We start from the raw sequence: 72089 nt of genomic DNA on the forward strand, positions 1-72089 counted from the left end.
TGAATACCTAGCGAAGTAATTCTATTATTAAGTAATAATAGTCACAAGCATGTAATAGAGTACATTTCAACATAAATAAAGCAAGGCAATTAACCATAAACCCCTATCAAGTCAATAAGTAAAATGACTAAGAATAGTCCCATAACATTACTCAATCAAGTAACTCAAAAAAAATTATCACCAACATCGTACTTCACATAACATAACATTTAAGAGTACATAACATCATTATTTAATGATATAGACCATCACACATTTATAAGTGAAACCAATCAACTTATAGTATAAACAATGTGAAAGTTCATTATATGCATGTCATATAGCATTATAAGAATATTCATACATAAGAATATCCTCCTAAGACTCCCTTCAAGTCTAACAAGTACAATATTTAGGTAGATTCTCATAGCCTTATCTAGAATAAGTTAAACTCCTTAGGTCACCTTAGTTAGAGTTCATTCCTTTACTTCATTTTACCTTTTCGGAACATCTTTCCCTAACTTACATAGACCACATGAGCAAATATGAAATACGGTCTCATGGGACCCTACACCGAAAGAAAGAGGACTATATCCGATGGTTGTACAAAAACATGAAAATAGGAACTATGTGGATCCCTAGATAGTATTCCTATGGGGGAAACGTAGATCAAGAACAAGGAGAAACAATTTAGATCCCATTTATGCTACGTGCATTGTAGTCTACAATCATAAGAGTACACTAGTTATCCTACCTTTCCTATGTGGGAAGGGACACTCTTCACTCTAGTTCACTCGGTGCTAAGATAGAGTACCTTTTTCAAAAGTCTTTAATGTCTTTTAATATAATTCATGTAAGTTAGGTTAGTACATTAACATCTTCATATCATGATAAGGCACATTGGTAAATCATTCACCATCCTTATAACATTTAGAGCTTCAACAAACACCTCAGAATAATAATCAAGACATTTCAATTCAATATTGTACCACCTTATCAATTCTTATAGAAGGCATACTCAAATACGACATCACGACTTAATAACAATTAACCACAATTTGAAGTAAAGGATAACGATCATAAGACTTACAAAGTCGCCTTCATAGTTCAATATCAAGGTCTTACCACAAATCCTAAATTCAACCCAATTTTCGTACACATCATCAGAAGTCAATAACCAACATGATAACAAGGCTAGAAGAATCTCTACATCACAATTCATTAATAGATCATAGCTTAAGACAAGATACTTAGGTGAATTCACAACATACGCCTTAACCTTGATCAATTCTCAAGAACTAGTGTGAACAGACTATTATTAACCCTAATTCGTTAATGATTAGTCTAAAAACATCATCTAGTAGCAATTCAACCAATAACCAAGTAAATTAAACCAATATAATTCAATTCTTATAAAGATCAAAACCTAGGGTTAAGGGTTAACGGTCATCTTCTACAAAATAGACCAACACATAAAGATTTATCATAATTGACTTAAATTCCATGTCAATATATTCACAATATCGAATAAATCATAACTAACTTAATTTATAACATCAATTTCGAGATTGGATGAAACCCACATGAAAAACTCAGTTTGATGGTCCTCTTTGAGGAAAGTGGTCTCAAAGGTGAATTATATGACATAACTTACTAATTGATTAATATTTATGACGAAACCTTGGTACTTTCAGCCATAAAACCATCCCCTAGCGTTGTTATCAAAGGAGCCTTCACTAGATAGAGAAGGAAGAGAGTTTTGTTTTATAAGTTGTTATTAGTCTAATGGGTTTGGGGTCTTTATATGAGCGGTTAATTAACTTATTTAAGATTCCATAATCCCCTAAATAAAGACCTAACCCCTTAATTAATTATTTAGAGTCACTTCAAAACGTGTAGAAAATAGGACCCCTAACAGATGAGACCCCGATCGACGGTCCGTGTGTGAGTCTATGATACACTCAAACTTACTTCTCAAATAAGAAGTAAGGCAGTTGTGTCAAGTAAATAACCCAACTAGTGAGCTTGGGATATTTCCCACGAGGAAAATAGTCTAGACTTAACTTCAACTTGTTATTACTATTGCTTGGTCAATGATTTCCTTGGAAAGTAAAAAAATATAAAAAGGGGGGTTTCTATTTCTAAATGAGTGGAAATAAATAACAAACTTGAAAGAGACACTTAACATCGTTGATAGATTGATTTTAATCAATTAATCAAGGTAACTTGGGTTTACGTGTTTCCCACAAGTTCATGACTTGATAATTCAAACTATAAAAATTCTTTCCTACTATCTTGCATGCAAAGTGATAAGTTATGTATTTCTAAATCCTTGGTCCAGGCATCTAGAAAATCTCACTCCGCACCTTTGTCTGGCTACGTGTGTTACTTTCGTAACCCTTATCCTTACCTCATATTAAGCATCATATTCGATATTTGACTAAGTTATTACCTCGTGCCAATCAATACTAGCCTATTAGATAGTATACACTAAATCAATGTTAATAATTCTTTTCCTATTATCTACGTCCTTTGTCTGGCAAGTAGCATTAAGGCAAGTTCTAACGTTGGCCATCCGTTAAAAAGACTTTTAAGCGAAAGAATTATTAATACATGCAAGTCACTAATCTAGAATTGTTATTTTAGTTAGGGTTTATTTCATTATTTGCCTATGGTTCCCACAACCCTAGTTATGGAGTTTAGTTACTCATAGACATACACACAATATTCAAATATATTAAATACGAATTCATGTACTTACTTCAATGAGAAAGAATAAAATCCAAAGTTTGCTTGATTAATCTCCAAAAATCAATTGCAAGAATCTCAAAATCTAACACTAATACACAAAGTCTAATAATACGGTGTCTAACTATCTGGTGTCTAACCTAACAGAGTCTAACCTCAAAAACGAGGTTTTCTGAACTATTTATAAAAAAATAAAAACCTAATAAAACAAGGATTCAAATTGCTAGAAATCTACCAAAATGCAGCTGGGTCGACGAACCACGCGACGGACCGTCGTGTCGTCCCATACTTGTGCAATTTCTTCTACTGCGATCTTCATTCCCCTCGACGGAAAGTATGACGGACCGGCATAATCTTCGTAGGTGGTCTCTCTGCAATTCTTCGCTTAAAATCTCCGCATTCATCTTTGGACATATTTCCTGCAAAACAAAGAGAGAATTATATAAAAATTAGCACAAAAAGGATTTTGGACACACTAATCTTAAGGAAAAAGTATTAGTAATGCCGTGAAACAAAGGTATATCAACACCCTCAACTTAAATTAATTGTTTGTCCTCAAGCGGCGCACTATCACTCACTACACAATCTTTGTTCAATAGTATCCATGTTTTATCCTTTGCAATCATTTGGCTATCAATCCCGATTAATCTCATCACAACAATGCATGCTATCACTGTTACGCTTGAATTTTGTGAGATCAGAACATGACAAAGACTCACCACGCACTAACACCTTTCCTCTTCAATTTCTCACCGAGGTGCTAACAATTCTGGTATTGTAACTAGTGTCCTCACATTAAAACAAAATCCCCCTTTTTCACACAATGATTTCAGTTTGAGTATAAGGATTACTTTTCAACACTCACTCTCAGAAAAAAGTCACACTCATTCATACCTTTTGTCATAAGCTTTCCCTTATTTTCACTACCTTAAGTTTGCTATACAACCATTACGATCACGATAGGACGTTTTTAGCTAGTAACATACACTCGGGGTCAGGTAAGGTATATTTTGGTATACTTTAGTTACTTTTTGCCCTCCTTTAAATATCGGCAAAACCTCCCACAGTCTCTCATTTTATCTTGCCCAGTTTCTCATATTATTTCACCTTGCTATTTTCTCTTCTTTCTTCATTTGTGTAAGTGACTCTCTTCTTTTCTTGCTTGTATTTCTTGTGTATTTTTCTTTTACTTTATTTTTCTTTTCATCTAATTCTTGAGACACTTTACTTTTTTTCTTTCTCTCTCTTTGTTCTTTCAACCCCACTTTCAAGAGCATTCCTCATAGTAGCCACCCTCAACTCATGGCTTTGCCATTAGTCAAGGTACACAATACCCAAAGTTGGGTTAGGGCCATAACGAAGGTTGTTTATGCATTAGCCACCCTCAACTTATGCTTTTGGCATAAGTTGAGGTGCACATGTCCAAGGATGGATCAGGGCCAACACATTGTTCCCAGAAAATTTCTGTTGGGGTGAAAAAAAAAGGTCTAATTTTAAGCTCAGATTATTTGGATCTAAGAAGGATAAATTTCATTTGGTTTCTTTTATTTAGGCTAGAAATGAGCTATATTGAATAAGGGCCTATGATCATTTCCTAGTTGCAGGACTAACCAGGCATGTTGTAGATCAGTACCTATAGTGGACTATTCAAATTTCCTCACACTCACTTGAAATCTCATCACTATACCAGATTATCAAACACCTAGTTCGAATTAAAGACTTATGGTAATGCAATTGTGTAACTCTATTTCATGCTTAGGGCCACATAATTATCAATCAATATGCCTAGTGATGCATTATTTTCCAGTTTATCAGGATATCATTTTAGCCATCATGCTTCAGACGTAAACTATGTACAAAAGATATAAACATGCCGGTTCAACAAAAAAAGTAATCAGTCTTTTAGGGAAAAAGAACACAGGCATGAAAACCACAAAAGTGGATAGTGATTTGGGCTACTCAGACATCACCCTAACACTCACTATCAATTTACCACACCCCCAAAAAAAAGGCATGTAATTGTCCCCTATGCATAAAAATCTAAATACAAGATTGGTAGGTGAAGCAAACCTGTGGCGCAAAGCACCGTCGATCAGCAAGATAGTGGGTCCGGTTCCCCAAAACCCACGTCCTCTTCAATCTGGACACCCTAAGTGGTGTCCTCAGCAACATCCGCACCATTAGTAGTGCCTCTTGCTATCTCCACAGTGCGGGAGCTAGACGCCCCAGCCGCTAACTCAGATGCTCTCAGTTGGTGCGCCTCCTCCTCAACAAGGGAGGCTCTCCTCGCAGCCTCAATATCACGACGCTCCTTCTTCCGTGCTCGCACCTCGTCCTCTGCTCAACCCCTACGCCTCTTGGCTTTCTCTTGAGGGGGAGGTGGTGGAATGTAAGAGGTAGCAAAAAGGGCCGCCAACGTAGTGTCCTCATCAGGCTCGGTAGAAGGGGCCTCAGACTCCGGAACCCTAGCCTCTAAGATCGTGTCGATCTCTGCACGAAGACTATCGACTGGAGCCTGAAGAGTCGACACATCCACCAGAGGGGCTGGTTGGGCTAGCACTCTCAACTCAAAGGCGTCCAGACGCTGGTTAACTTCAGCGATCTTCCGTTCTGTAAACTAAATCATCTTTCTCTCTAGATGCTCTTCAGACTCAGTGATCAACCTCTGCATCAACGACTTGATATGATGCAGAAGAGTGGCCATTTGTGCCTCTAGTTTTTGGACCCTTACAAGTAGGACTAGTGTCTGTAGAGGGGCTGTGCGAGAGGAGCTCGGGGCTATGCTACTACCCGGGATAGACTCGACCGCGGTAGTGTCAGTTGACGCCTGTGTAGCTGTGTGGGCCTGGGCTATCGTATCAGCAAGATCATCAGCAAGTGGGGGCATCTTTGGACGGGTCCCTCTTCGTAGAGTCAACTCATTGGCCTCATCTCTGTTGAGGCCGACGTCTAAGGTGCCCTGCGGGGTCTTAAGCTGTTCTATGTGCCATATGGGCACACCTGCGGACCTGCAAAGGGCAAAGATCATACACAGGAAGGGGTAGATAGTAGTGACTTTGAATGCCTTCTCGTGCATGACTGCCTGGAGAAGCCATGCGAAGTCCACCTTGAATCCGGCTAACATCACCGCCTTCTACACTGCTCGATCCCAGGTAATGATGTTATCAACAGCTGTGGGGGAAAGGCAGTGACGGACGAGCGACCACAAGAACTTTGGTGTGAACGTGAGGTTGGCCTTCTTGATGGCCCCCTTCGGCTTAGTAACCCAATCGGCACCTTCTCCATCTACTGAAAAGTGCAGGGCCGTCCACCTCTTTGTGGTCTCTCTCAGTGATGGCTCGTGCATGAACTGTCCATCCTTTACTCTCTGCCAGCGGTAGTCAAACTCGGCAGTGATGGGGGTCCGAGTAGCATCTGCACTCTCGCCGTATAGAAACTGGCGGATGGCTGGCAGGGAAATGTCAACCTGCACACCCCGGACTCGAACCTGCTCCAGTGGGGCCTTATTAGCGGGAGCAGCCCGCCTATCGATCTGTTATCGGAGAGTCGCTACGTAGGATGCGTAGAACTGTCGAATCATTTCCTCGCTGTATCGTCCCAACGGGCGTGCTGTCTACTCTAAGTAATGCCTGGTGAGGAGGTTCTGGATCTCCAGCATCGTTGGGAGACTCCATGTAAGTACCCACCGCTCCAAGGTGAGTGTTTGAGTCATCACTCCTTTATCAATAAGAAACTTGGCGTCGGAGTAGATTTGAAATTGACCATCGACACACAACCGGTTGGGTTGGTCAGTGGCTGGAGTGGGGACCTGAGCTGGTGCACCGGATGTAGAGTCTGAACTGTCAGCGTCATCTGACAAGGCCGATGCTACAGCAGTGGCGGGGGCGGGAACCTCAGCAGAGTCAGAGGCTTCCTCGTACTTGGATACTTCCAAGGAGCCAGAAACTCCTTCTTCCTGTGTGGCTAACCTAGAGGGTGTGCCGGTCAGTGTCCTCATCAGACTAGGAGGCAGTGACTACGCCAGACGCCACCTTTTTGGGTGTGGCTCTGGAAGCATGTGCAGCACGAAAAGGTGTGGATGTTCCTGGGGGCACATACTCAGGGTCCCGCTCATCATCAGACCCGATGATAATGCGTGCAGACGGGGCGACAGACTTTGATCGCCCACGTGCGTAGGTTCGGTCTTGCTTGGGTTCCTAGTAGATAGTACCTCCAAAGGATCAGTATTACTACGAGTAGTGGCAAACAAGACAAGCGAAACCATACGAAATAAAATATTAAAAATAGTATGTCATTGCTGTAGAAGTAGTGACACACGACGGGCCTGGTGACGGCTTGTCGTGACTATGAAGGACCGTCGTGAGGTCCGTTGTGTTTTACATAGACAATGCATATATAGAAAACCCTGAAGGAGAGTCTCTGACAAGCGTGACGGTATGTGTAGGACGGACCGTCACAGGTACGACGGTCCGTCGTAGGATACTTGAGAAAAAAAATGGAGACCCTTAGGAGAGGGGTCTCTGACCGTCATGACGGTCATGCAGGACCAACCGTCGTGGGTACGACGGTCCGTCACATGTGTCTGTTGAAGGACACGTGAAAAAAATGAGAGACCCTTAGAAAAAGGGTCTCTGACAACCAGAACGGTTATGCAGGACAGACCGTCATGGGTACGACGGTCCGTCACGGGTACGACGGTCCGTCACACGTGTCTATTGAAGGACACTTGGAAAAAAATAAGAGACCCTTAGAAACAGGGTCTTTGTCTAGCATGACGGTTGTGCAAGACGTACCATCGTGAGTACGATGATTCGTCACATGTGTTCGTTGGGACAGCGGTGCTAGGGCTTTTGTGACGGACCCTGTGACGGTCCGTCGTGGGTACGACTGTCCGTCATCGGGGTCTCATTCTGAATGAAAGTGACAAAACTGAGGGTGCCCGAAGCATCCCCGATGAACCCACATCAACCTTGTAGTGTTTTGGACCTACATGTGTCTAACCCAACTACCTAGGAAACTAGAAATTCTAAAGCACCTATGTCTAGGGTGGTAAACATGGCAATTTCAAACATTTGTAACCTAGGTTAGAGATAATCATCTAAAGTAAACAACATACGAAGAGGAACTAAGCATAATACTAACTAGTAAACAAAAAAACAAGATAAATGAGTATAAATTTAGAGACACATACCTTAGAAATGGAGAAAAAGAAATGTTCAAGTACTTTGTGTAAAGGTAGACACTCACAGCAGCAGTTTCCACTAGTAGATAACACTTTAGAGATTTGGGGAATTGTGAGAGGGAAATGATCGGTGGTTAAGAGAGAAGCAGATTGTGGAAGTTGAGGAGGGAAGAGTAATGAGAGAAATAATGAAGTAATGGGTGTAAAAGAGGGTTTGGGGAGTTTTAATCATTCTGATTTTGAAAAAGGGTTCAGCCGAGTCGGGTCGAGTATACCTCATTAATCACGCGATAGTTCCTTGACGACGGTCTGTCACAGTTGTGACGACCCGTCGGTTGTTCCGTCGTGTGTGCCCTTGTTTCAAAATAACATAAAAAAACGTACCTGGTACGACGGATGCATACAACGGTCCGTCGCTGGTGTAACGGTCCGTCGCAGGTGCAACGGTCCGTCGATGTGTCCGTCAGTGACTGCTGTAGAGTAGTTTTCTTCAGAATTTCCTGGTGATGTGCCTACAAATTTAAACTCATTTGTTGAAAAATTCTACCATTACTAAAAAAATGATAAGTATTGGGTTGCCTCCCAAAAAGCGTCTGATTTAATGGCGCGGCAATACTGGGGACCCTTGATTACCCAGACTTCATCAAGATGGTATGCCTCTATCACTTTATTCCCCAAATCTTTATGCCCAAAATAGATTTTTATTCTATCTCAATTCCGCTTAAACCGCACTCCCTCCTTGGCTTTTAACTCAACTGCTCCATGAGGGAATACTTGGGTAATCAAGTAGGGGCCAGTCCATTTAGACTTGAGCTTTCCCGGAAGACAAGGCACCACAGAACTGTGTACAAGCACCGAATCCCCAACCATAAACTCTTGTATTGCATTTTTCTGTTCAGTCTCCTTCTTCATATTTTGTTTGTGGGATACGGCAGATTCCGATTGGAGCTCACAACTCTGCCTCATGGTCCTACAAATGTTAAAGGGTGGCTTGTTCATTATTCAGCCGAAATGTCATCTGTCCCTTCTCCATATCAACTAATGCTCTACCTGTAGCAAGGAATGGATTCTTAAGAATAATAGGCACTTCAAAATCGACCTCACAATCAATAATAACAAAATCAGCCGGAAAGATAAATTACTCCACTTTTACTAGCACAACATGGAGTATCCCTATAGGCCGTTTCACTGTTCGATCAGCCATCAGTAGCCGCATCGCATTGGATTTTGGATCCCCCAAACAAAACTTCTTGTAGATTGAGAGGGGCATGAGATTTATGCTTGCCCCCAGATCACATAATGCTTTCGCAAAATGTAATGACCCAACTGTACAAGGAATAGTGAATGCATCAGGATCTTCTTTCTTTTTGCAAAATGTAATGACCCAACTCAAAAGTGACTGATCTTTTCTTGGTGACAAGATCTTTCATAAATTTTGCATAATCGGGCATTTGTTCTAGAGCTGCTACCAAAGGTACATTGATAGAGAGATGCTTCAACATTGTTATGAAGCGCCGGTATTTACCATCTTTGGTCTTTTTCACTAATCTCTGAGTGAAGGGTGGTTGTGGCCTAGGCATGGGAATTAATAGGTATTTCTTCATCTTTTCCATTACTTTCCTCTGCTTCACCACTACCCTTTACCACATTATCATGATCCTTTCTCATATTTTCCTCAGTAGATGGCATAGGTGGGTCAATGGTTTTCCTAACACCCCGAGTAGTGATTGCCATACACTGCGCGTCATTCTTTGGATTTTGGACAGTGTTGCTAGGAAGAGTGCTCAGTTGCCGTTTGTTCACCGTCGCAGATAATTGGTCCATTTGCAACTCTATCTACTTAATCGAAATTGCATGTGTATCAATTTTTTGCCCAATAATAGCTAAATAACACCTCAACTCTTTAATGTGCTCATCACTAGCATCAAACCTCCTCATCATTTTGTGCAACATATCCTCAACTCGCGCTATACTATCTCCACCATCCTTAGGAGTAACTTCACGATTTTGAGGAAGGTCATAGGGCCCATTCTTGTCGTTTCTATTAGCATAGTTACCCCTGTTAAAGTTGTTGTCGCGGTTGTAGTTTCCATCTCGGACATAATGACCCTCACAGTTGTAGTTACCATAGTTTCGACCTTGGTTCCCTTGACCTTGGCGCCAATTCTCCTGATTAGAGCCTTGGGCACTTGGTCGGAAACCCCCCGTTTGCTCATTTACTGCATAAGTGTCCTCCGCATAATAGCACTCATCATTAGGAGGTGGTGGCTTAGCCAAGTAGTTGACTGCATTTATCTTTTCTGAACCCCCTGTGACATATTTTAGTTGCAACCGAAGCTCGGTTCTCATCTGAGCCATTTCTTCCCGAATCACATCTATGGATGGGTTGTGAGTGGACTGCACTGCGAAGGTGTTTTTTCCTGTATCGGACTTCCTAGTACTCCAAGCTTTGTTATTTCGGGAGATTTTCTCTAATTTTTGAGCAATCTCAGCTTAACGGCTTTCTCCATAAGATTCACCTGCTATAGTGTCCAACACCGCTTTGTTGTTATCGTCCTGTCCCCGATAGAATTACTCCTTCAGTGACTCATCATCTATACGGTGATTTGGAACACTTCTCAAGAATGAGGTGAATCTATCCTAAGAACTACTAACTGACTCTCCTGGTAGTGCCAGAAAGTTGTTCACTCTGTCTTTGTGGTTTAGTTTCTTGGAGACCGGATAGTAAAGTGCTAAGAAGACATCTCTTAATTGGTTCCATGTGAAGATTGAGTTGTATGGGAGCTCAGTGAACCATATAGCAGCCTCTCCCGTCAGTGAGAGAAAAAACACTCTGAGACCTATTACATCTAGATCAAAATCAGGGCTCCCCACACAACTTTTACAAATTGCCCTTACATTAGCTATATGGGCATGTGGATCCTCAGAAGGTAGCCCTGAAAACAAACCTCTGGCAGTGAACATTTGCATCAGACTACTAGTTGCCAGAAAAGTGTGGCCTGGGGGTTGAGGGTGCAAGACAAGTGGCCCATTTGAGTCTACTATGTTATCATACACTCTGTAGTATGCTTGGGGCCGTGGAACGGGATTCTGTCCCCTCTGTTGATGTTTATCCAGAGCATCAGGTAACATCTTACCATGAACATCCACCGGAGATGGAATGTTCTAGTTTGGATCCTCATCATTCATTCCCATGTTTCGATTCATATTGCGCAGTGTACACTCTAGCTCTTGATCGTAGGGAAACAAGCGTTCGCTTCCTCTCCGTGTATTTGGCATACAAGGAGGATAGTTTTGAAAAAAAATCAAAAACAATAAAACAAAGTAAAAATCAAGGAAATATCAACTAAACTATAGTAATAAGTTTAAGTTAATGTAAAACCTAATTTCCCTGGCAGCGGTGCCAAAATTTGTTACGCTCAAACTTACTTCTAAAATAAGAAGTAAGACGGTCGTGTCAAGTAAATAACCTAACTAGTGAGGTTGGGATCGTTCCCACGAGGAAAATACTCTAGACTTAACTTCAACTTGTTATTACTATTGCTTGGTCAATGATTTCCTTGGAAAGTAAAAATACATAAAAAGGGGGGTTTCTATTTCAAAATGAGTGGAAATAAATAACAAACTTGAAAGAGACACTTAATAGCGTTGACATTTGGATTTTAATCAATTAATCAAGGTAACTAATGTTTACGTGTTCCCCACAGGTTCATAACTTGATAATTCTAACTATAACAATTATTTCCTTGTATTTTGCATTAAAAGTGATAAGTTATGTATTTCTAAATCCTTGGTCTGGCATCTAGAAAATCTCACTCCGCACCTTGGTCCGGCTATGTGTGTTGCTATTCTAACCCTTATCCTTACCTCATATTAAGCATCGTATTCGATATTTGACTAAGTTATTACCTTGTACCAATCAATACTAACCTATTAGATAGTATACACTAAATCTATGTTAATAATTCTTTTCCTATTATCTACCTCCTTGGTCCGGCATGTAGCATTAAGGCGAGTTCTAACGTTGTCCATCCGTTAAAAAGACTTTTAAGCGAAAGGTATTATTAATACATGCAAGACACTAATCTAGAATTGTTATTTTCGTTAGGGTTTATCTCATTATTTCCCTATGGTTCCCACAACCCTAATTATGGAGTTTAGTTACTCATAGCCATAAACACAATATTCAAATATATTAAATACGAATTCATGTACTTACTTCAATGAGAAAGAATAAAATCCAAAGTTTGCTTGATTAATCTCCAAAAATCACTTGCAAGAATCTCAAAATCTAACATTAATACACAAAGTCTAATAATACGGAGTCTAACTATCTGGTGTCTAACCTAAAATAGTCTAACCTCAAAAAACGAGGTTTTTCGAACTATTTATAAAAAAAATAAAAACCTAATTAAACAAGGATTCTAATTGTTGGAAATCTGCCAAAACGGGGCCGGCTCAACGGACCACGCGACGGACCGTCGTGGTCACGATGGACCATCATGGACTCCGTCTTCGCATACTTGAGCAATTTCTTCTGCTGCTATCTTCATTTCATTCGACGGCAAGTATGACGGACCGTCATAAGCTCCGTAGGTGGTCTCTTCTGCAATTCTTCGCTCAAAATCTCCGCATTCAGCTTTAGACAAATTTCCTGCAAAACACAGAGAAACTTATATAAAAATTAGCACAAAAAGGCTTTTGGACACACTAAACATAAGAAAAAAGTATTATTAATGTCGTGAAACCATGATATATCAGTCCACGAGCCCCGCCTCCTTCTGTGCTTCACTTTGTCGATGAGTTCAAAGACTGGTCCAAATGTACCATTAGAAAAAATGGATAAGTGTTGGTTGATGGATGGCTTCAGCACTTAGTCGATCAACACACGCCTCGTCGATGCACAGTGATGAGGCAGTCTTTGACCCCAAAATAAAGGGTCCTCTTGAAGGGCCCTTTGTTGGTCCTTGCAGATACGTACCGTGATGTTTCAACCATGAATGAACTTAAACACATGTTAGACACACTTCCAACAATTTTGGTTAATTTCCAACTCTTAAAATCTAGTCAAATAGGCTAAGTCATGCTAGTACCTCCGTGAACTAGTTTAAGAACAACATGGGCTTTCTTGGATGTGTTGGGTTGTAGACTTCCTGAATGAATTATGTTAATTAAAGAGGACTTGAAAAGACTTTCCAAACATTGTGACATTTATCTTGGGTTGTAGAACACGTCTAGATTTTTCAAGGTGTTACATTATCCCCCCTTAGGAACATTCATACCCCAACGACACTAAAAGAATCTTTTTAAAGGAAGGAAAATAATTAAAACTAGCAGCCCAACAAAAAACAAACATGAACAACAGCAACTATATCACTTACACAAGGCAATTTCAAACTTTAATTACCACACATAAGGCTCACCATCAAATTATGAGGAAACATCCTTCTTACAACAACAAGAGCTCAACATAGCATTTAAAAGTTAGTTATGTTAAAGTTAAACTTCTCAACATGCTAAATATAATCTTATAAAGACTCATCATATCAAAACTCACAATATAACTCAAAACAAGAAAAATTGCAAACTTTTTAAGTCAAAATGCACATTCATTGTAATTTACTGTAATGACATAAAAGATGTACCTTTTGCAAAACATCACTCAAAATTAAAGAAACTTCAATTTTTAATCATTATTTTTATTATTAGTAACAAGTACTAACCTTAGTTATCAAATAAATGAGGTTAACGGGAGATCATGTCGGCCTCGACCTCCCATGTTGTACCCTCAACTAGGTGATTCTTCCATAACACCTTTACTAAAACTACCTCTTTATACCTTAACTTCTTTACTTGACTATAAAGGATTTGAACCGGAACTTCCTCATAAGAGAGGTATCCTTCCCACCAATACCCTCAATAGGAAGAATATACAGAGGATCACCAATACACTTCTTAAGGACAAAAACATGAAAAACCAGATGAACCGAAGATATTTAATTAGGTTGCTTCAATTAATAGGAAACTTCACCAAATCCTTGCAATATTTCATAGGGACCCACTAACGAGGACTCAACTTCCCTTTCTTGCAAAATCTAACCACCTGTTTCATAGTCGAACTTTTCAAATACACTTTATCACTTTCTCCAAACTCCAAATTCCTTATCTCATGATTGACATAACACTTTTTCCAACAATAGGCCATTTCAATGTGATTCCTTTTCATACGAACTTTCTCAAAAGTCTTATAATTTAAATGAGGACCAAGAAGTGAAGGTTAACCCACTTCAAACAATCCAAGAAGTGGCCCACACCACCTACCTACAAAGCTTCAAAAGGATCAATGGATATGGATTAATCAAATTTATTATTATAAGCGAACTCCAACAAATAAAAATACTCATCCCAATTTCCCTTGAAATTAATAGTACAAACTCTAAGCATATCCTGAAGGTTTGAATAGTACGGTCCGCTTGACCATCCATTTGGGGATGAAAAGCAATACTTAATTCAACCTTGGTAGTAAACCCTTTTCGGAATGACCTCCAAAACGTAGATGTAAATTGTTCTCCCCTATCAAATATGATGGTCAAGCGAATACCATGGAGACACAAAATCTCATCTATGAAGATCCCTGCATAACGTTCCGCCCAATAATTAGACTTGACGAGAATAAAGTGAGCGGTCTTTGTCAACCTATTCCCCACCTCCCATATAGAGTCATATTGCCTTTAAGTCCATAGCAACCTACTATAAAATTCATATTGATGTCTTCTCACTTCCATAGAGGAGCTTGGATTTCTTGTAATATGCCACCGGGCTTTTGGTATTCGACTTTTACATGTGTGCAATTTGGACACTTAGCAAACCTTCCCACTAAAATATTTCCCTAAGGTCATGGTACATTTTCGTCGTTCCTTAATGAATGGAGTAACGAGACCCATGGGCTTCCTAAATGATCCGGTTTCTCAACCAATCTATATTGGGAGACACAATCTTTGTTGATAAATCAAAATACCATAAGTCCTATGGATAATGACTTATTGAGCTTTCTATGAATCGATTCCTTCAACTCCATGAATGATTGATCAAGGTGTTGTTTGAACTTCACCTCAATTACCAATGATGACTAAGAGTTATGATGTACCATAAAACCCCATACGGAGAATAATCAAACCTCACCCAATCTAACCAATGTATGAACATCTTTCACTAAGTCTTTCTTGGTTTCATCTAAATCAGACACACTACATATGGATAAGCGACTTAAAGCATCCGCAACCACATTGTCCTTTCCGAGGTGATAGAGAACAATCATATCATAGTATTTCAGTAATTTTAACCACTTTCTTTGTCGGAGATTGAAATCTTTTAGAGTAAAGGAATGTTGGAGACTCTTGTTGTAGGTATATATATAAACATGGACATTATACAAGTAATGCCTCCATAATTCCAACGACAATACAACGGACAATAATTTAAGGTCATGATGCTATTATCTTCGTTTATTGCATAAGCGCACACCCTAAACCCACTCGAGATGCAACATAATACAAAATGAAACCCTTTGTTCCCTCTGGTAAAGTCAACACTGGAGCATAAGTAAGCCTATCATTCAATATTCGGAAGCGTCTCTCAAATACCTCCGACCATTCAAATTTAAAAATCTTTTTTTTCAAAGTTGTCAAGGGAGATTAAATTGACGGAAAACACTCCACAAACCTCTAATAATAACCTGCTAGACCCAAGAAACTACCAATATCGATTGGAGTAAATTGTCTAGGCCAATTCGTGAACGCTTAGGTCTTCCTTGGATTAAACTCTACTCCCTCAGTAGAGATGATATGGGGAAAAAATGCTACCGATCTTAACAAAAACTCACAATTGTTACATGTTTCAAATAATTGATTCTCCTTAATCACTTTCAATAACACCCTCAAATGGTTCATGTGGTCACCCTCATTTTTCAAATATACCAAGATGTTGTTAATAATGACACTAACAAATGAATCTAGGTAATTTTGATACACCCTTTTCATGGGATCCATAAATGTTGTGGGGGCATTAATTACACCAAACGACTTTTCTAAGGACTCATAGTGACCATATCTAGTCCGGATTACTGTATTTAGTATATCCTCACCTGTGACCCTATGTTGTTTGTACCCCGATCTCAAGTCAATCATAGACACGAAGCTTTCCTCATGGAGTTAATAAAAATGGTCATCAATTTGACGGCGAGGATACTTATTTTTAATACTGACTTTAATGAGTTTGGGGTAATAAATGAACATCCTAAGGGACCCATCCTTCTTTTTCACAAAAAAAACTGGAGCACCACATGGAGAAATACTAGGTGTAATGAAGCCCTTACCTTGTAAATCATTGAGTTGAGAGTTCAACTCTATCAGTTCCGTCAGAACAATTCGATAAAGAGGAATGGAAATGGAATTTGTACCTGATAACAAGTCGATACCAAAATCAATTTCCCATTCTATAGGAATACAAGGAAGATCATTAGGAAAGACCTCAGGAAAGTCACTCAATATAGGGACTGACTCAATAAGAGGAATTTCATAAGGTAAATCTTGGACTCTTACTATGTGGTAAAAACACCCTTTTCAGATCATTTTGCATGCTTTCAAACAAGAGATGATATGACCTTTAGGAATAGAATTTCCCCCTTCCACTCTACAATGGGATCATTTGCAAAGTTAAATTTCACCACCCTCGTTCTACAATCAATAGAGTCAAATCAAGCATGCAACCAATCTATACCCAAAATGTCATCAAAATCTAGCATATCAAGTTCTACTAGATCAATATAAGAAACTCTATTGGGAACCACTATAGGACAATTTCTACACACCCACCGGTGTTGTCACCATAAAAGGTTCATTCAATATATCGGGCAAAATATCAAACTTTTTAGCTACTAGAGGAGTAAAAAATAATAAACTATCACCAGGATGAAGTAATACTTATGCATCAATAGATATGACTTTCAATATACCGGTCACCATGTCAGGGAAAGTCTCTTCCTCACCCATAAAGCGCGGTTCTCTTTAGAAACCTCATTTGAACCGCTTTCTTGAGCTTGTCCAATAGATTTTTCTTCAACCTTCACCTGAGGTAAATCCCTAACCTTGTGCGCACTCTTACACATACAAAACAATTATCCCGTTCCCATATGACAATCACCGTAGTTCTTCTTGCCACTGTTTCCATAAGTTGGCTTTTCGGTTGGTTAACTAAGACCCTTTCATTTTTTATCATTAAGGTTAAACACCCTATTATCCCTAGACTTTGGAACTTAGAAGGAACTTGATTAGAATCCCTCTTCTTAAACCTAGGTTTGTCTTGTAACTCAAGCCTATTCTTTGAAGAACCACCTTTAAATGAGCGTGCCCTCTTGGCATATTTACTCTTCCTCTTAGCCCTTCCTTCTTATACATTTTGGGAATGAACGATTAGACAAGAAATGTTCATGATTTCATGTAGCATAGCCAAATGACATTCTTGTTTAAAATAATCCGACACCCCATCCTAAAATGGCTCATTTCATCTCTAGGATCATAAATAAAACGAGTATATTTTGAAAATTTTGTGAATTTCATGGAGTATTCGTGAACACTCTTACCTCCATGGTGAAGGTTTATGAACTCCATTACATTATCTTCCCTCTTCTCCCTACGAAATAACCGATCAAGAAAAACCTTCTTGTAGAATTCCCAAGTCACGGGTCCACCTCTTGAAGGCCTATTGTCCCTTCATTGGATGTACCACTCTTGAGCCACATCCTTGAGTTGATAGGTGGCTAACTCGGTCTTCTGATAAGTATACAACCCCATCCCATATATGATTTTGTATATTTCATCAATAAACTCTTGGGTGTCATCTTCAACCTTTGACCCATAGAAAGTAGAAGGATTAATCCTAGTGAAACACCTTAGACAGCACTTCATGGTACAAACTTATTGATGAGCTCGGGGTACAACCTTCCGTTAGCTTGGGCCATCATAGCTTCGGCTTGAATAGTATAGTCTTGTTTTTGAGTAGTAATGGTTTGGGCCTTTTGGAGGATAGCGGCCCTTATGCTCTCACCTATTTAAGGAGGAGTATTCACCAGGGGCTTGTTTAGCATTCACATCTTCCTAAATAAGAGGAGTTGGATCACAATGTGGAGGAACTCCAGCATTGGCAATCTCTTCTTCAAGTCTTTGTGTCGTATTCCATTAGCTATTCATTTCCTATATTCACAATAAGAGGAATGAACAAAAAATAAAATAGAGTTAAAAGTCTAAAGGAACGATATTGGACTTCCAAGAATGTTAAGTTTCATAAGCATCTCATAGATTCCTATCAATAAGTGTGGCGCGCTTCACTATTATAAAAATGAATCTACATAGAAGTGGTTGAGAAAGACATTGACTCAAATATATTTAACCGCATGCAATAATATAAATTTGGTCACATCACCGGAAAGCCCCTAGGATTGTTCCCTGTTCAGTGTCCCTGTCCCTAGCTCCTATTAAATCATAGGTTGGTAATGTTTGCTGGTAGAAAACTAGGGATATAGCGTGTTTTCGTTATTATTATGTGTTTATATGTATGATTGGAATTATATGACTTTTGTTAATGTATCAAAAATATAACTACGTGTGTATGTGTGTGATGTCATCGCTATTGTTCATGTTTTAGGAGTTGAAATGGCATGATAGTTCTTTATATTTAATGTACACATGTTGATGTAAATGTGATGTTCATATGAGTTGAAATGTGGCTGATTTGAGGGATAATCTCTTGTCTAAACAAATCCATGAAAACACACCTAAAACGTTATAAATGCACTATGAAATTCCCCTGAGAACTAAGGTGTATCCTGATGAAAGGATGCTGAAAAATTAAATGAAATTTCCATCTTCTAGTGATGAATTTCTTCCAACAGAGAGGGTTCAAAATATTGAAAAAAATCAATCAAAAAAAGTGAGATCATGGAGGATTGAACCCGTGACCTCACCATTTTTAAAACAATGAAAATAATGAGGTAAAAATATATGTGGTGAAGGGGATTCGAACCATGGTATTGGCTGGAAAATTTAACTTAAAATAAAAAATAAGAAATTAGAGGAGTAGTATTCGAACCCACCATCTCTCAATCATATTTAAGGAGGAAAATAAAAGAAAAATAAAGGTGGAGGCGTGTGGGAATCGAACCCATGACCTCTTAGGCAAATTAAGTATGTGAATAAAAGAAAACTAAAGGGGGAGGCGTGTCGGAATCGAACCCACGAGGTGTACGCATGAATGAACGAAGCAAACTATGTGTTTTCAATAGAAAACTCCCTAGTTGAGGTGCCATATGTTGAGCCCTTATTCTTGGGTAGTCTAAATGTCAATCCCATGATTCCAAGGCCTCATGGCATACAAATTAATTATATGAACAACATTATGTGCTACAGGAATTATGATATGTGCTATGTGTACGATTTTTTATGATGTGTGCAAAATTTTAAGTATGATGATGCATGTTACTCTTGTGGCATAACATTCCTAATCCAAATTTTGAAAGCTCATAAACTTTCCTAATCCAAATTTTGAAAGTTCACTCACTTTCCTAATCTTAATTTTGCAAGTCAACTGACTTGACCTTCTATTATCATGTTGCTAGAAATGATCTATTCTTACTCATGCATGTCCTTCGTGTGTGCTTGCATATACCCAAACTTAGTACAAGTGTGTACAAACCGTATACAACTCTAAGCTTTTAGGTGTAGGCACAGGTGGACGCTAAATATATAGGATCCATACTGTAGTTATTTGGACGTCGAGCACTTAACCAGACTTGTTACACTCTTATGCTTTTGAGGATGCTTGTCCTTTTACATTCTAGCTTTGTTGAAGGATTGAGCTAGTGGAGTATGTTCCACTAGCGAATCTTTCCCGTTTTTTGTTCAAACATTGTATTGGTGACATTTTTGCAAGTACATTTTATCTTTATAATAAATTATTTCTTTCATTGGATGATCTTAACGTTAGATGGTTGACGGTGAACAATTATATATGTAGTAGAATGTTTAGTAAGCATGTTAAGAAACAAAAGTTTCAAATTATCCTCTAAAATTAACCTAGACGAAGTAAGAATGACATAAGTAGGCTTGTCTGCGACCTCTGAGGGGTCAAAGACGCCAGTCTTGTCTGGGGTCTAGACTCCGGTAATGACACCTAATTAGATAAATCAATTATCTAGTTATTTACATAAACCTAGTCATTTAAATATGGATATTGTCTCTTTTGGTTTAGCTGTTGGAGGTGAGGTTGGTTATTGTCAGGAGGATAATAGATTATACAAGGGAAAGGAGAAAGTTGATGAGCAGGGGTTTCTAATAATTGATGATAAGGAACCTCCTGATAAAGTGATTGCTGATAACTCTAAGAAAACTAATAAGAATTAGAATAAAATTGATACAGATCAAGAATTGTTAATTCATAAAGATAAGGATGACTACTTGGATGATCATAGGGCTATAGAATCTGAAGAGGAGTATGATGTTGATACTCAATCTTTAGATGAAGGTATAGACACTGGTGAGGTAATTACTAGTAAACATCTTTTTCAAGAAGGTCCTATGCTCCCTAGTTATAGTATTTAGGAAGTTAGGGAAGCTACTGGAAAACAGGGACTATGTCCAAGGGCTAGGAATATATCAAGACAAAACAAAAGTGCTAGTATTAATACAGCTAATACTAGAGCTAGGACTAGAGGGTTATAATGATTAAGTTTATTTGTTGGAATGCTAGGAGCATTAATACCTTTGGTGCTCTTGAAAGACTGATAAACTTAAAGAAAATTCATAATCGGTCTATGATTGCCATTCTTGAGTTTTTTGCTAATCAATCTCTTATAGAATTTTACAGGATGAAACTTCTTATGGATTACTTTTACAATAATTCTAATAACAAAATTTGGGTTTTCTGGTCTAGTGAGGTGAAATATAAGGTGCTGGATATGAATCAACAACAGGTCACTTGTGAGGTTCAGCATGATGATTGTAATGAGCCATTCATTGTAACTTATGTTTATGCAAAATGTAGGGATAATTTGAGGAGACCTTTGTGGGATAGTGTGACTCAGTTTGCTGAAACTAGTCATCCTTGGTGCATTATAGGTGACTTTAATGTGATTTCTTCTACACATGAAAAGCAAGGTGGTTGTGCTAACAACATAAATAAAAGTTTTGATGTTGTCAACATTATTGAATTTTGTGGTTTAGTGGATATTTGATTGAGGTTTGGTTAATGATAATTTGTTGGAGAAGATTCCTCAAACAAATATAACTCATCTTCCATTTCTGGGATCTGATCACTGCCCCTTACTGCTGGAAATGAGTGATAATAAGGATTCAGTGATTAAGTATTTTAAATTTCTGAATTCCTAGACTCAGAAGAAATCTTTTTTACAAAATGTTGAAAATTGTTGGAAAAAGAAAGTGGTAGGAAATCCAATGTGGATTTTACATACTAAGATGAGGAGACTAACTGCTACTCTAAGGAATCGGTCAAAAAAGGAATATGGAGATGTTTTTATGAAGGTTAAAAAGTATGAAGAATTGGTTAGAGAAGCAGAGGATATTATTTTGCATTATAATACTAAGGAAAACGGAGAGAAGTTGCAAGAAGTAAATGCACAGTATATAAGATTTCTGAAAATTGAAAATGTTATTCTTCAACAAAAAACTCAGAATCATTGGCTAAAAGAAGGTGATTCCAATACTAAATACTTTCATGCTATAATGAGAGGAAGAAGGAAAAGAATGTTGATACATAAGATTGAAAATGATAATGGTGAATGGATTCAAGGTGAGGAGAATATAGCAAGGGAAACTTGTGATTATTACAAAAAGATGTTCACTGGTAAAACAGAGAAGATTAGGGAGGATATTTTATAGTGTATTCCTATGATTATTGATATGGATCAGAATAATTTATTGGAAAAAATTCCTACTTTAGAGGAATTGAGAAGGGTGGTTATGCAAATGAACCATGATTCTGCTCCTAGACCATATGGTATTGGGGGCAAATTTTTACAAGTATATTTTTATATTATCAATGAGGATCTTCTTGCTCCTGTTCAGTCCTTTTTTCATGGGTATGACATGCCTAAATATATGACTTATGCTTGTTTGATATTATTGCCTAAAGTGGATCATCCTAACAAGCTTAAGGACTTCAGACCTATTAGCCTTAGTAATTTCACAAACAATATCATGTCAAAGATTATTAGCAGTAGACTGGCTCCTATTTTACCTTCTATTATTTCAGAAAATCAATCTGGTTTTGTAAAAGGTAGTGGTTTTTTTGAAAATATTATGTCAGCACAAGAAATCATTCATGGTATCAAGTTACCAACTGAGGGTAACAATGTTGTGATTAAATTGGACATGGTAAAAGCATATGATAGAGTTTCTTTGTCCTATACTTGTTTAGTATTGAGGAAGCTAGGATTTGGTGAAGTCTCCATTGACAAAATCTAGAGAATAATGAGTAATAATTGGTACTCTATAATCATCAAAGGCAAAAGACATGGCTTCTTTCACTCTACTAGAGGTCTTAAACAAGGGGATCCTTTATCTCCATCCCTATGTATTTTAGGGGCTGAGGTTTTATCTAGACCTCTATCAAAACCATTTATATAATGGCTTTCACATGGATATTAGAGGACCTCAGATTAATAATCTAAGCTCTGCAGAAGATATAATCATATTTACTTCTACTAAAAGACGGTCCTTACAACTTATTGTGAATACTATAATGGGTTATGAAAAGGTTTCTGATCAACATGTAAACAAAGAAAAAAGTTATTACATGGTGACTGCAAATACCAAGCAAGAGACTATTGATATTATAAAGAGTGAAACAGGTTTTAATATAAAGGACAGTCCTATAGTATATTTAGGATGTCTTTTATACATTGGGGGTCAAAGAATCATTTATTATTTTGATTTGGTTGAGAAAATTATTAACAGAATAGCTTGTTGGCAATGTAAGATTCTGAATTCTAGAGGAAAAATTACTTTACTGAAACATGTTCTGCAGTCAATACCTATTCATACTCTATCAACCATTGCTCCTCCTAAACAACCCTCAAGTATATTAAAAGAATCATTGCTGACTTTTTCCGGGGTACCTATAAAGAGAAGAAGAAGTATCATTGGGCTTCTTGGGAAAGTTTAGCATATCCTTATGAAGAAGGAAGCATTGGTGTAAGACTTTTAGAAGATGTGTGTATGGCTTTTCAATACAAGCACTGGTGGGAATTTAGAACCAAAAATCCCTGTGGAGTCAATTTTTAATGGAAAAATATTGTCAAAGATCTAAAATAGTTTCCAAGAAGTATGATACAGGAAATTCTCAAATTAGGAGATACCTTACAAGGAATAGAAAAGAAGTGGAAAATCATATTAGTTGGAAGATCCAGTCTGGGAATTGCAGTTTTTGGTGGGATAATTTGTTAGGAGATGGTGCATTAGCTACATACTGTGACAGGGTTTCTAGTGTTAACAATATGAAAATTGGTCATTTTCTAGATGATGGAAAATTGAATGAAAGACAGAATGTACCTCCACTGTTGAAACCTTCTATTCTTAATCACAACTTTCAATATAAAGAAGGAAGATTAGATGCTGAAATTTGGATGCCTGAGGATAATGGACGATTTACAATAGCTTCTGTTTGGAGAATCGTAAGGACGAAAAAAGTTACTGATCCTATAAATAAATGTATTTGGCACAAAAGTATTCCTTTTAAAGTCTCTTTTTTTTATTTGGAGAGCTTTGAGAGGTAAATTACCTACTACGTAAAGTTTATTGGAATTTGGAAAAGAAGAGGATGATTGTTATTGTTGTTATAGACATGGAAAAGATGATATTGATTATTTTTTAATCATATGTATCTTTGCCAAATATGTTTGGAGACTTCATGCTACAAGAATGGGAGCTGAAACCAATAATACAAATATTAGAAGCACTTTACTGCATTGGAGAAGCCTTCCAATATACAATGAGGTACAAAAATTAATTCATAACACTTTACCTAACTTTATTTTTTGGAATTTGTGGAAAAATACGTGTGCTGTCATGTATGGAGGTAAACAATCAAGTATACAAAGGGTAGAATATTTTATATTTTCTTATATCATAGAGGCTATACATATAACTTTTCCTAATATACCATATCAACTTAGCTGGGACAGTTTGATCCACATTGTGGAGCATTGTCAACAACAGATTAAAATAATCATGGTAAGCTGGAATAAAACAACAGTAGGTACTTATATATTAAATATAGATGGATGTACAATTCACAATACTGGACAAACTTGTGGAGGAGGAATATTATGATATCATCAAGGTAACTTGATGTATGCATTTGCTATTCCTTTTGGTTTTGGAACTAACAATTTTACAGAAATACGAGCTGCTTTGTATGGACTTAGTTTGTGTGTTCAACATGGATACGAGAACATTATTCTGGAGGTTTATTCTGAGTTATTGAGCAAATGTATTAACAACATAATATGCATACCTTGAAGATGTGAACAAGCAATCGAGCAGATTCAAGAACTTAGTCACAAAACGGAGTATTTTCAATGTAAACATATCTCTAGAGAAACTAATGGCACGGCTGATATGTTAGCTTAATATAGTCATAAGCTGGATATAATATAACATTTTTATACTTCTCAACAATTAATTGGAAAAATTAGAGGAACTTATGTTTTGGAGAAAATTGTAATGCCGTTATTCAGAAGATAGAAGTTGAAAAGAATCAACAAACCACCGTAATTTCAATACTTGTAAAGTACTATAATAAATCTTAAAATCTGTTCAATTTACTTATATGAATAGGTTTCTTTTTTAATAGACTTTCTTGTAAAAGGGATAGTCTCCCTCATTTATGTTTACTATAAAACTTTTTAATAAGAGAGGAGTCCTCTCCAGGTACTTTGTTTACTAGATTACAACTCATTTGTAAGAGATTAAGTCGATAACCCTTAATGAATAATTAACTCTAAATCCCAACTTCGGATAGGAGGTAACGGTTTACGTACCTCTCCTTGTACAATTTTTATAATAAATGATAAGGTCTGGGGGTGTTGCTCAGCCCCTGACCCACCACAAGGTTCGTTTAATAAAAAAAAATTATCTAGTTACAAAAACTCCCCTCCTATATTGACAATAAATAGGAAAGTATTTGACTTAGCAAAATTCTAATAATTTTTTAAGGTCTCGGGTTTGACTAGGATTTTTAATTAATAAATTAAGTTTCTAATTTAATTAATTATGTGAAAAGTACCCCTAAATCTTTAGGATCATAACAAACCACTTGTGACCATTCTAGGTTAGGTACTAGGGTGTTTCTCTCGTTAGTTACTCAGCTAATGTCATTCAGTTAGGTCATAGGATTTGGTTTACACTAGTTTGTTTATTTTAGTTTATCCTAGCTTAGTTATCTAGTTAGGTAAGTTATTTAGAGCCTAGGATTAATTAAAAAGGTAGTGCCCACATAGCTTTACCCGATGCGCGCCTGACCTCTAATCGCCTTAACAGAATTCGGTTGGGCTTGGTGCCTGGTCTCTTTGCGGTTAGCATATGTGCTTGCACATGTTTTGCTATGGCACTTCTTTTCCACTTCCTGTCCAATTCTTGTCCCAAGGATCCTCACGATGTCCTTTGGCATTGCATAATCAACATGATTATTTTAAATGATCATGTGCTATGATACCTAGGCTTGACACTTGTATGGCTCGTACTTAATTTGTGTAAACTATGAAATAAATTTTTTTAGCTTAGAGTCTTCATTGCAGGTACATTTCCTAAACAAGCTTGGATTGGAGCATTTGAACATCAATGTATATCTTAAGTTTCTTGTTAATTAATACATAGAAATTGGCCAATACTATTAAGCCAATATACTCTTTACATTCCCAATATTACTCAATATTGTGTATTGGGATGCCTATGTACCCCAATATATATTCTTAAAACCTAATAGACTCTTCACTAGACAATTACATTTTATGAAATGTTACATTATCCCCACCCTTAGGAACATGTACACGAATGACAGTACACATCATTTTGATTCAAAGAGGGTAATTTCAAAAAATACATCAACATACTTGAAACTTTACTCTTTGTGAATATCTGATTCACAACTTACTCTGGATGATGGACATCACTTGAAGCTTATATAAAGCTTATATGATGTTACATATCTGAGATTGAGGAACTTCCTTCTCAATCTTACTTTAACTCAATGCACATCCCAACTCATGCGACAGAAAATCACGTCAACGCTATTAAAGACAACAACAGGAATGCAAGCATGAAATCATATTAACTTATATAGTGCAAGTTTAAAACACACATTTATGAACATAAAATACCAAAACAAACTAATGAACTAAAATTTAAAGTTTCATAAACAAAATCAGACTTTTAAAGAGTATATCTAACCCAAGAACTAAATATGTTTGGGTAACGGGATCTCGTATCGTCCTTGGCCTCCCATGTTTCTCCCACAACAAGGTGGTTCCCCCATAATAGCTTTATAGTGGCAACCTACTTGTTCCTCAGTTACATCACTTGACGAGCTAAAATTTAAACTTGAACCTTTTCATAAGTAATGTTCTCATCGACTCTTATCCCCTCAATAGGCAGGATAGATGATAGATCACCTAGAAAATTTTTAAGCATCAAACATGAAACATGTATTAATAGAAGCCAAGTCATTTGGTAACTTCAGCTCATAGGCAACATTACATACTCGCATTAAGATATCATAAGGACCAATATACCTCGGACTAAACTTCCCTTTCTTACCAAACCTCATTAACCCATTCATAGGTGATATCTTCAGGTAGACTTGATCACAAACCTCAAATTCAAGTGTCCTCTTCCTATTAATAGAATAAGTGTTTTGACGATTGTAAGTAGTAGCCTGTGAATCCCTGATCATTCTCACCTTTTTCATAGCTTAATGAATGATCTCAGGGCCAAAAATGGAAGACTCTCATACCTCAAACCACCAAACTGGGAACCTACATCTCCTGCCATGCAGTGCTTCAAAAGGTTCCATTCCAATACTCGAATGGTAGCTATTATTATAAGTGAACTCAATTAGTTGCAATTGATCATCCCAAATACCCTTGAAGTCAATAACACATGCTCTTAGCATGTTTTCAATGGTCTGAATGGTACACTGTGCTTGTCTATCCATTACAGGATGAAAAGCAGTACTGAGCTTCACCTGTATAACAAAGATCTTTTGGAAAGATCTCAAAAAGTGAGAAGTGAACTGGGGTCCCCTATCCAAAATGACATATAAATGGATCCTATTCCAGCTCACTATCTATAAGTATACAACTTGGCATAATCTTTATCCTTGTAAGTAGACTTCATAGGAATGAATTGAGGAGACTTTGTCATCCTTTCAAGAATGACCCAAATGGAATCATGCATTTTCCTAGTCTTGCGAATACCAATCAAAAAGTCCATATTAATAGCCTCCCACTTCCATGTTGGGATCAGAATCGACTAGGTAAGACCTCAAGGATTAAGGTTTTTTGCATTAACCTGTTGGCAATTGGGGCACTGATCCACAAGCTTAGAAACATCTCGCTTCATACCTTACCACCAATAGATCTCCTTGAGATCATGATGTCTTGCTGGAACCTGGATGAATGGAATACCTGGAGCCATGAGCCTCTACAGTAATATTAGTTCTCAGATTATAAATATTGGGAACACAAAATATGCCCTAGTATCAAGGTACACCATCCCCCCTCGGGAGAATGATTCATTAAACTTGCTCATCACTAAGTCTTTGAACTCCATGAGTATTGCGTCGAGATGCTGCTTAGCTTTAACATCTACAACAAATGAGGATTCAGAAGTAGAATAAACTGCAAGACCCCAACTTGGTGTACCGACCAGTCGTACACCTAACCTAGACAATTGGTGTACCTTTTTAACCAAATCCATCTTCTCATCATGAATATGATACACAGAGACCATTCTCAATCCGAAGCATCGGCCACTACATTGGCCTTACCTAGGTGATAGTGGACACTCATGTGATAATCCTTGAGCTGCTCTAGCCATCTTTTCTAACAAAGATTCAATTCTCTCTGTAAAAACATATTTATGACTTTTATGGTCAGTATATACATCAACATGTACACCATATAAGTAATGTCTCCAAAGCTTAATGCAAATACCACAGCAGCTAACTCAAGATCATGGGTAGGGTAGTTCTTCTCGTAAATTTTCAACTCTCTTGACACATATGCAATCACCTTGCCATCATGCATAAGAACCAATCTTAAACCTACTAGGGAAGCATCACAGGACACCACATACCCTTCGCCACTCATCGGCAATGTGCGAACTGAGGCTTAAGTGAGTCGGTCTTTTAGCTCTTTTATGCTCTTTTCACAAGTTTCAGAACAGACAAACTTTACTGACTCAATCTTTCTCCGATCAACCTTTACACACTCGTCGAACACAACATGACAAAGGAAGGTCACTGATCTTAGGCAAAACTCAAATTTCCTCAATTTTGCTTACAACTGATGTTCCCTGAGTACTTGGAATGTCATTCTCAAGTGTTGTTCATGCTCTTATCTTGTCTTAGAGTATATGAGGATGTCATCTTTGAATACCATGAAAAAAGAAAAAAGGTATTAACAAAATACACTATTCATACGGTCCATAAACGCGGCTGGAGCGTTAGTGAGACCAAATGACATGACAAGAAACACATAATGACCATACCTAGTATGGAAGGAAGTATTAGGAATGTCCTCTTCACTCACTCTATGCTAGTCATAACCTGACCGAAGATCTAATTTAGAAAACAAACTTGTACCTTAGAGCTTATCAAATCGATCATCAATTCTTCAAAGAGGGTATTTCTTTTTTATAGTTACTTTCTTAATTGCCGATAATCGATACACATTCTAACGGTTCCATCCTTTTTATTTATGAACAACATGGATCACCTCATGGGGCTATGCTCGGATGGATGAAACCATTATAAAGTAGATCTTTTAAATGCAACTTCAACTCTTTGAGTTCCGGTAGAACCATTCTACAAGGAGGAATGGAAATTGGTTTTGTGTTGCGATCTAAGTCAATACCAAAGTAAATTTTGGGTTCAGCAGGGATTCCTTTTAAATCTTCCAGAAAGAAATCTTGAATCTAATTCACTATGGACACAATCTATGGAAGGAACCTCATGTTCTAACTTATTGACTTCAACTGAGTGGTATAAATACAACTTAGATAACGTCTTAATGGCTTTAATATGGAAACTCTTTGGCCTGTTGAATTTCCACTATCCCCTTCCCATTCAAGCTCTAACTCATAAGGAAATTGAAGCTTTACATCCCTGTTTTGACAGTCTATGGTAGTAAGGCATTTATGTATCCAATCCGTACAAAAAATTATAGAGAAGTCAATCATGGTTGATTCTATTAGGTCATCATAAGTAACCCTATCAAGAAAAGTTATTCAACAAACTCTATATACTCTTTTAGCTCTAATGTTGTCTCCTATATTAGTATTAACTAGAAAAGGTTCATGTAAGATCTCATGAAGCAAGTCAATTTTACTCTCTACTAAATGAGTAACAAACGACAAGGTTGATCCTGGATCGAACAATGTATACACATGAAAAAGAAAAGACATAAAAATTACCAGTGACCACATCAACTGACTTCTCGTGCTCCTCTCTACCTTTCAAAGCATACAACCTTTTCATCTTGGGAGTCTCGGGTGCAACAGTAGGATTAGGCCGAACCAAAGTATTTTCCTTGTACTGATTCTTCACATGTGGGAAGTCCCTAATAATATGACCACTCTTGCCGCACCCATAGGAGGCATTAGGACATAACATACACTCACCTCCATTAAAAGGGCCAACTTCATACACACGAAGTAAGTTAGATTCTACAATGAAACAAATTGTTAAAGCTCTACACAGCACGATAAAGAGCAAAAGAAGGGATGATTCTTAACTTCACTATGTCTCTAAGCCATGGAAGTGGTGCACTTCACAAGCATAAGCTAAAAACTACACAACGTGGTTATGTTGAGACTTAGTTCCGAGGTAGTTTAACCTCGTTCTCTGATACAAACTTTGTCACACCCGGGTCCTAGACCCTAGATGAGACCGGCGTCGTTAACCAGTCATAGGTCATTATTAAGCCTTTTCATAGCTTTCACCACAATCACATAATTAAATTTACCTAAAATTTTAAAACTTTTCAACTTTACTAAAGTGCAATTATACTTCAAATAATTTCTGCATAACAGTGATATACTAATAACTCAAAATAGACAACCATTTAATAATAGATTGACAATTGAAACGAAGAATTCATAATATTATTAATAGTTGCCAAACCAGCCTCAATAAAAAACATTGAAAATGTTTGAAAGGAAACGTAAGGGACAACATCCACTAGCTATGTCTAATCTACTAATGATAGAATATAAAGCGCAGACATCCTTTAAGTCCAGAGGGCCTATAATTGTCTGGAGGTACTAGTCCAAACCGCTTCAACAAATCTTCAATCTTCTTCAAGGACCTGCAGCTATAAAAATATTAATTGTATATGGCTTATTACACACTTGTACTAAGTATGGGTGTATGCACAGAAACACATAAGGACTATGCATGATTATGTAAAGCACTTCCTATAGCAACATGCCATTTTTGGAGAGTGAAGTCACATTAATTTCCTAATTCATTATTTATGAATCATGCTATAAATATGAAATATCATGAATTTAAAGGACACAACTCATTTTTTATACGAACATAAGACAATGGAAGCATGAATGTAATTGTAGAACAACTCGAGTAAATAATATTTATGCTCCCCCTCAGGCATAGAGCTCCCTCTCCCAGCCTTTAGTTTATTTTTCCGCCTTTTCTTCTTATTGTTGTATAGTATAATGATCTGCTTTTATCCCTTGTGTTACTTATGAGAGCAATGATTCGTTATAGTCTCATCAGTACAATGAAACAGTTAGTAATCCAAAAGACTAAGGAAATTATTTTACCATCTTACTTACAAGTTATTCTTTTCATTCTTTTTAAATTGGGCATGAAGTCTTTATAATTAAATATTTATTGGCTATGCCCATTATTTAATCATTTTCAGTATATGATGATGTGGGGGTGTATATATATTTGTTATGCCCATTTTTTGATCATTTTCTCCCTTTATTAGCATAACCCACTAATTGTTGAAACTTCATTCTTATCAAACACCGATGATTTTATATACTTATGCTTCTGCTTACATAGTTCACATTGAACTTACATATCTTTTTATATGATCTCATTTCACTTAGAACATACTAGGTTGACTTAGGATACTCTTTTAAGACTTCCATTGGGATCTTTTTGTGAAATGACTAAGAGTGACTTATATCATTAATTAGTCTAACCTCATTCTTCTGTTATCCTATCCGAACACCCCTCATCTTCCTAGTTCTTTATTTCTTTATTTCCTTCATTAGCTCTTAGTTTCATAAAAAAAATTGTAGCATTTCTCATATATAGATCATGTGAGCTAACACGAAATCCATTGTCTTCCCCACACTGAAAAGTGGTGGTTAACTGGCCAAAGTGAAACTGAATGCTTCCTAGCTTTCGTAGGTGGACCACTAGCTAGTAACATATGCTGGCGACATTGTTCAAAAACTAGGAGAATTTGGAGATCCATATACACCTTGTTGGTAGTCTAATCTCATGAGGCTTACATGTTCTTGCACAAGATCATTACTAGTATATCGGTGCTTAGATCAATTTCTTATACTTTCCATGTTTTAGAGTTGATTCATACATTATGGAAGATTGCTTCAATTGTAGGTATACTTATCTCAAGGGATAACTAGTAATCCCTTTCTATTCTTGATTAATGTGAACTTAATTTTACATTATCATTATGGTATGAATGAGACTTGTCTCACGATTTCTAACACACTGTTATATGAGTGTACTTAACATAATTTTTTAGGTGCAAGTTAGACTTGTCTCACTTCCTTTAACTACCCATTCTATGTCAATTTCATGACCCATAAGATTTTATGTTGTTTTATTACTCACCTTATCTTGTTAAACATTATTTTGTAGTCTTGTGCCATTCTTTATGAAAGTTGTAAGGACTTATTCAATATGCTACTATGTTTAATAGTACATTTAGATAGGTATGTTGGGGTTCGTACCAATCATTGGCATACCCTAATTTATGAGTTCATTGAGTTATGACTTGTCAAGTCAATCTTTAACATATATTTGGCCTTACAACAAACATCATAATTTACATGGCCATATAAGATTGGCATGACTTAGTTATTGGCAAACTCTATATAATTTTTACTTGGAAATAATCTTTCTAGCAAATTGATTGGCATAAAATAAACTTTCACTAAACACTTGTCATGGTGTTATTGCTAACCAAGACAATTAACTTCATGTATATACTATAGTAATCTCATTATTTTAAGCAAGATGACTTTCAACATTAGTTTTGATATAAGAAAAAATAAGTGCTTAGTTTGGCCAAGCTATAAGGTTATTTGGCATTGAAGATTCATTAACTAGATTTGGTTTTCATTCTTATTTTTTCTTTGAAACATTGCATTCCAAACACTTACAAACATATCTACTATAAAACACAAACAATAATCGAAACCTTCATTCCATTCAACGGTAAATTGATTTTCATAAACTACTTGTAACATTTTTATCTTCTCTAACACAATTGGGCATTAATCATAGTGATCTTACCTATAGGTATCATTCAACATTTTCAAATCCTAGAAACCTAAATGTAATGATTAGTTTACACCACATACCAACAATATGCTAGAGATTTGCATTTTAAATACTACTAGAATAAAAAATAGAGAGATCTAGGGAGATGAACATTAGACAATTTGATTAGGAAATCTTAGTTTCATTTTTTCTTGAATTTAAAACGTTTAAAAAGCCTATGGGAAAGGAATCCCAAAGAGAAAATCCATACCTTACTGTAGAATTGAATCTATGAAAATCATCCTTTACTTTGCACGAAAATCTTGAAGAATTTTCAAGAAATCGCCTAAGTAGAATCAATCTTTTTTTTTAACATTAAGTCACTGTTATCAGTCGTTAGTTTCTATTATATAAGCGTGACTCTAGGTCTTAGGAACTATATATTGACCAATTTAACATAGGCTTATTAACTTAATTAAATAAATCAATTAGGTTATTATCAAAATGCCCCTCCTAAATTAACTAAAAATAGAAGAGCATTTGACATAGCGAAATTCTTAAAATTTCATAGGGTCTCGAGTTTTACTAGGATTTTAATGAATTAATTAAGTTGATAACTTAATTAATTAATAAGTGACCTAAGATAATTAAATAAAGTACCATAAGTCACTAGGACAATAAACAACCCCTTTGGACCATCCTAGGTAAGGTACTAGGATGTTTCATTAGTTAGTTACTCACCGACTGTCACTCGGTTTGGTCATAGGATTTCAGGAACACTATTTACTTTATTTTAGTTAGTCCTAGTTTAGTTATATAGTTATGTATATTAGTTAGATCCTTGGATTTGTGAAGTAGATAGGCCTCACATCGATTTATCTGACGCGCTCCTGCACCCTAACTGCCCTAACAAAATTCCGTTAGGCTTGGCAGTTAGTACATGTGATTGAACATGTGTTGCTGCGTTATCCACTTCTCGTGCACTTTATTTCCCAAGAATCCTCACTATGACCTTGGGAACTGCTTAATCTACATTATTATTTTAAATGATCATGTGTTATGGTACCTAGGCTAGAATATTGGATTCCTCGTACCTAATGTGTGTAAACTATGAAATGAAAAATATTAGCTTAGTGTCTTAATTGCATGAACAATTACTAAGCATTCTTAGATTTGAGCGACTGAAAATCAAACTATATCTTAAATAAGTTGTTAATACATAGAAGTTGGCTAACAACCTTAAACCAATATTCTCTAACATGCCCAATATTAATAAATATTGGGCATTGGGACGCTTATGTACCCCAATACATATTCTTAAAATTTAATAGACTCTTCACTACACAAGTACACTTTCTTGAATGTTACAATCCCCTTTTCCCATCACTCTTTTTTACATAATATCTTACAAGTTAGTTTTCCGAAATGACAATAGAGTGGAAAATCACTGACTAATCACTATCAAAAAAAATTGTGATGCTATATTTAAGTAGCAATCAAAATGAACATTGTATTTAAACTAATAATACATTAAAAACGTAAAAGCCATCCATACAGGATATATTATAACAATTTAGAACAAGTAACTTTTAAGAACTAGAGTCTTATATACTTAAACACATAATTTTAGTTTCGTTTCAGCCTCTAATCACATGGTACCAAACCTAGATCCAATGTGTCCTTTAGTGATCTTTTTGGTAGATCATCCATGTCCGTCAAGGATCGATAAACTGGAAGGCAAAGTTGGTGGAAGAAAGTATGTGAAAATGTAAAGTGATCATCAAACTCCGAGGTTTTGTGGATTAATAGTCTTGAATCAACACCAACAAATACCTCTAGTTGCAGATATTTAATTGAACTCTAGAACAAAAAGAGAATTTTTCTCTGCTCAACTGGCATACTCTCAACTATCTCCACGCAAAGAAGCAAAGGAAATCACGTCGATATAATGAAAGTGAAGGATTCTCAGTAATGACAGAACATTTTAAATTATTGTTCTACTTGACAAAAAATCAAGTTTTCAAGTAGAGACTCGTTAAATTACAATAAATTGTGTTGTTTTAATTATATGTGTGCTACCATTTAATAAGAGGTTGTAGTTTTATTTTCTACATGAAGTTTAAAGATAAGTTTAATAGGTTATCGACATATTCATGTACCATTAAAATCTAGGATATTTGAAGATCACTTTGTTCATAGCCATGGTAATCAGTATGTGTTTTCCAATCTTCGACAGAGATATCACTTGTACCACCAAATGTCAAATTGAAATATTCAAGATTAAGACAACAGAAGAAGGATTGGAGCCTTAACGTAGTTATAACATCTTAAAATTCTTCTAAAAACGTGACATGATCTTCTATTGATGTTACATAGTGTTGTTGAATAAGAAGATTAACATAGGTATCCTTGTTCTTCCTGTTCAAAGTATATTCCCCATAGGGATAGAGCTCTATTTCTCTCCTCAAAACAAATGACTAAACATCACAAACAAATGTTAATCCTAACACATCTTGATCCATTATATTGCATCCATATTCATTATCTCCTTGCAGCCAAGGTACAAGAACAGATCCGCATCCCTAGTTTCCTCCAATAATATACCGTTTCCATCAAATTGCAAGAAAAATATGGGATCAAAGACAGCTTAAATTTGTTCATTATATTCTAAGGCCAATGTTATCATCTTACAATAGAAGCGAAAATACTCAAGGTGTAATGTATTCAATTCAGATGCTAGAGCAAACACAAATGGTAGATGAGAAATATTTCTACACTAAATAAAAGAAAAAGGGGTTAAATATACCTAACTCTGAACATTGCGATTTAGCGTTGATATATCTTGATTGAAAAATTTTTCCTCTTCTACACATTAATAAAATGATATGGGGTCGGGTATGAGTACTAGAAGGATTAGGTGTTTATTAGTTAGATAAGGTCTGCAGGGGTCAAATTATTTGTCATAAGTATATTTTTAACACATCTAAGAAGGCGAAGTATATCTACGAAACATTTATTACACAAAAAGGTTATATAGGCACTACTTATTAGACAATGAAATTACGTATAAGCACAACTTGTTGGTGGAAAATGTTTTTCTTTTTTTTTGGAGATAAATCACATCCCTCAAATTTTAGAAGTAATGCATAAATCAAATGACATGTTACCTTGATGTGGAAGCAACTAAAAGAACATTATTTGGGTTGAAAATCTCCTGAGATACTAGCAAGAACCATGCCGTCAATACACCAGTCCCAGTAGCGTGTTCCTCTTTGAATTCCACCAATAAACTACCTGGCATATTTTCTAGCTAGGTAATATACTAAAACGAGTCTAGCAATATTTTGGAAATATCAATGAGCATGTAATACTGATCATGTTCATTATCTTCCACTTTTGGAAGCATCATCATTGCCAATTTGTCTCCATATATAAAATTTTGTTACCTCATTATGTTGAGAAAGCCACTAATAATGTTCAGATCCTCTGCAAACTTATCTATTAGAATGCACAATGGAACCTCTACTTTCCTCATTATCTGCAAAAATCATTTTCCATATACTCATAACGTTTGAATAAATTATGTAAGCAGTTCAAAATATCAAGATAGAAAGACCACCAAGGTACAACGAAAACATCTCCTTTTCTATCTTTAGAACCCAATAACCTTAAAGACTCTCTATTTTTGTAAGCAAATCATATTCGTTTTGAGCAGTAGAGTTTAATTCTGGTAATAGCTGTCTAGGTCAACGGATCCCACGACGGACCGTCATGGGCACAACGGACCGTCGAGGGGGTCTCGTTCCAAAACACTTAGACTCTGGAAATTTGGGTACTGAGATCGATTCTCTAAACTTCACGGCGGAATGGCAGGATGGACCGCCGTTTGCACGATGGACCGTCACAAATCTTTCCTCAGAATTAACTCTTTGAACTTTGTGACGGACCTGCAGGACGGACCGACACAGTCATGACGTACCGTCACAGGCGCGTAACCCTGACTGGGTCGGATTTCTGTTTCATGTTTTTAAGGGGTGTTTTGGACTATTCCTTCTCATGATTATAAAGTTAGTGGTTTAATGTTAATAATTCAATTACTTGGGGGTTAAAGGAGATAACCTTGAAATAAATAGTGGGTTACTTTTACCATCTTTTATACTTAATTATATGATAATTAGGGTAAAAAAAAGAGTTTGAATAAGGAAAAATTAGAAAGAACAGGAAAGAAGAGAGAGAAACGAGCGAGAGAAAGAGAAGAACGCAGAGGAAAGCAAAAGTTTAGGGGATAGCTTGCTTGATCACGATTCTTCGGTGGAGGTAGGTTATGGTTTATTCTATCTCATAGTAAAGCCTAAATAGCGATTGATATGTATTGGGTAGTATTGTAAAGTCGTCTATATGCTTAATTGTGTGGTTGCATGATGTGATTGTAAAATTGTGATAAAATTAGCATGATGAGGCTGTTGAATCTTAAACCCTAAAACCTCTCTATTCATGATGATATCTTGGCATAAAGGAAGTTGATGAACTGGAAATTAATGAGATTAGGGGATCGGGTGTCACGAACCGACACGTAGTAGTAGGGGATCGGAGTGTCATCTTTTGACACAAGGATAGTAGGGGATCGGAGTGTCACGTTCCGACACCAGGATAGTAGGGGATCGGAGTGTCACGTTCTGACACCAGGATAGTAAAGAGAATGAATATTGAGGGGATCAGAGTGTGAGGTTCCGACAAAAGGATAGTTAAGAGAATGAATCTTGTATTATGCTAATATACTCAGATGTAAAGAACCTGTTTCTCAAATGAGTATGGTGTGGAGGCTTGAGTCCTCATAGATGTGCTTGGTGTTGTGGCCAATGGTAATGGTACTTGTTTTTGTCACCTGTTAAGTATTTGGCTGGTTTGATGTTATTATTAGATATATATTGCTTTCTATTTTTAGTTGGCCGATGATACCGACTCAGTACTTGTGCCTTGTACTGACCTCTACTTGTAATTTTCTTCTTTGTTATTTGTGGAGTGCAGCAAACGTGCCATCGTTTTCAACTCGTCCTCAACTCTAGCCAGTCTTCATCACGTCAGATTTCAGGGTGAGCTATTGTTCCTAGCTCGGACTGGATTCACTCTCATTCATGTCTCGATGTCCTTTAAGTTCGGACATGGACCATCTGTTCACTTATTTTAGCTTCCTAGATACTCTTAGATTTAGTAATTTGATGATAGAATGTTCTTGTGGTGATGACTTCCAGATTTTGGGAATAATAAGTATTATATTTTAGAAGTTATTTATTGGTTATATTAATGAGTTTTAAGTCTTCCGCATTATATTCTGTTTATTATGGTTGAAATATTAGGGTTTAGATTTGTTGGTTCGCTCACATATGAGGGTACGTATGGGTGCCACTCACGGCCCATTTTGGGTCGTGACATAGAACATCTTATATAAGGGTAAACCAATCTTTTTATAAAACTTAGCTTCATGAGTTTTGTTGTATATTAACTGTAAGACATTCCACATTTGATGCACCTATGTAGCAAAATCACGCACAAAGGTAAATGATAAGCCCACACATCCATTTGTTCCCATAGTCGAGTCTAAGTCATGGGACAACTTAGATGATATCTCTATAATACATGGAAAAATATCATTCAAAAATACTAATTTCTTTAGATCATATTAACACCTCGCAATCCCTGTGCACTTTATCGTTGCCAATAAATTACTCTGACAAATATAATACAATAAATCCTCAGTCCCCACATGTTCTCAAAAAATATTACAAAAATTCAATACTATAAAAGCATATACTGGTGTAATAGAATAACTCTTAACTGAATTAGTAAATTCACGAGTTCATATATACGCAATTTTTGAAGAAGGAGTTTTGAACAGACAAGGAAATAAATAACTCAAGATGTTCTGATGCTTGATAAAAATTATTTCGTGTCACACTCAAAAATTTCATAAAAATGCTTTATATATGATTTGAGTCCGAACTTTGCTTAATAAAGTGATCTTCATTTTTGCATAGATCCAGAATTTTAGTAGAAAAGCCATTCAATTGATCCATCGCGATGACAATATCAGGTTTACGGTTACTGGTGGCGGCGTTGTTTCAATTGATGGAAAATAATGACATTCCAGCCAAATGGGATATTAAATTTGGGGGTAGAAGAGAGCAAAGAAACAAAGAAAAGCATGGGAATGTGATATATGTGTGGGAAAATTTGTTTAAAAGAGAATGGAAGATCTAAAATTATAATTATTTCTAAAAGAAATAATCACTTTTTTATATTTTAAAACAATTTAAGTCATTTGAGTTAATAAAAGTGAAATTTTTGTACTAATTGTGTATTTAGTAATTTAAATTTCCATTGGAATTGGTTCAACACATAGGGGCTCGAATGACGAGATCAGTAAAAGTCAGACAGTGAGTCAATGAATAACATACTTGGGGACATGAATTAAGGAATTTCTGACTCTTAATAAAATATGAAAGTGTTCAGAGAATGAAGTCTTGTGACAAGATAACAAGCATGGTGGAAAAAAGAATTACATGTTTCCATAAAATATCAAATACTCCAACGTTAAAATCTACGACATACGCTAGAAACATATATGTATTTAAAATAGTGAAAACTACATTAGATATAGAAAATTCTAAAAACTACATAAATAATGCCTCATGAATATAGTTTTCTATTGATTACTATTTGATACTTTTTTGTTAAATCAAATGTCGTTAAAATATCTTACGATAAGGACAATTGTTCACAATTGAAAAACTTAGAGGACTTAATCAATTTTGAGTATATTTAAATGATTGTTTTTCAAATAGCTAATAAATTAGGGACCATATCGAAAATCATCTACATATTCCGGTAATGTATTTTAATCTTATCTAATCTAGTATATCTTTATGCTTTTAGTAGAATTTTTATAAATAAATTTTGCCAATTTAATGGTATCATTTATATAGTTTTTGACTATTTTTGAAAATTTTAAAATCGTTCTCCATTGTCATATCGATATTTATATCTCTTTTAACTATTTGTATTTTAAAAAATATTTTTGACAGTATAATTGAATATATATATTTTTATATGCGATTTTTTTTAACATTGAATCATTTTGAAATATTTAAATAAGATACATTATTATTTTATATTTCTTTTTTCTACTATGGAAATCCAATCTGGCGCACAAATACTCCTTTTAAAAAAATATTCACCAGATTATTTATTTTTAAAGGAGATGAGATCTAGTATAACTTTTAGTTTGATCAAATATTTTTTGCATCTTTTTATAATAATCTAATAAGAAATTTTAGATTTTAGAAACTTCAAGATTTGGATTTTGTTATGTATTAGTTTGTATTCAATATTGTCGTTAAATGACATTGTCATCATTCAAATAATCATGAATGACAGCTACACTAGTTCTCCTTTGTGACGACCATTTTCCGTTGTTATTGATAATTAAAGGGGAAAATATTTTGATCGTAACACTTTTACCTTGTTATATGGAATTTCCAAACCTAGTCCAGATTTTAATTAAATTATAGTCAATAAAGTCTACCGAGATCCTATAAAAATAGGTGATCTATTTTATTAACTTTATCACATGAGTAGATAGATAATCTAGGAATTATTAATTTTCACCTTCTATTCAGTGCAAGCTGATGAGAAGGATTTTTCCCGCCAGGGCGAGGCTATTGTAGCAGGGTGTTCCTCCATAGCAGGATAGTTGCAACATAATGTCCGAAATAGACAAAAAAATTGTTTTATTTTTAAATTTTTGAACCTGAGAGCTAAGGAATGAACACATGTGTTTCTTGATTGTTTTCCACCATAGAAGGAGAGATGCAACATAGGTTTTTTGTCTCTTCTTGCACGAAAGATGTACACGAAGAAAACGATCAAGACAACTGAAAAAGTTCAGAAACAGACCTATCGAAGCAATTGAAACTCCGTCGCCCGAATTCCGCTCCGTTGGTGATGCTCATTAGGAGTATCCTGGAATTGGAGGAAAATACAGAAAACTAAAAAATTACGGAACCACGATTGGCACTGCCAGTTCATTTATGTAGCTACAAACCATACTGGTGAATAATAGTTTGCGACTATTAGGGCTCCATTAACTAATACTTCAAGAGTCTAACTATAGAGCAATGGATGAGCATCCAAAGACCATAGATGAGTCGACGGATTGTGCAGTTGGTCTATCATTTGATTCAGAGAAGAGGCAATGCAGAGGTTGAAATACTTTTCAAAGTCTTGACTGACAGAAGAAAACCACAAACTGCCAATCGATTGACGGTCAGTTAGTTAGTCTCGACGACTAATGTAGAATGCCTAGAAAAAACTTTTCTCATTTTAATTCCTTTTCATTTAGACTTTGATTTTTTTAAACAGAGGATTAGAACATCATTTTTGGGGTTAGATACTACTATTATTGTTCTAGTTTATGCTTTAAAGATTAGTTTTTGCAACTATGGCAAATAATTAATTTTCGGATTAGGGTTTGAAGCTTCGGTTTGAAAATCAAGTGCAATTTTTGCGTTTACTATTATGATTACATAAGTTCATGATTTTTTCTTCTGCAAACATTAATCGTGTTCTTTCTAATATATTTTTTACTCCTCAACTTAGGTTATGGGAACCATGATTGATTAGAAAAGTACAAATAGTAATTAAGCAATTCTTGAATAGTGTTTTTTGTATTCATTAATACTTCTTTCAGAAGACTTTTTAACGAATGCATGTGTTAACTCACCTTGGTTCTACTTGTCAGACAAAGGAGGTATATAATAATAAAAGAAGTATCAACCTAGATCTAGTGTGATACTTTTTACTAGGGTAGTATCAATTTGTGCAAAGTAATAACTAAGTCATACATTGATTATGATATCTATTATGAAGTACTAGTAAGGGTTAGTAAATTATACACACGTAGCAGGATCTAGTTGCGGGGTTAAATTCTCTAGATGCACGATCAAGGATATTGTGATACCTAATTTATCACTTAGCATATAATACACAAGGAAAGCCTTGCTATTATTAGTAAAACAATATTATGAAGTTATGGGTAACACACATACACTTATTAGTCTCTCATCTTGATAACAACAAAATACTACTAGTGTTCACTTGATAACAACATAATTGAAGAAATTTGTTTCATAAAACCCCCCTTTAAACTTACTTGTTTCGGAAATACCATCGCTAAAAAGCTATAATTGTTGGTTAAAGTAAAGTCTAAAAAAAATTCCTCGTGGAATCAACCCCAACCTACTAGTTGAATTCTTTACTTGATAATGAGCGCTTACGCTTCTTTAGGGAGATGTAATTTAAGCGTATCAAATTTAGGCTCTCCTGCTAGGGAATTTCTCTTTTATATTTATTTTAATTAAATTATTGAGCTTTAGTACACTATATCCTAATTTTACTTGTACTTCGTGTTTTTGTTTCTCTCAGGTGTTGCTCTACTCGATGACAAGTAAACTGAGCGAAGGGGAACCACTCACTCCTTACTATCCTCAATTAAATTATGTGTTGCGAAGTATTGAGATTCAAGGGGTCAGGGGTAACAAAAAACTGAGGAATGTAGGTGATGAAGCTAGATTCAAGCCTCCAATACTAGTCTATGCAAACAATCAGGTTCCCGTTGAGAATCAGTTAGGAGACGCCTTGAGTGTTTAACCTTCAACATTCTCATGACCTTAGGATTATTGTAGAGGCATCGTAAACATTGCAGACTCTAATTGACCTCTTTTCCTACCCCCTAAACCGGGGGAACATATTTATCGTGATTAGTATCCTGATGGAGATAATCACCGCGAGGGGTTTATTTTTTAAAATACTATCGAAAGATCTATTTTCTCAGAAAGACAAGCTAAGGACTTTTTGCAAAAGCGTCGTGGGTAGACAAGATTTGGACATGAACATCATTGGGTTGCGAGTGTGCCCTCTAGCACTGGCAGAAGAGGCTGCTATATGGTTAACCGAGCTTTCCTAAAACTAAATATGTAGTTAGGATCAACTTAAAGATGTTTACATAGCAAGGTACTACCCAGCATCCAAGAAGCTCCACCACAAGAATAAGGCGAAATTTTTTTTAACATTAACTGGAAAGTCGATAAGTAGTTCTTGGGAAAAATTCACTGCATTTGTGAAGGTTACACTTAATCATTATATTGATGATGAGTCACTGAAGGAGTATTTCTATAGAGGGCAAGATTAGAACAATAAAGTAGTCATTGATACTATTGCTTGTGGATCTTATGGATAATGAACCTAAGCTATGATTGAGAGAAGTTAGAGAACATATTCCGCAATAGCAAGGCTTGGAGAACTAAATAATCGGAGACAAGGCAAAACACATTCATTGTGCAAGCAATAAACAATGCACCAGAAATGAGATTCATGAAGAGATCACATGGATAAGAAACGAGTTGGGGTTTGTCTTGAAGAATGTGAGTAGGGCCACAGATAAGTTTAATGCGGTAAGCTATTTGACTTAACCCACACCACTGATAGAGGAGTATTATTACGAAGAGGATTCATATGCAATTAATGATCAAATGAGAGGTTCCGGACCAAACACCCAAGTTTCCAATCCAGATAATTTGCCAATATGGGATCTACAATGGAGACAACAACTTCAACTGGAACAACTATGGTAAGATAATGTTCTCGTTAGGCCATATATCCCTCCTAAATAATTTGTAAGCCGCCCTTAGCTAAAGTTGAGGAAGTATAGCGTGGATTGAGGATATGATGCAAAATATGATACTGAGGTTTTATGCCGCAGATAAGAATGTCAAGGAGATGAGAGGTGACCTATATGGCATTAGAGAAAAGGTGAATGCACATGCGGTCTTAATATAGCATCTTGAGATTCAAATGACTTAATTGTCTACTACATTGCACAATACCAACCTGAAAGTCTTCCTAGAGACACTATCCACAACACAAAGAGATAATGAAAATTGTATGGAAGTCACTACTTGAGGAGGTAAGCATACCATTGATCCACCTAGGCCGTGCATAGTAGAAGGTGATATGAGAATGAAAGATGATGTAGATGAAGCTAGTGGTGATGTGGGTGAATAAAAGACTAAAGAAGCAAAGTTATCTTTGAATGTGGTCTCCGTACCTAGAACTGCACCACCATTTCAAAATACAAATGAAGAGGGTATTTATCACCAATTTATCAATACATTGAAGCATCTCTAAATTAATATTCCGTTGATAGAATCTTTAGAGAAATTGCACAAATATGCTAAGTATATTAAGGACATGGTGACAAAGAAGATCTCGGTGAGTTTTGAATATGATTAACATATGCAATATTGTAGTGCTATTGGTAAAAGATTTTTTAGGTAGAAGAAAGTGGATCGATGCGCCTTTACCATTTCATATATGATAGGGTTGCTACTTTTTTCGAAGTCACTATTATCTATGTCTGAGAATTAATCTCATTCCACTATTCATTTATAAGAAGTTAGGCTTGGAGGACCCAAAGATTACTACAACGCGATTACTTATGGCCAATCAAACTGTGAAAAGGACCATAGGTGTACACCATGACGTGACTGTGAAAGTGGAGTCATTCATCTTTTCAAATGACTTTGTGATTCATCATTGTGAGGTTGATTTTGATGCTCATTCTAGAGAGACCATTCATTTCCATTAGGCGTCAATTAGTCGAGATGGAGAAAGGGCAGATGAAGTTAAGGTTAAACAATGAAAAGGCTACTATTAATATCGATAGGCCCATGAAGTAGAGTGGTGAGCTCCAAATGGTATCTACAATCGTCTACATAGTTGAGAATATATCAAATGTGCAAATTGAGTGTTACAAGGTGATGGTATGGAAGAATAAGATGTTTTTGTGGCCTCACTTATACGAAATTGATAATGTTCAAACCCAAAAATGTTGGAGTTGAACATCAAGCATTGCGAACGTCCACTTGCGAGACTATCTATTGTGGAAGCATAAACATTAGAGCTTAAATCTCTACCACTACATTTAAGGTAAGCTTTGTGTGCTGGAAACGACACTTTGCAGCTGATTATTGTAGCAGATTTATATAGGCAACAAGTATAGATCTTATTGTCGGTGTTGAAGAGGTTTCAGGGAGATATTTGATGGACTATTGCGGATATTATTCGGATACCTCTCCGTATTTGTTCCCATAATATCAAACTCAGGCCCGATCACAAACCTAGTATTGAGTACCAAAGAAGGTATAATTCACATATGCAAGAAGTAGTTAAAAATGAGATCATCAAGTGGTTGGATGTTGGGGTCATTTATCCAATTGCAGGTAGAAGTTGGGTGTGCCATGATCAGTGCGTGCCTAAAAAGCGTGGGGAGACTGTGGTTTCTATTGAAAAAAAGAGCTTATTCATATATGTCCCGTGACTGGATGGGGAATTTACATGGATTACCAGAAGTTAAACACAAGGAAAGAAAATGATAATTTTACCATGCCCTTCATGGATTTGATGTGAAACAGACTTGTAAGCAAGGGTTGGTATTGTTTTCTTGATGTCTATTCGAGCAACAATAATATCTTTGTCGCCCCAAAAGACCAAGAAAGTACAACCTTTACTTGACCTTATGGGGCTTTTGCATTCAAAATGATGCCATTTGTGTTGTCTAATTCACCGTTACCCTTCCAGCATTGTGTGGTGTCGATATTTTCTATTATGGTGGAGGACATTACAGAGTTTTTCATGGATTATTTTTTGTCGGGGGTGGATCCTTTAATCTATGATTGAATAATCTTGTCGAGGTGTTCAAGAGATGTTAATATTGCAATTTCGTGCAAAATTGGGAGAAATTCTACTTTATGGTGAAAGAAGGTATAGTATGGGACTACTGAATTGTAGAAAAAAAGATAAGATTTGATCGGGCCAAGATGAAGTGATAGAAAAGCCACCTACACCTATCTCTCTCCTAGGTGTGAAAAGTTTTATTTGGCATGATTTTTTTCATAGGAGGTTTACCAACGATTTTTTTTGAAAATTGCACATCCTTAGTGCAAATTACCCGAGAAGGACAATAAGTTCAATTTTGATGAATCATGTCTGAAAGCATTTCGAGAGCTGAAACAGTAGTTAGATTCGACTCCCATTATTATTCACCTAATTAGGTGATCTATTTGATGTGATGTGTCATGCAAGCGGTGTTACACTTGGTGTGGTATTGGGACAGAGAAGATATAAAATTCTTCACCGTATGTATTATACGTGTAAAGCCTTGAATGAATCTAAAAAGAACTACAATATAAATTAACAGGAACTTTTCGTAGTGGTGTTTACATTTTAGAAAGTTTGCTTCTATTATGTTTGGCACGAGGGTCATAGTGCATATCGATCTTTATGTTTTGAGGTAATTGAGTGCGAATAAGGATGAAAAGAAAACGTTGATTACATTTGAATTATTGCTTCAAGAGTTTGATTTTACGGCAAAAGATATAAAGGGGACCGGAAAATCAAGTGGATGACAACTTGTCAAGATTGGAGGATGAAGATAGGCTAAAATTTGGGAAAAAGGCTGAAATTGATGATGCATTCTTAGATGAGCAATTATTGGTTGCTCCTGAGGAACTAATCCCATTGTTTGCAGACTGTTGAACTTTCTTGTGGGTGATTTGTTTTCGACGGATTTGAGTTTCCACCAAAGTAGGAAGTTCATTCATGATGTAATTTATCGCCTGATAGTGGGCACTATAGTTGTATTAAAACTGGGCATATGATCTTGTGGATAGGGTTCTATTGGCCCATCATCCACAAAGATGTTGATAATTTCACAAATCATCTGATCACTTTCAACGAGATAGAGGTATTTAAAGGAGGCAAGAGTTTCCCATGAATACCATTCAGGTGATCGATATATTTGCTATATCGAACATTGACTTCATGTTCCCTTTTGGGAGTTCTCCTCTGATGAATTATATTCTTGTGGCAGTTGACAATGTGTCAAAATTGGTGGAAACAATGTCTCGCCCAACAATGAAGGAAAAAGCATCACCGCATTCTTGAAGAAGAATATTTTATCAAGATATGGTACACCTACGACCATTAGTAGTGACAGAGGTTCTAAATTTTTCAATAAGTTGATTAAAGAGCTTCTAAAAACATATGGATTTTTACATAGTGTGGCCACTCCCTACCGCCCACGGAGTAGCAGGCAAGTTGAAGTGTCCAACTGGGCAAATAAATAGATATTGGCAAAAATTGTAAATCCCAATAGAAAAGAATGGTCAAGCAAGCTAGATAATGCCCTTTTGGGCATACCACAGTGCATACAAGACCCCAATATGTATGTCTCCATACCAAAATGTATATGCAAAGGATTTTAATTCACAGATCGAGCTAAAACATAAGGAAATCTGGGCAATAAATAAAATGAAAATGGATTTGACAAGAGAATCTAATCTGAGGTTAAATGAGTTCAATGTGCTTGATGAGTTTCTTCTAAAAGCGTATGAAAGTTAAGCCATCTACAAAGAGAAGGTAGAAAAATATCATGATCAAAGAATTGAAAACACAGAATTTGCGGTTGGCGATATTGTGCTTCTATTAAACACAAGGATGCATTTACTTCATGGCAAACTCAAGTCCAAATGGATAGGGCCATTCGCATAACTACAGAAAGGAATGCACAAGGTTCACAATATGATCTATCTATAGCATTCCAAAGTTTTCATGAAGTTGTTGAGGCATACCTTCTTAATGAAGTCTAAGTAATAAAGGGTCCTGCATCATGCTGCAATGTGATATCAAGCGCTGCTTTGGAGGCAACCAAATTTTTACATTCTAGCTAATGATAGGTTATATTTCTTGTGAAGAAAGAGTTTTTGTTGTAATTATGTTTTTCTAGGAGTTTCATTTTCTTGGTCCTCTTTTGCAAATATTGCTAGAGATTATAATAGGGTCGTATGTATCTAAAATGGGTCCAGAAAATATAAAAAGAATTGCCTAACTATTGTAACATGTGTAGGAAGGTCATATCAGAATCTGGATAAAATGGTTTAGTGCGGAGGTCTACGAACCCCATCATCAACCATCAATGCCCTCCGTAGAACCGAGGTAAGCTTCACAAATTGTCTAAATCTAAAATTGTTAGATTGACCATCAATGAGGTTTCGTGGATCTATTTAGCCACTGAATCAACCTTATCCCACCGACTATAATTATAACACATCCATTATAACTCTTCCCTTCTGAATTTCCTTTCAAAATTCCTTCCATAATAGTTTCTCCGAATTCAATTCCTACCTAAATTACTCCCTAAATCATTACCAAATCTCAAAAATCATAAGTCTCGTCACTTTCCAGAATCCTTATCGTCTCTCTCACAAAATCTCCATATTTTCATCCTCACAATTTAGGTGGTTGGGTTCTGCGAGCGTTGGCTTTTTCTCTGGGTCGCACATTATTGTAGGCAGAAAAGCACAATAATTTCATCGCTTCAAACAAAATTTGACTTCCCCTCACTATGAATTCCTGTACATAGTAGAATATACGAAGTTGGGAGAGGGTTCTTGTCCTTGGAACTGAATCGAATAACATTGTATGATAATAATTTCGTAATAATTACCCTTGGGATGATAGAAAATAATGGTTTAGCACCTTAACTTCCCTAAATATTATTTCTAATTCTACATTTAAGTTATGACCTAGGGTTTCATTCTTTATACAAATCATAGTTAGAAAATTGTATGAAAGCAAAACCCTAGGAACGACGTACAAGCATATAATATGTTGAAAAGCATGTATAGACTTGATTTCTAGTAAAATTGGTCAAGGAAGAATTTAGTAAGTTGAGTTGAAGGAGGACCTAAATCGAAGAAATGCCTCAGTCAGGAGACCCTGTCTAAAGATTGTCGTTCAATCGATGGACCATCGATTTGGTCCATAGTTTTCCATGACCTAAAATACGCAAAAGTTTTAAAATATGGGTCATTTTGTACAAATCGTTTCTATCAGAGAGTGTGTTATCAATCTACCCAATCAATCAAGGAAATCTATTGGCCCTCTATGGAGCCCGTCAACCTGAACTACAACCTGTAAAAAACTTATTTTTTTCCGAGTGTTTTATAAATTATTCTTGGTACGAACCTTTTCTCTACAGGTACCATGGCTAAAAAGAAGCGACTAGTTTACTCCAAAAGGGGGAAAATCCAAGACGTTCACCCCATCTTACAAATAGATTGAAAATGACACCAACTCAGAGAGGGACCCAACCTACGCTTTTCCGGCAACAAACACACCATCGACTGCACGCTAAGACATAAGGGGAACCCCCAGAAGGTTAATCTCTATGTATTCACTGTCTCCTAGATTGTTTAAGAGCGCACACTTATTGGCTCACCAACTTAGCTGCCTAAATAAAGAAGGTGGCTCAATATCTGGCTCTGAGTCCTCCCCTGCTTTAGGCTCGCGGTCTGCCCAATCTTCAGTGTCTAAGTTTGCCAATGCATCCAGTTCAAAGAATCAGGAGGCCACTCGATTAGGAGATGATGAACAAAAAACCTCATTTGATAAGGCTACCATCTCGGAAGCTACTTCCGCACCCTAAAAAATTACCCTCCTTTGATAGCTGGTGAACAAGATATGAAGTGCAATGTCAAGTTTATAGAGACGCCAAGATGATCAAGGAGAAGGGAGTGACGACCGTTCTAGATACCTAGGAAAGATGAGTCCTCACTAGGATCCTACATAAGAACTAACTATTCAATTCCATAAGTGTGACTAGATAACATAGGAATTCTACTCATACAATGATCAGATCGTGAGGGAGTTATACATTTCCTTTTATTCCAATCTCCGAGATTCAATACATAATTAGGCCAAATCGACAATACAATACCTATTCACATACAACCAAAGGATGCCTGGTAGGCATCTTACGAGCCACAATCTGGCCATTTATATACAGCCCCATCACCTGTGTAGATTGGAGTGTCAAAACTAGAGTTTTACTATAGGTGGGACATAGTACATGTAGGTGATTTTCTGATAAGGGCCAACAAGCAAAAAAGGTTAAAATATGGCTAGCCCAGTACATTGCAGCACATGACGAGCAGGATGATTGGTTCATAGAACCCTGAGGACTTATCATGAAGGATACACTATGTTTCATGGCAAAATTCTTCTGTCTTATTGACTACAATAGAGTATCCCCCACTAAGTCTTACAACGTACTCGTATGGATAGGGCGGTCATAGTGGAAACACTAGTAGAAGAATTAGAGATTGACTTTGCACTGATGATATTGGTGGAGATTCATGAGAGGGCATTAAACACCTCTATAACATACCTTTTCTTTATTTTATCTTTCATTTCTGCAGTAACAGAAGAGTGGCAATCTGTCTTTATGGTACACTCCGTGGATCGATAGGGCAATTGGACACAGGTCTGGTCAATCATGAGGCTAATGTGGCGGCACCCCGTACATGGCCCCGGGGTCGAAGTACCTTTATTGGGAGAGACTCTTAAAGACACAATGGAACTATATCAAGGTTCCTACCCCTCTATAGGAGAAGATACCGATCCCACCTAACTTTTTTTTCACATGCACCCAGTAAGTCCCCCAACTCATCAAGCTCCACACCACCAGCCTCAACAATGATTCCTCTAGATAGATTTCAAAAAATAGAGGAAAAGATGGCCACCCTTCTCTACCATATGCAACCGTGAATGTGATATTCCATAGCGGAGGCAAAGGAACACATAGAAAAGTGGGGGCCAAGGATACGAAACAACAAATTAAGCGGTTCACAAATGCCTTGATGCATTTCAGCTGTGTGTCCTTGAACGACCAGGTTTCCCATTATTTTCATTGCCATTTAGACTGAGTTGGATAGCCTATAACTGATGTTGATGATATTTTTGATATAATGGGGCCTAAGCAAGATCTTTGAACCAAAAACCTAGCTGAGGATAGTATACTTGAGGCCTTCTTGAAGGCTCCTGCTAAGACATTGCCCAAAGCACATGTTTGTGGAAAGAGGCATCGTTTTTACTGCACCGGTGATCCCGGTGATGAGGCCCATGTCTTAAAAAGGGAGGGAATAGAGCTGGAAGAGACTAGGAAGGTCTCAATAGTAGACGAGGAGATGCGCTAGAAGACGGTGAAAGAGATAGTTGGTGGGGTATGATGTTCTTTGCCTGTGAGAGCAACAATGAACAATGCTGATGGTAGTGATATAGTTGTGGATAGCACTACTGATGGTTTCATCCTTATATATGTGGGAACTACTGATGGTGACATAATTATCGATTGTGCGAGCCTTCGGAAACTGAACCCACCCTCTTATTGGTAGGTCTTCAGCGGCATGCACCTCTCGATTGTTTCACCTACTATCCTAATTTCATTGATTTCTTTTGTATTAGGGACAATTGGAATTTTTTATTTTAAGGGGTAGGGTAAACGGAATGTGGTGATAGAGTGAAGTCTAAGTAGCCCAACTCACGGTCCACTCTAAGGTTTTTTTTCCTATGTTCTTTTTCACCAAGGTAAAACTTAATTTCTATTTAACCGACATATACTAGTGAGTGTATGTGTAGAATAATCAAATACTGAAGCATAATGGCTGCTAATTTTTTTTAAAAATTGACACGCCATTATATTTTTGTGCTTGCACGTTCAGGTTCAGATAAATTAAATGTGTTAATACTAGACATGGCATGAAAAAGTATCAATTGTATGACCCTCAACAAAAACATGAACTAGAAATTATAATAATCATATAGTGTAATGATGCCCCAAGTGAGTGTGAGGATATTTTACCATTCAACAGTAGGTGCCCCGCTAGAACTTGTCCTGTTTGTCTTGCTAAGGAAATCTACTTAAGAATATAGGATGTTATCAAAGTCCCTTATTCAAAATAGTCTATATTGAGCCTAAAAGGGGTTGACACAATGAAATAAATATCCCTTCTGAACCAAACATGTTGAGCCTGTAATAGACAATTATTTTTCACCAACATTCCTTCCCATGGTCTAATGTTTTGTCCTCAGTCCTTCCTTGGATATGTGCAACTTTGACCTAGGCCAAAAGCCTAAGTTAAAGGTGGCTAATACAGACAAATTGCCTAGTATTTCCGCTGACCCTACATCGCGTATTGTGGTCCTTGACCCATGGAAAAAACATTAGTAGAGGGTGGCCACTATGAGAGGAGATCCAAAATTCGATGTGAAAAGTGTTGGAAGTTTATAAGAAAAGTCTAAGTAAGAGAATGATGTGACCTAATGAAAAAAAAATTAAAGAATTGTTGAAAAAGAGGTAAAAAAATTTTCTGAGAAAAAGATACAAATGTACAAATCACCTCTTTTGGGAAATAAAGCAAAGGGGAAAAGATAAAATAAATAGGGGGTAAAAAACATTAAAAAATGTGGAAATCTTAGCGGTAATGTCAAGGAGGTTAGATAGTCACTAAATGTTCCCAAATGTAAAACACATTATCGTGAGCCTATAATACAAGCAAATAAAGTCATACTGTGATACTAGAGTCTAGTGTGGTTAAGCTAAGCAGCGATGATACGGGAAATCCTATGGCGTAGAGTAATAATTGTATTTGTACTCATACCATTTAGGGCGTGTTAAAGAAGATCCTTGTTCCCCAAAATTCATAATCATGGTGTTAAAATTGAGGATTTTGTTTCATGATAGGGCACTAGTTACATTATGAGAAAATTGGTACCTTGGTGAAAGGAAAAAATAAAGTGTATATAGCATGGTAAATTCGTGTCATGAGCTAATACGCATGAGTTAGCCTTTGGAGACTGAGGAGTAATCATGCACTCAATCAAGAAAGAGTCAGTATAGATAGCCATGTTATTGCTAGAGTTTAAAGGGTTTGCTTCTATGATAATGTCAACTAGGATTATAGTTCTTCGCTTGAGGACAAACAATTAATTTTAGTTTAGGGTGTTTATGTACGATGACTTAAAGGTATTTATAATGCATTTCGATTAAGATTTTTGTCTCTCTAGAGACTTTTTGTTTTGGTTTTAACAAGTTCTATGTCTTATTTTGCAAGAAAGATGTTTAGGTCGAAAATGAGGTAGACAACTGAATAAGTTCATAAGTAGAACTGCGAAGGCAATCGATGCTCCGTAGGTGATGATCGTAGATGAGTATCCATACATTGGATGACATTAGGGAATTCTGACCAAATGTAGAATCATGTTTGGCATCAATGGCCCGAAAATAGAGTGACGAATCGTAGTTTGTGACTTTGAAGGTTCCAGTGCCTAATACTTGAACAGTCTAACTATTAAGCTATGGAGGAGCATCGACAAACTGTAGATGGGTCGACGTACCTTGTTTTTGATACGTCGTTTGATTTAGAAAAGATTCAATTTGGAGGCTAAAATATTTTTCCATGTCATAACTGAATGAGTTAAACCACAGACCATCGATTGATCGACGGCCCATCAGATTGTCTAAACAACAAAAGTCATGTGCATGAACAAAACATTCCTTATTTTAATTTTTTTTTCATTAACAATTTTTTTTATAAATATTTGATTAAAACCTTGTTTTGGGGGTTAACTACTACTGTTCTTGTTCTAGTAATACTTTGGAGTTTAGGTTTTTTAACATTGACAAACAATTGATTTCAGGATTTCGTTTTGAAGCTTTGACATTCAAGTTCAATTTTTTGGTTTACAATTACTATTATGTAAGTTCATGATTTCTTCATCCACAAATATGAAGTGTGTTCTTGCTTATATGGGTAACTAAATCCAAAACATGTCTTGTGGAACCATATTAAGGATAAGCAAAGTATAAGTAGCAATTAAACAATTCTTGAATAGGGTTTTTTGTATGCATTGGTAATTATTTTATTTAGAAATCATTTTAACGATTATAAGCATTTGAACTACTGTTGTTAAGAGTAAGTTAATTAGAAAAATATTATCAACATATCATAAGTATGATATTATCTAATAGGCTAGAGTTTATTTGTGCGGTGTAATAATGAAGCAATACATTAATTAAGATATCTAGTATGAGGTCATGGTAAAAGTTAGAAATTAAACACATGTAGCCGGACTAAGGCGCGGGGTGAAATCTTGTAGATGCCAGACAAATTATTTAGGGAGGTATAACTTATAACATTTCATGTAATAGACTAGGAAAAGATTACCATTACTAGGAATACTGTATAATAAATTTTTCGGGAAACACATACCTTAGTTACTCTCTCCTCTTGATAACAACCAAAGTCTATTATTATTCACTTGATAACAACATAATTAAAGGAATGTGTTCCACAAAACACCCCCCCCCCTCCTTTTTTACTAACTTGTTTCGTAATTACGTTGGCTAAAAAGACATTATCTTTGAATAAAGTTAAATATAAACCATATTACTAGTGGGATATATCCCAATCTACTAGTTGGGTTCTTTACTAGATAATAATCACTTAAAGTTTTTTAGGGTGGTGTAATTTGGGCATATCATATTTTAGCGCCGCTACCGGGGAATTTGATTTTTAGATTAATTATTAAAAAATCATTGAACTTATTTTGGTGATTTTTTGGTCTAGCTCTAGTGTATTCCAAGTACATGAAACCGAGAGCAACCACTCACAGCATATGATCTTAATTGAATCGCAGCTTGCGCAGGATGGAGAATCAATGGTCCTATGAAACCCAATCACAGGGAATGTATGTGATGAATCAAGCTTGAAGACGACAATATTAATCAGTGAAAACAATCAGGCACTTTGTGAGAATTATTTAGGAGACGCCTTGAGAGTTGAACCTCCAGCAGCCCCACGACCTTTGGATTATTATATAGGCAACGTGAACATCGTAGACTATGATTGACATCTTGTCCAACTCCCTGCCTCAGAGGAACCCATTCATCGTGACGAGTAGCCTGATGCCGTTGCTCACTACAAGAAGATCCACATGTTCAAATAGCAAAGCTAAGAGACGTTAGTAAAAGCTATGTGGGTACAAAAGACTTGTATATGAACGTCATCCGGTAGCGAGTATTCCCTCTATCACTATCAAAAGAGTCTTCGATATGGTTCACCAAGCGGCTCTACAACTCAATCTGTACTTGGGATCAAATGAAAGATGTGTTCTTAGTAAGGTTTTACCCGGTGTCCAAGAACCTCAACAAAGACAAGGTGAACAACTTTTTGGCATTACCAGGAGAGTCGGTAAGTAGCTCCTGGGGCAGATTCATTGGATTTATTAAGGGTGTCCTTAATCATTGCATTGATTATGAGTCACTGACGGAGTATTTCTTGAGAAAGCAAGATGACAATGATAAAGTAGTTCTTCATACTATTGATGGTGAATACTATATAGAATCCACCTAAGCTGATATTGGGGAGAAGTTAGATTAGATATCTCGCAATAACAAGGCCTAGAGAAATACAAAGTCGGACATCGCTCAGAACACATTAAGTGTTCAATCCTAAAAAAATACATCTACGGATGAGATTCGTCAATATGTTGCACATATGAGAATCGAGTTAGGGTTGATCCTTAAATATGTGAGCGGGGCCGCACACAATGTTTATGCGGTAAACTATTTCACTAAACCCCTACAGCGACAGAAAAGTATTACTATGAAGAAGATGCATATGAAGTTAATTTTCAGATGGGTTATCCAATCAAACTCCCAAGGATCCAGTCTGGATAATTGGCGCCAAGGTCAAAGAAACCAAATTCGAGACTATGGTAACTATAATAGAGAGGGTCAATATTTTTAAGATGAGAGCTACAACCGCGACAACCACTTTAACCCAAACGACTATGGTAATAGGAATGTTGAGGTTGGGTCACATGTTCCTCCTCAATATTGGGAATCTTCCCTTAGATAATGTTGAGGTAGTATGGTGTGGATTCAGGATATGATTCCAAAGAATATGAGGAGTTCTGATGGCACAAATCATAATGTCAAGGTAATGATAGGTGACCTATATGGCATTAGACAAAAAGGTGGATGCAGATGCAGTCTAAATAAAGGATATTGAGCTAGATATGACTCCATTTGCTACTAAAGTGAACCCAAGGCAACCTAGCACTCTTTCGAGAAACACTAGCCATAACCCAAGGAATCAAGGGAATGGCATGGTATTTAATACTCGAGGAAGTAAGAAGACTATTGATCCACCTATGTTGTCCATAGTAAAAGGTTATATGAGAAAGAAAGATGATGTAGAAGAATATAGTGGAAAGTTGGGTGTAGAAAGAACAAAAATAGCAGAATTATCTTAGAAAGTTGTTCCTATACATAGACCTCCACAAAAATTTCCACAGAAATTAGTGAAAAATACAAAAATAGCAGAAGTGTCTTAGAAAGTTGTTCCTAGACCTAGACCTCCACAACAATTTCCATAGAAATTAGTGAAGAGAACATAAAATTGTAAATATCAATTATTTATCACTATGTTGAAGCAGCTCTACATCAATGTTTCATTGATAAAAGCTTTAGACAAAAATCTTTGATATGCTATGTTTGTGAAGAACATGGTGAAAAAGAAGAGGTCGGTGTGTTTTGAAGATGATGACTGAAAGCAATAATGTAGTGCTATTGCTACAAGGTTTCTTGTATTGAAGGAGGGTCGAGGTACATTCACATTAAAAGTACGAAATTCAAATGATGAACCAAGAATTCTAACTTGGTTTATAGGCATAAAATAGTGTATTCAATCTATTAAAGAAATGTTAGAGTCAAAACGTCAAGAAATGACCATGACATCTGGAAAATTGTAAAATGTGCACTAGTGTTCCTTGGTATATTTCATGGTATTTTAAGAGGTGGAGATTAATGAAATTTAATAGAAAGGTGTTAAATATGTGTAAGAGTGTAATAAGAGTCGAAACATCCAGGTCCAACTTCAGAAGGACCACCCTAGTGGTCCTTGAAAATGACCCTTCCATTTGACATGTTAAATTGACAGTATCAAATCGACGAGCCGTCGATGGTCGTCATTGTCCAACACTTAATTTTTTTTAATGTTTCCAAAAGCATAGTCTTTGTCAAAAACGACGCTTAAAGATTTTCCAAAAGCATAGTGTTTGTCAAAAAAGATAACATTGAAGGATGGGCCGTCATTGGGAATACGGGGCATCGACCTGACTTCGTGTCTTAGGAGTCGAGAAGACTATTTTAGTTAAATGAATTTTTTATTTTAATAAATTAGGTTATTATTTACGGTTAAGGGATGGTTAATTAAGTTAGTTGAGGGACAATATAATGCCTTAACCTCACTAAAATAACTTAACACCCCATATTTTCCAAACCAAAATTCTCTCAAACTTCTCTATACTTTTTCTCTCGATTCAAGACACAATCGAATACCAAGCTTCAAGGTGGACTAGGACTTGAATAAATCATTGAAGACCAAGATTCATGGTGGAATAGGGCTTCCATGCTTAATTTTTTCTGCATTAAGCTCTATGGAATCCTAGGGTATGGAAGATATTCACTCTTGGGATCTCTTTCCCCAAGAGACTCTTCAAAATTTATTTCAAATAATTTCAAAAAATGGGTTACATTCTAATTATGAAATTGATCATTCAAATTGAGTTACTATTGGGCTTTATTTATTATTATTGATAGATTATGGCTATATATATTTATTAATTTTTGTAGTTCTTAGTGTTTTACCTAGTTCCATGGTAAAATTCATTGTTTGACCCTCTCCCCTGACCGTAGGTTATAAATTGATTAGTGCTGATGCAACTGACTTAGTTCTTTAATGAATTAATGTTATATTACATTAATAAGTGGATTTATGGATGAATATGGTTTGATTTATGGTATGATTTTGAAGGAGGCTTGTGAAGGTGAATTGGTAAGACTTTGTGATCTTGAATTCTTTAATTCATTGATAGTGATTTATACGTGATAATGGTATTCAATTTAAGTATTATATGGGTAATTAAAAGAAGATTATGATATAATGATTACAATTAAATGTCTTAATTGTATATGAGATCATGTTAAGGGTATGTTGACACAAGGTTGAATGTTAAACACTTGTGTGCCTTACTATGATGTGTTTATCTCACAAATGAAGGGTTGTTATGAAAGGAATTCTCATTCAATAACGAATGATCTAATGATATTATATAGAAGGGGTTAGTCTCATTCAGAATATACTAAGCTATCATGATTAAGAATTAAAAACATTTCGAAAAGGGAATTTACCTTAGCACATATTAAATTTGACAATGAGTGTTGTTGACTCCCCATAGAATGGAAATGCACCTAATATTCTCATGAGATGAGGAATCCAATAACTAATGGGCATGTATTTGATTCAAGACATATCTCGTTCATTACCTATATTGTCTTCATAGGGATACTAGCTAGTGGATCTACCTAGAATGCGATGTTCATGTTTTTGTCCTACCTAGGTAAGTAAACCACCATATTTAAGTGTAGGTTTTCATGACACCAAATTCCATGTTTACCTCACATGGCCTATCGTCAGTTAAGGTGATTATTCCCATACGTACAATGAGTGTAATGAACTGAACACTTACTAGGGTGACTTGAGGGATTCTACTTTGTGTAAGTAGGGGTATAGGACTCTACATAAACATGGCACATGTTTACCTTGAGGGAAGTCCTAAGAGGTTGTTCTTATGTACTTCTGGCACAAATAAATTGTTTCTGATGACTTTACATGTGGATATTTTTATATCATCTTACTGTCATTGATTATAATTCTATTGGTCTAATAGCTTATATATGTTTTTGAATGTGCGTAAACGCTTTTTGAAGTGACATAGAGTGGTTATGAACTAAATGTCCTCATAAACATGATTTAAATGATTTTTTATGCATATGTATCCATACTTAGTACAAGTTTTTGTACTAACCCATATTCTTTCCCTTTTTCCAAAACAACATAGGTTTTGTCCATTATGGTATGTAGACCGCTTTTAAGAAAACTTGGACTTTCCCTTATGATTTATTAGATCCTCTAGTCTAGGATTGTGCCGCATGTTCTGAACAAGTAGTATTGGGATTGTCTTTAAGACATTCATTTTATCCTATTAAATAATGCATTTGTTGTAAGCCCTATGTGGAAAATATGGATTTATATGAGGGTTATGTTTACTAAACAAAAGGCCTATGTTAATTTCATATATGAGTAGTCTAAGTAAACTACATATGTAATATGTGAGAGTTCTATGAATAAGTCAACACGTAAAATGTTTTAATTTTCCGCATTTAACCAATGATATGCTATGAAGAATATGAAGGGGCTTGTCTAAGTCCTCTTTGAGGACACCAACGTTGGTTATTTCAAGGGGGTACTCCCCGGTCGTGACCAACTTGATATTAGAGCATAAGGTTGAAGTAATATTAGCACTGATGTCTCACTAACCATGTCTTCATAGAGTCTTGTTCATGGGTGTGAAGCGCACCACAGATATGAATTAGAGGCTATGTGACGCTTTCTCACTATTGGTAATATTCAATGGCGTGACTTAAGAGTCCTAATTGTATATGTCCCTTTTTCGTCAAGTCCTTTTCTTTTGGATATTGGAGATGAATATGAGAAGTACATTCGCAAGGAGAGTGGAGGAAATAATTTCTAATGTGGGAGTTCCTCCCCAAGAGAATTAAGCCCCTCCACAAGGCAATCAAATTCCTCTGCAAGACCAAGTTCCTGTCATTCCTCCACCTATGACAGATGGAGAAATAAGGTCAGATTTTCTATGTGTGTCCCAAGCTATGACTACCTATGACCAAGTGGTAGATACTCAAGAACAAGCCATGACGACTCAAGGGATACGGGAGGCTGGACACCATGATAAAATAATGATAGTATCATGGCTTCTCGCTTGGGTTACTTCACAAGGATGAACCCTTCTATGTTAATTAGCTCTAAGGTTAATTAGCACCCCCAAGACATTACTGATGAGGTCTATCAGATCCTCTATTCTATAGGTTTGAGTTCTAATGAGAAGGTCGAACTAGCCAACTATCAACTCAAGGATGTGACTCAAATATGGTATATCAAATAGAGAGACAATTAGGCGTCGAGAGAAGATCCTATAACTTGGGAGGTATTTAGAATGGATTTTCTTATTAGGTTCTTTCCAAGAAAGAAAAAGAAGGGGAATGTGGATCAATTGCTGATGTATGCTTTATCCTTGGGGAGAAATTTCTTCTTAAAAGATATGAGTGTGCAAGAGTAGTACTTGAAGTTCAGTAAATTATCTTGATAATATCAATATTTAATTGACTTTATCATGATATTGGTCTGTTGTTGATATGGACTTTTCTTGATTAGTGTTATGTCTTCTGACTTGGATATGTTATTGATTGTGTATAAAGGCTTTTAGAAGTGACATAGTATTGTTTTAACCTAAATATCCACAATTTTTTGTTAGATTCTCAGGTTCGAGGATGGTGCCACATGTTTTACACTAGTAGTATTTCTATTGTCTTAAAACCATTTATTTATTTCCTAATCTTGAAAACGTTTGTTGTATGCTTTATGTGGCAAATATGGATTTGTATGAGGGTTATGCCTGAATGTTCAACTTCATTTTAAATATTTTAATGTTATATGGCCTTCCTAGAGAAAATATTTATATGTTGGTTGTGTTGACTAAACGAGAAGCCTATGTAGGATTCATATGTAAGGAGTATATGTAAACTCCATATATAGTATGATAGAGGTCTATGTATATCTCGATATGTTAAACATTTCAAATTTACATATTTTAACCTATCATATGTTAGGAAGTATACAAAGGGGTTTTTTTTAAAGTAATCTTTGAGGACACCGATGTCGTTTACGTTAGGGCGGTGCTCAACGATTGTGAATTTTTTTTATCCGAGCATGAAGTTTAAAAAATCTTATCATTGATATCGCACTAAACCACATCTTTGTAGAGTCTTATTCATGGGTTTGAGGCGTGCCACACATATGAATGAGACACAATGTCACACTTAGGAACTCTCACTTATTGCTAATCTTTATCATAGTGCTCTAAGAGTTTTAACTCTATGCAGGCATTTTCTTATAATCCTTTTCTTGTGAATATATGTTATGAATACGAGAAGGACATCTTCAAAGAAATTGGAGGAAAACTTGGCTATTGAGTGAGTTCCTCCCCAAGAGAATGAAACCCCTGCACAAGGAAATCGAGTTCCTCCGCAATACCAAGCTCAAGTCATTAGTGAACCTATGACCAATCGAGAAATAATGTTGGCTTTTCTATGTTTAGAGCAATGTGTGATAACCCAACTTCAAGTGGTGGCTACTCATGCATAAGCCATGACGGCTCAAGCTAATCGGAATGTCTGCCCCATGTTCAACAATGTGATAGTATCATTGATTTTCACTTTAAGGACTTCACAAGGATGAACCTTCCTATATTCTTTGGGTCTAAGGAGAATGAACACACCCAAGAACTTCTTGATGAGGTCTACAAGAAACATTATGATATGGGTGTGAGTTATAATAAGAAGGTCGAGTTATCTTCCTATCAACTCAATGATGTGGCTCCAACTTGGTATACATGGTGGAGAGATAATAAGGACTTGAGAGAGGTAACTATAGATTGGAATATTTTTAGAAGGTCTTTTGTTTATAGGTTCTTCCCAAAACAAAAGAAGGAGGTTAAGGTGGATGAATTTTCCTTGAATTCTCCTTACTTGGGGAGAAACTCCTTCCTAAATGGTATAAGTGTGCAAGATTACTCCTTTAAGATTACTAAATTTTCAAAGTATGGTCCTTACTTGGTATCCAATCGTAGGGATAAGATGAGACTGTTTGTAATGGGAGTTTACGATGACCTAGTTGTAGATTCCCATTTTGTGATGCTACAATAAAATATCAATATATATTATTTAATGGTTATGCTCAATAAGTTAAAAAAGACTAGACTCAAGAATACTAATAGGGAGTTTATGAGAGCCAAGACGTATGAGAGAGGTAATTCCAAGTGTAGGCTTGAAATTCAAGACAAGCCTAGGTTCAAGAAGAGAGTCTCCAACAAAGTTCATTCCAATTTCCCTAAGACTAAAAACTATAGAGTATCTAACCCTATGTCTCAATTGGGAAGAAGAAGAAATTCACCTAGTGAGAAACCTACTTGTTCCATGTGTAGTGAGAAACATAGGATTTAATGTTGGTTGGGAATAAGAAATTGGTTTTGTTGTGGAAAAGAAAGGCATAATGTTAGAAATTTTTCTAATGTGAGGAGTCAAGAGAAGGGGAGCCCTAAATCTGAATAAAGCGGTCCTAGCTTCGATGATCGAAATTGGATCAACTTCTATGTTCTCCTCTCTAGGGGTGAGAAAGAGGAATCTCCCGATGTGGTAACCGGTATGTTACAAGACTTATCTATTGAGTGTTATATTTTACTTTACCCCATTATACTTTGTCATTTTCAACTCCTCTAGTATAAAAACTGTTTGAGGTTCTACCGTGCCCTGATGAAGTTAAAAGAGTTGAAGCTTCAACTAAAAGACCTATTCGACAAGTATTTTATTCAACCTAATATTTCACCATCGAGAGATCATATGATTTTTATTATGAAGAACGATGGGTCCCTTAGAATGTGCATTGATTATCATCGATTCAATAAGGTCAGCATTAAGAACAAGTATCCTCTCCCTCGGATTGACAACATGTTTTATCAACTCCAAGGGGCAAGCTAGTTTTCTAAGATTGACTTGATGTCGGGGTATCACCAACTTACGGTGAGATTAGAGTATGTACCTAAAACTGTTTTCCCAACTAGATATGGTCAGTATGAGTATGTTGTGATGTTGTTTGGTTTTATGAATGCCCCGGTGGCTTTTATGGACCTTATGAATAGAGTTTCCGAAAATACATTGATTCCTTTGTTATTTTCTTCATTGAGAATATCATGGTATAGATGAAAAACAAGTGTGAACATATGGACCATTTATGAGTTGTATTACAAGCCCTTAAGGAACACCAACTATTTTTTATGAATAGTAACTATGATTTTTGGTTGAGATCTGTGGTATCTCTTTGTCACATTATCTTAAGTGCGTGTATAGAGGTCGATATAAAGAAAACTGAAGCAGTTAATAATTGTCCTAGACCATTGACCCCAACAAACATTATAAGTTTCTTGGGTTTTGTTGGGTACTATAGGAGGTTTCTAAATTGGTTTGCCTACATTTCTTCTCCTCTTACTACATTAATCCAAAAGAGCATAAAATTTGAGTGCATGGAGGCATATGAAAGAAGTTTCCAAATATTAAAATATAGGCTTACCTTCTCGCCGATGTTGGCTTTAACAGAGGGTACCAAGGATTTTATGGTATATTGTGATGCTTCCGGAGTGGGTTTTGGTTGTGTCCTTAAGAAACATGTGAATTTGGTAGCCTATGTCTATAAACAAGTCAAGGTGCATGAGAATAATTATCCAACTCATTATCTTAAATTAGCAGTTTTAGTGTTTTCCTTATAAATATGAAGGTATTACTTGTATGGTGTTCATGGCGATGTGTATACCGACCATAAGAATCTTCAATATGTGTTCACTCAAAAGTATTTAAATCTCAGACAAAATTATGTTTGGAGTTATTCAAAGATTACGACATGAGTGTTTTTTACCACCATGACAAGGCCAAGGTTGTCGAAGATGATTTAAGTCGTATTACCATGGGTAGTGTGTCTCATACAGAAGAAGGAAAGAAAGACCTAGAAAAATATGTTCATAGGTTGGCTCGATTTGGTGTTTGGTTTGAAGATTCCATAAATGGTGGCTTTATTGTTAATAATAACTCTGAGTTGTCTTTAATGGTTGAGGTGAATTCTAAGCAACATCTTGATCAAGTATTGATAGACATGAAGAAATTGGTACTTAGTAAGTTCAATGAGTTATTATTCTTAGGGGGAGATTGTGTGCTTATGTACCAAGTTAGATTCTGTGTACCGAATATTTAGTATTTGAGCGGAAATTTTTTTATGAAGCTCATGGTTCCCGATATTCAATTCAAGAAGGTGCCACCCAAATAAATCATGACCTTAGGGAGGTATATAGTGGGGATTTATTGAAAAGGAACAAACTGTAGTTTATTCTTAAGTTTTAAAAATGCAAAAAAATTAAAGTTGAGCATCTACAGCCGAGTGGTTTAACTCAAACAATGGAAGTTCCTACTTCGATGTTGGAAGAAATTAATATGGACTTGGTTGTTGGGTTGCCTTAAACTCTGAGGCAAATGACTCAATTAGGGTTGTTGTGGATAGATTGACTGAATCCGCTGACTTTATTCCCATCGAGTCTACTTACCTGTCTAAGGATTATGCAAGAATATACATTGATGGAACATTGTGCTTACATGGTATCTATTTTTCCATCATATCAAAAGAGGTGCTCAATTAACTTTTCTATTTTGGAGGTCTTTCCCAAAAAAGGTTGGGTACATTCATCCCGAAATGGATGGTCAACCGGATGCATACTATTCAAACATTAGAAGGCATGTTAATAGTTTGTATTATAGATTTTAAAAGGGAATTGGTACAATCATTTTTCGTTGATTGAGTTCTCCAATAATAATAGCTATCATTCTATTATTTTCATTGCACTTTTTGAAAGACTCTATGGTAGGCGATGTAAGTCTCCAATTGGGTGGTTTGAGGTTTGCCATTCTTCACTCCAAGGTCTCGAAATAATATATGAAGGTTTGATGAAGGTTAAGGGTATAAGGGATAGGTTGAAAACAGCCTATAATAGGAAAATTTTTTATGCCGAGAATAAAAGAAGAGATCATGAATTTGAAGTAGGTGATATCGTGTATTCGAAGATTTTACCTAGAAAGGGGTCATGAGAATAGGTAAAAAGGGGAAGCTAAGTCCCTGGTATGTGGGTCCCTATGAGGTTTTGTAATATAAGACCCGATCCTAGAAAGACTAAAAGAAAATCATGTATTGGTTCAGATAAATCCATTTTTTTTATAAAAAATCAAAAACGAAGAATTTCATGACTTTATTGACCTGAGCAGAAAAAATACAGTTTTGCTTTTTTTTATGTCAACTAAGTATCGTAAGTAAATTGCTCCCACTTGTTTTATCATTTGATAACCAGAGTCATTCTTTGATAAATGATCACTATGAGTCGGACTCAATAGAATTTGATCAATCCTATTTTCTGTCGTTAAGGTGGTGAACTGAACCAAGAATTCTCTTTCTTCTTCATCAATCAATTCACTGTTCGCGACAAAGTATTATATTTTCTCATCAATCCAATCCCCGTTCACGTTTTTCCTTAATGGGTCAAGAAGGTTGCATTTTAGTGGAAACTACCTAGTGACCTAGCTTTGGTTTATCATGTATTTCATCTCTCTATGCTAGATAAATATATTGCCAACCCCGTATCCATTCTCCCTATTAAAGGGTAAGGTGTGGATGTGAGACTTTCCTATGAAGAGGTTCCAATGGAAATTCTATATAGCCAATTCAAGAAATTGAGGATCAATGAGGTGGCCTCCATAAAATTCCTATGGAAAAACCACCTAGTTGGAGGAGAAACATAGATGGCCGAGGCTAATATGAAGTCCCATTATCCTCATCTTTTTGCTCAAAATTCTAGACAATGTTGAGGATAGTAATAATTCTCTTAAAGTAATGAATAAATTTGAATTTGCCTTGTTGTTATTAAATGTTCATATATATGGATAATATTCATGCAAAAATGTGTTTGTATGTGAAAATTCTCTTGTGCTTAACTTGCTCTTATTTGTGTTTTGTGTATACTTGCCTTGGTTAAATGATATTGAGCATGTTAATGTTTTATGAAAGAAGGTTGACACAAGAAACTCTTAATGATCATGTTTGCTACGGGTAAATGACATGTTTGTGTCTTGAATGGAGTTGTAAATCACTCCATTTAGTTGTAAAACATTTTTATTATATGTTCTTGGTTGGGCTTCTAGTATTGAGTATCCTAATTTTCTCTACAAAATATTTTTAGTGTTATTTAGAGACGAATATATCTAGGGGTAAGGGGGGTAATGTAATACTACAAAAGACCATGACCTAATCAAGAGCCTCATATTATGAATAATTACATGTAAAACTTTTTATAGGCCTAAATTATATATTTTAACTAGTTAGGAACTATTAGAGTCAAAACGGCAAGAAACGACCATCACGTCCGGAGAATTGTGAAATGCGCACTAGTGTGCCTTTGAATGATTAATGTAGTTTGAAGAGTCGGAATTTAATGCAATTTTTTATAATGGTGCTAAACATGTGATAGAGTGTGATTAGGGTCGAAACATAAGGTACGACTCCGCAAGAGATCACCCTATGGGTCTTTGGAGAGGATCATTGCATTTATGCCAAAACTTTCAAATTGAAAATAGACAAACGACGAGCAAATCGACGCGTCGTCGATGGGACAATGTACAGTAAATGGTGGTCATTTGCCAACACATAGATTTTTCAAAAAAGAGTCCACCAACATTCTATCCCAAATGATGCCATTGCAGAACGGCCTGTCGATGGGAATACGAGGCTTCTTTGTATGGGGTCGAGTGGACTATAAAAATTTTATTTCATTAAATTAGTTAATTATTTTGGGGTTAAGGGAGGATTAATTATGTTTTTTAGGGACTATATAATACCTAAGCCTCAATAAACTTACCTAACAGCTAATATTTCCCAAACCAAACTACACTTTAACTTCTCTCTACTTTCTCTCTCTATTCAAGACACCAATGAAGGCCAAGCTTCAACGTGGACAAGGGATTCAAGACATAGTCTTTTATCTATCAAACTCTATGAAATCCTAGGGTATGGAAGCTATTGACTATTGAGATCTTTTACCCAAGAATATCATAAAATTGATTTCAAAATGATGTCAAAAACACGGGTTTCATTTTAATTACGAAATTGATCTTTGAAATTGAGGTTATATTCCTTTATTTATTTTTATTATATATATATTATAATTCTTTTTTTATTAATTGATCTAGTTCTTATCCTTTGATCTAGTTCCATTGAAGAATTCATGGTTTGACCCTTACCCCTTACCCTAGGTTATCATTGCAGATTCATTTATTAGTAATTAAAGTTGACTTATTTCTTATATGAATTAGTATTATATTTTTTTATGGAATATATTGATTGATGAATATGGTTGGATTAATGGTAAAATCTTGATGGAGGCTTGTTAAGGTGAATTTTAAGACTTTGGTGATAGTTATTAGATTAAGAGGATTATGATTATGATGAAATGTCTTGATTATATTAATTGGAGATCATGTTAAGTGTATATAGAAACCATGTTGAATGTGAACCACTAGTTTACTATCATATGATTATGTTGTGTTGATCTTAGAAACGAAGGGTTGGTATGAAAAGAAATTCTTATGAAATGACTTATTAGCTAATGATATTATATACTATGATGATTAAGTATGACTTAAATACATTTCAAAAAAGTTCTTCAGCTAAGTACCGAGTGAACTTGACAATGAGAGGTTTTGACACCCCATACAAGCGAGATTCACCAAATATTCTGATTAGATGAGGAATCAAATTTCTTATGGGCATGTAGATCGTTCAAGACAAATCTGCGATTTCCTTAACTATTTTTTCAATATAGGGATAGTCTCTTGTGGATCCACCAAGAATACTATACATGTTTTAGTCCTACCTTGGATAGTGGACACCTTCTTTTGGGGTATGGTTTCATGACAAAGATTCCATTTTAAGTTCACATTGTCTATTATCGGTTAAGGCGATTTTTTCCTAAAGTAAAATGAGAGTAATGAAGTGAAAACTGACAAGAATGACTTAAGGGGTTCTACTTAGTCTAGGTAGGGGTATAAGACTCTAATATACATGACACAAGTTGACCTTGAGGTAAGTCCTTGGATTTTTTCGTATTTACTTATGATATTATTTAATTGTATATAATGACTTTACATGTTGATGAGCTTATACAATGTTAGTTTCATTGATGAATATGTTATTGGTCTAAGTTGATATCTATATGATGAAGCATATGCATGATAGTAAGATATATGGAATGTTGAAATCCCCTATGGTCCTTTGTTTGGTTTACTTGATTATGTTGGTTTTTGGGAATTCACATGAGAATTTCACATGAAGGCTTGAGAAGGGGTTCTTAGTTTTATGTTGATTTTTGAGTTGTCTTGAGTAGTAATCTAATGGCTTGTATATGTTCTTGGTTGTGCATAAAGTCTTTTTAAAATTACGTAGCATGGTTTTTTGCTAAATGTCCCCTTAAACATTATTTAAATGGTTTTATGTTCTTTTTCAATACTTAATACATGTTGTTGTTCTTATCCATATTCTTTCCCTTTTCCCTAAGCAATGTAGGTTTGGACATCTAACACTCCGAACGTTCCATGACATAGAGTAGACTTTCTCGTAATGAATGACGATTAACATGACGTTTGCAGACCTATATTAAACTATTGAACTCAATTAGAAAAGGTTATAGCCAAAGTGATAAAGAAAGACCTTGACGTCCAGAAAAAAGCTAAAAATTGAACATGTAGACATCTCTATGATTGGTTAAGGTTTTTAGAGTGTCAAATAATGTCCAAAACTTGTAAAGGACTTTAAGTAGGTAATATTTACTACAAAGGGTTCAAACGTCCAGTAATGACTACCCAAGGACCACCAGAACATGGGCAAGTTTGAAGCAAAAGCAGTCTGCGCACATCCAGAAAATAAGGGTTGCTACGCAACACGCAGCCAACACGTGGAGGAAAAAAAGTTGGCCTGCTACATGGAGCTTCTACGAGAACAACTGTATCAACTCGGATTATAAAAAATATATGTAAAATTTATGCCGCGACACGCAGCAACTTCCCTGATTAGTCTATGGCATTTTTAAGTCAATTTATGTTTTTAAAAAACCATTTAAGTGAGGGGACTTTTGGAGATTTTAGGGGACGAGTTTTTAATAATTTTGGGTCAGTTTTAGACCACTTTAACGCACTTCAAATAAGACTAAACAAATTACTCCCATCTCTATCAAGACCTCTCTCTTTTTAAACTCCATTAAAGAAGTAGAAAAGCTTAAGGAAGAAGACAAGAAATCAATATTTTTTATTTGAAATTCGTAGAGTATTCATCAATAAGGTATGTGTTTTTTGCTCTTGAGATTTCTTTCCCTAACCTTTTATAGATGATTTTTAAGAATTCAACATCTACGGTTTTTTACTCTACAAAATGTGTTTTCTTCCTTACTCATGTTTTATAAATAATGATGAAAAAAATAATTGTTTTATATGGTTAATTAAATATGTAATGTTGGTAATTGGTGTGTAATGTTTCATTTCCGTGTGAAGCATGTTCATTCTCTAAATAATGGTTTTGGTTGGGTTATATATATCACTTTACCACATGTAAACATTGGGATTGGAACTATAACTTGCATGAACTCATTAATGACCCTTTCCCATATCCTTAACTATTAATTGGTCTTGTATATGACTTGAAGGGTTGGTATTGGTTATATTATTGAGTACTTAATTATGTTGTTTGATAATTTTTGTGAATTGAACGTAGGTTCTTGATGAAGTTCCTTAGAAGCAATAGGTTAGTCTTCTAAAGTCGTTAGCACTCTATTATGTTTATGATAGCCTATTAATGATGTCTCTATGCAATTGAAGTATGTATTATGTTTATATGTATGTATGTTGGGCTATGGATATGTATAATGTGCGATCAAGATAAGGATATCATAATGCAAATTGATTATGTTTATCTTGTATGCCTTACACACTATGAATATAATATGTTAATATGACAAATGAAGGTTTTGATGAAAGGAAATTCTCATTTAAACCTACATAAATTATGATCATGTTTATACAAGGAGCTAATCTCCTATGACTTTTGATAAGTTTTATGAGAAAATGATAACCTAAATTTTGTTGAACAAGAGAATTTATCTTAGCACTAATTAACTAGATATGAGAGGTGTCCCTTCCATATTTGGGAGGTAGGTTTACCATGACTGTCATGGATGCCCTTAAATATTTATGTACATATACCCTTACTTAGTACATGTTGTCACATCAATGGAGCACCCCCTAGAGGTAACATGGCGTACTTGACGTCTCGGAGGTCTTATTTATAAAAGCCCATATTTATCATTCATTGCATTGTCATAAGTAAATTTAGCAGAAAATTTAAAAACATTCTTAGCACATCATATGCTAGAATATTACTTCATATATATATATGTGTGTGTGTGTGTGTGTGGTTGTGTGTGTATGTGTGTATATTAAGCATCCTTAACGTACACATTATGTAAAAAGTAGAGAAGAATGGAGTTAGTACAAGAATGCACTGAGTATGGAAACCATGAAAAAACATGCATTTAAAAGGAGCATTTTCTTTAAATTATACTTCATGCCTCTTTGAGTAAATCTTCATAAAACATTTTTGTAATAGTATTAATATAATTTAAATACTTCATATAGACATATTCAATGGCAAAATATCATATAAGATAATACTTATAATTTAAACAATATTTGGGGTCAGTTTACAATGAGCTACTTTCCATGTACAATGAACAATTTTTCCTTTTACGGTGAATTTCTCTTTTTAAGTCATTAACTTCCCAAGTAACCCCCTAGTAATACTTGGCCCAATACATCAGCTTAAGAACACAATGAAACCGTAAATTTAACATACACAAGCCCTCACATATCATCATAGAAGTACAACATATTATAGATTTATTTAAGCCAAGACCTTAAGAACATTAGAGTGTGCTACATCAACTTGCACATATACTACTTCACTTCACATCAATGCATTATAAGACATTCATTATATAGTCATTTAGAAAAACATAGTGCATATAAGGATAAGACCACATCACATAGATCTATTAGGACTCATTCCATGCACTTCATCACAAAAAGTAGACAATTACAACAAAGTCATGAATGAGGAATATAATCATAGACACATGAATTCGAACACCTTCCTAGGACTTCCCTCAAGATAAACATGTGCTTTTAATAGGTGAAGTCCCATACTCACACCTAGACTAAGCACCCACCCTTAGGTTATCCTAGTAAGAGTCCTTACATTACTTCGAATGTCCATTTTACTTTTGGAAAACTGTAGACTTAATCGACACTATTAACATGGGTTCTAAACATGAAATTTGGTGTTGTACAATCTTACACCAAAGGAAGGTGTTCTCACCTAGCAAAGGTAGAGAATTAAACTACATCATATAATACTAATTGAATTCACTTGCTAGATCCTATGTGGCAAGCATAGTCTATGGAACTACGAGAAATTCATGACCCTCTACATGGTCATTGTCATTGGATCATCATGTCATGAGAAAACAAGGGTCAACCTCCTCCAACGGAAGACACAACCTCATGTGGAACAATAGGTGAATATTCCTCAAAGGAAGTCAAAACTTATGGGAATCTAATGGTGAAACTTCCTCCAAGGAAAGCCAACACACTATGGAAACCAATAGTGAATTTTTCTCCAAGGGAATCCCATACCACTCAATTTCAAGTTCACTCGATGCTAAGCTGAATTCCATTTATTGAAAAACATTTATTTCTTTACATCATAAAACATAGGCTTAACATATTGATTAGATATATGCTTAAAGCATTTTCAAGCACCTATTTACTTTTCGGGTACAGATGAGCACACCTTTTAAGGCCCCTCTATTTACTACGTCATCATACATGTCTGTTTATGCTAGTATGTGAGCAAACCTTTCACATAACATATTAATGTCACACATGTTCGTATATCAATGCATAAGTCTATTTCTGTACCTATATGAGCAATCTTTTTATGTCAATACTCCAAGACACTATGCACATTCATACTACATCATATCATATATACATAACATCATAGCATATAAGTCATATTCATAACATGTTCAGAAAATCCTATGCATATCCTTACAAGACCAACCTATAAATTATCCTATGAAGGTACACATCTGCAATACATAGACGAGGTCCCATACCTTTACCTATACTAGTACACAATCAAGTAATCCTAGTTAATGATACATCATACAACATCACATAATTGTTAGCATAGCACAAGACTCATTTATTAAAGACTTACATCATCTTAGAGTAAGCTTTAGTTTTTATGTACCTATCTTAGTTTTACATCACATATGACATTTTAGGATCTAATAAGAGGCAGAAAGTACGCATAAGCTTAACATAACCATTTCCATGTACATGACATTGGTAACACAACCTTGATCATAGTTAGAATAGGACACTAGGCATAGGGTTCACATAGGTTGATTCATCACCAACACAAATTTACACTATAAT

Source organism: Solanum lycopersicum, chromosome 6 (genome assembly GCF_036512215.1).
Source record: "Solanum lycopersicum chromosome 6, SLM_r2.1".
NCBI lineage: Eukaryota > Viridiplantae > Streptophyta > Magnoliopsida > Solanales > Solanaceae > Solanum > Solanum lycopersicum.